Raw genomic sequence first — 72,089 nt, 5'->3', positions numbered from 1 at the left:
GATTTCACCTTGGTTCCCCTCAAGTGCCACCGAATAGCCGCGGTACTCCAGTTCACAGCGCTTAAACAAACTGGTAATCTGCCACGACAGCCATGCTCATCTTCCGAGGCGCGATCACGCAGCACCCTCGGGGCAGCACCTCGGCGCCGGCCATGTCGCCGCACTACTGGATACCGCCCACCTCGGTGTCTTGCACCGGCGTCACCGAGGTCCAGTCGCTGCTGGCGCCTCTCTCGGCTGCCGCACGTCTGCACCATGGCGCACCGCAGCTAGTCGGTCAGCGCGGCGACGACGGCTTTCCTGCGGAGAGGCAAGGTGACGATGACGCTGCCGTAGTTGCCGCTTCATCGGAACCCTTGGACGCCAGCTTCCCGGCCGAGCTGCCAGTCAGGAGGTCGTGCAGTCACGGCGTGGTGTTCTTCGTCGCGGCGCTGCTGGCGTTCAGTGGATCGCTGGCGGTCATGTTCGTCGTCAGCCAACTATTGCAACCGAGGGACCTGGCCGGCGACGAGCAGATGGTGACGGCCGTTGCCCGTCAGCCGCTGGTGCAGGAGCCATCGTCGGGGAACGCGTACGGTGGAGATGAGGCGGTGACTGTCCACGAGGATGTCGTGGCTCTGCCTGCAGCCACCAACCGGAGTGGGACGGTAGGCGACGTCGACCACTCGCCTAAGGCAACTACTCGCTCGGTGTTGCTTGGGCGACACCGACCCTCCGGGAAACCACTGGTCACTGATGCGGTTCCGAGCAGTGCGGTGGATAGCACTGTCGGGACCGAGACAACCGATTGGTTGGATTAATAGGAACGTTCGGGAAAATGTGCTTGGTTAGGTGATTAAGAAGCCACAGCACGCCCTACAGGCTGAAGCAAATACTACCTTAGGTGTGTAGGAAATAAATACTACAGACCTCTACTGCGTGCTGTATTGATCATCATCATCATCATTTCATCATCAGCCTATTTTTATGTCAGCTCCACGACGGAGGCCTCTCCCAGCTTGCGCCAGCTGGTTTAAACTTGCACCTGCAAGTTCCCTAGTTTCAACACACGCTCGACTGTGCTTCCCTTCGCAGACATTATGTAGTTCTAGTGGACCAACGGTTATCTACCCTACGCATTACATGGTCTGCTCAGCTCAATTCTTTTCTCTTAATGTCAACTACAATATCGGCTATGCCCGTTTGCTCTCTGGCCCACACCTCTCTCTTCCTAAATTACGCCAAACTTTTTTCGTTCCGTCGCTTTTTGTGTTGTCCTTAATTTGTTCTGTGTGTGCTGCCCGCTCCTGTAACACCCCAGCAGGTGCTTTACTGCGTTAGTAATTAATGATGATGACACTGAAGCGAGTGGAGCCAGTTAACACACCTAAACTCAGCAGAAAACATGTCATGTGTATGCATTTTCACGCGATTAGTTCTCACATTGCTCACAGGTGAGCTAAAACAGAAGGTGCTCTATTTGGCCGCAGCACAAAAGCAGAACTCCTACATCTGCGTGAAGGGACACTTTTCAGCAGTGCTATAACCACAGCGCAATCGCTTGCACTGAAGCCTAAGCTTATCATGTGAAAGTCGAAAAGCGGCTAGTATATTCCAATATTCAGCATCAGAATGCAAGATGTAGCGGCGCCTCGAACATGAAGGACGAAGCAGGCACGAACAAGAAAGTGCGCTCTCGATTTGCACCGAGCTGGACTCCACGGCCGCCGCTGCGCTTTCCCGAACAAAAGTAGGGACGACGGCACACGTCGTCAGCCGCCGCCGTATCGTCTTCCTACACGCTGCATGTTTTAGTTTGGACAAGTTTAGTCAGTCTGGCATTTTCATCCACGCAGTGGGCGTGAGAAGCTATTGCACTGGACGTTTATCTGTAGAATACAAGACTGGCAAAAACTAAATATATTTACAGCATAAACAAAGGGAGAACGGGAGAGAGAAGATATGGCGGGCGTGCTTATTTTTCTTCTTTTCGTTTCCCCGCATTTTTGATTTCATCACAACGTCCCATCAACTAGCCTCACTTACAGTATGGGTCATTCCACGCCAAATCAACCAGCGTCTTTTCGACCATCACAGATATAGCTGAAAAAATTTCCACATGTTTGTTAGAGTTCAAAACTCATCCTCCATGTTTATTTTTCCTTGCAAAAATTTTGTAGAATTTTGACGACAATTTGTTTTTTCTGCCAAGCTGAGCTAGACGGCATCAATCAACATTTTTTCTCAAAGACACACTGTATGATCCACTCCTTCATATTGCGTTTGTGGCAACCCAAAGATGCGATGTGACTGTTAAAATTGCAAATTTTATGAATATTTGAATACTTCGATTGGTTCTGGCCCTAGCAAAAGCGTGTAAAATTGCAAAGTTTGAGTTTTTTTCTCGGAACGTAGAAAAGCCTGGAAGTCACATATAAAATATATGCCGGTAGCCCAGTTAACATAGTACAGCTGAAAAATATTTAAAGTATCGAAGGTTTAGCCGTTCGCATGGAAAAAAATTGTAAATTTCAATTTTTTTGCAAAAAGCTCCATATTCAAGGTAAAAAAAGGTGCCTTGGTGGTCGGCCTAAAAATATATGCATTACATCATTAGATAGCCCTACGTGTCTACTATGCATGTGGTAAGTTATAAAAAGGTATTATTTTTTAAATGCTAAAAATGATTTTTTTTAATTTTCAGTATGTGGATCACGTAAACAGCGTACATATACGAAGCGTAGCCGTCCTGCAAAGACACATTGGCAACAAAGTGAGACCAAGAAACTATTCAGGAAGAGGCTTGTGGTTTTTTTATTGTATGCAAACAAAGACAGGCGATTTCCAACGCCGTATCCCTGACTTTCTTTTCCATGGCTACGAAAATTTAATGTCAACCACGTTTGTATACATTAGCCTGAACATAGCCCGTATCACTTTTATAGCCGAGCAGGTGCCGGCTGTCGAACAGCTTTAACACTTCTTGTCTTCGACGAAGACGTGAATGCAACTTTTAGTTGAGAAAGTGACGTCGGCTGAAAATAATGTGAAGACCTGGTTCCTTTAATGCACATAGCATTCGCAAACCTCGACGACAGTTCTACCTCCCGCTTAGATATTGCACTCTCCGGCACCCAAAATGGTTTTATATGTAAAAGGCTTTCACGTGCACACTCGTACAGCTCCAACGGTGTAAAAATCTGCCTTGAGAAAGGCCTTTGTAGGCTTGCCTTGGCAGCCAACCGTTTCAGGGTGCCACTCACCCCATCACAGGCACTTTTTCCGTGTTATGTAGCAAAAAAAATGCCATGTAGCATCCAAACTAAAATCTTGCTTGTCGTAGCACAAGTTTGCAAAATTCTTTCTGTTCTTGTACTGGGAAGCAGCTCGATCCGAAAAGTAGTGCAGATGTTCTACCGGCGGCATGTCTACATTAAGTTGATCCATCAGCACCTGCTGAAATGTCGAAACAGCGGCAGTCGTATGGTCGAGGCAGTCGGATATCACTACGTACGATTGCACATGTGGTTCATCAACAGAGTTCGTCGAGCGAGAGTAGACTACAATCGGGTTTACTGTTGCTTGAGAGCTGCCCCAGTATATTGACTGTGGGGCGCTCTGAATGAGAAAGCTGTAGTTTTCAGAGAAATCCATTATAACTATGGCTTCTGCAGGCGTGAGAGCGGTCTTCAAATTGCGTAGGTGCCTAGCTTGGAGCTTGCTGACAAAGTGATGCGATTTTAAGGCGCTTATCATCTCAAGGAGACGGTCTACGAAGTCATTATGGGTAAACAACATTGTTTCCAATCGGCAGCGCACTCCACTAGCCCACTGACGGACAGAAATACTTGCTGCCAAATCCCGGTTCAGTGCAGGAGAGCTCAATATCAGCGATTTGAGCGACGAATCTCCTGGGAAATTGCTGCATATACCGGTCATACAGCACTCATTTGTTATCTCACACACAGTCATCTGAAGGAGCGAATCGATTGTTTGTAAAATGCCAAGGACTGCAACATCAATTTTCCGTTTTGGTGGTAAATGCAAACACAAACGGAGTGCGTTCCCGGAGCACCGGCAAGTAAACAGTGGCGTGGCCTCAGGTAGGCGAACTTAGAAAAGCCGCACTTCAGCTCTGTGTTACTTTTCTTCCATTCTTCGTGCGCTTCCTTAAGGTTCATTAACAGCAATCTTTTTTGCTTGCCTTGGATGACGTCTTTCTTGCCTGGAAGACAGACGGTTGTATGTTCATCCTCATAGAACTTTATTATGCTTCTTATTGTTCTGTCGTCTAGCGGTCTACTTAACTTTGATGTAGGAGAGCCCAAAATTCTTCCCTATTGCCAAATTTTCATAGCAATGCGAACTTGACTTTCCGATGCACCAAAGTACTCAGCAACTTTTTTTCGGGACCATGAACGAGGCGCCAATGCCAGAAGAGAAATCTTTTTCGAGCGTTTTCTTTCTCGTACGAATCGATCTCTCACGTCTTCAAGAAGCTTTTTATAGTCTTCCGCAAGTGCGGTGGTTGGTGCCATTTCATAGGCTACGCCTTGCACTTGAGCATCCTTACTATCATCATTGGGCAAGGTGCCACCTGCGACAGCCGCTTCTTCCTCATGGCGCTTCCGTTTTCTGCTCGAGGTCCTTCCAGCCCCATATCGTGGTGCAGCACAGTTTGTTGAGGTGGATGCATTCCCTTCAAATGTAGACTCGCATATTGTTTCACAATCTGCCAAGCTCTTATTGGCTGCGTCTAACTGCGCCCGCATTTGGAAACCCCTGACTTTACATTGTGGACAGAGTCTTTCACCAGGAACCAGCCCCAAGAGAGACACTGCTGTAGCGAGGCCCAGAGATATGACCCACGTACCCCGACGGTTTGACCCATGGTCAGAGAAAGAGTCCGAGCACATCTTTGACGCACATAATGTCCTGAACTTCTTAATATAAACGTAATAATGGTGTGCGCATACTGTTTCTAAACTGTCCTTGTTGCTTATCGCACGCAGTACCAGAAGACTAAGTTCACATTCATCTAGGCTGTCAGTTCTAATCAGGAAGGTCTTTGTCACTTGTGTCGTCTTATGACAGTCTTTGGGTCCCAGTGAGCAGGGCAGAAGGTGTTCATCTGAAAATAGAAAATAAGTTCACCGATTTGAGAGCGAGGTTTTACTTATAATGCTTTGCGTGAATGATGCGAGTGCTCTCTCTGTGTTTAATTTATACTTATTTGTAAATATTTCAATTTATGAATGTATGAAACATACCTTTCACATGTGCAAGATTCTCTGTGGAAATTAAGCGGTCGTGAAGTTCCATGTGCAATTGGAGGATGCTTTACCTGGCGCACACCAAGCACAAGCCGCATTGCACTGAAGCGTGCGTCTCTTCGCAATGAAATGCAGATGATCACACCGTCTCCCTTTCGTCTGCGTTGCAGACGATGCTAGCTTTGTCGTCTGGATTCCAGGCCAGCAAGCCTGGGCCGCGGAGCACCGGATTCAGTGCTCTACCTAGCTTGACTCGCGTCGGAAAAAGGCCGGTGCTGACACGAAAATTCAAAAAATCATTTCTCGCGGACGGATACGGATACAGGAAATGTGCAGGGGGTGTTCAGATGATTGCGCACGCTTGCTCGCACTGAAATTCCGCAACCGTCCTGTTTAGAGACCACGGCGCAAAATCTACTTTCACATTGAGAAGACAAACATATATGGGCGGACGATGCTCTCGCGACTAATTCATTATAAGAAAGCACGCTGAACATAACACCTGCGGTGCACAGGCGCGCACAGGGAAGAAAGGAAAAGCCAAGCACAGAGGGATGTGCTACAACCAATACCAGAGAAGGTCTACAAAGTAAAGCATGTTATTATCTGGCTGCAAAAATGTCTGGTGTATATAACTCTACTCAAAGCTCCTATTATATCAGTATGCCCCATTCATACGGCTTTAAGAGGAAACCAACCTCCTTGTAAAGGTTACCTGCAGCACTCTAGATGCTGTTATCACCATTTTTCAAAATTTTCTACACCACTGGGGCGCGCAAGTGGTCCAAAATCATGCGCCTCCATCGAATACTGCAGCCCCTGTGCAGAAGCAAAGGAGAAAGTGCGTGCCGTGCGCAGCGAGGGCAGCTGGTGCGTGAGGTTAATCGAGGAGGAAAGCGCCGCGGGGAGGAGAATGTCGCTACTTTCAAATTATCAAAAGGTTTTAGACCGTAGAAGGGAGACCATACGACATCTCAGTGTACGCGTTGCTTCTCTTTTCGCGTGTTGCCGAAGAGACTCAAAAGACATTGAAGGCGAGCTCCACCACTGGAAAACCTGGCGCCACCGTCGGCGTGACGTGGCATGAGGGATCACGTGGACACTGCGGCCGCGTCGGCTGCTTTGGAGGCGCCGAAGCGAACTGAAAACGAAAGCTTAAAGTCCCACCAGCGCGGCGCTTCTGATTAGGCGGTGAGATTTTCCCGCATTGGGTATCAACTTGACAGCATATGAAAGCACTATAATAGGCAGTGGCTGCTTTTGGAGGCGTGCAGCATGGTAGGCTACTGCTCGGTGCCGCAGTGCCGGACGTACGCAACGGAGCCTGGTGTCAGCCTTATTCACACGTAGCCGCGGGACAAGAAGATACTTGAAGCTTGGCTCGCGAAACCTAGAACCGGCAAATAGCCATCGACTACAACTCGGGTATGCAGCAATTACAGACGCAAGGAAGATTTCTGCTACGGCGTCGCGACTCCGATGTTCGGTGAGTATCAGAAAACGCGCACTGAGACGCTCGCCCGCGCCCGCTTCCCGGCTAATGGTATGACGCTTTATTAGGTCTATGAACTTGTTGATTCTACCCCGCAGGGGCGTCTGCTTCAGCAGGCGTTTGGTGTGTTGCGACACCACGCACCCGAGCACACGAGGGTCGGACCCTCCCGCGTGTATCCGTGCGCGGCTTAGCCGTGTCTGGGGAAAAGGGGATCCTGGCGGTTGAGCCGATGCTGGGTGTTTGGACCTTTAAGGCCCCCCGGCGGAGGCAACACACCCCTTTGGCCTCTGCTTCACATAGACGGCACCCCCGGACTGACCCACCCGGGGGAAATCGGTAGTTGCCTTTTCCTGTCTCTATCTCCCTCCAGCTTTTGTCTTTCTCTCACTTTCCACCTTTCCTGTCTTCTCTTGGCTTCTTCTCACTTCCAATTTTCCAGGCAGCAAGGGTTAACCTTGTGTGAATAGCCAACCTAGGTTATTTCATATTTGGTTATAGTGGTAACGTACAGCTGGCGTTTGCAGGCCCTGTTTTTCAGGCCCTGCAGCGTCCCCTTGTAGGACTCCACGGTGGGTGGCTGGCGTTACTGCCGAAATCTCACATATATTTATGGATAGCTCCTTTCCTCCACTCCCTGATCGCCCTCAGAAAAGAGGGCGCACCGATGAAGTTTTTCAGCTTTTCGGACGCCAAGTCCACAACTTCCCACGTTTCCATGTAGTTCACTCGGAAAAACCCGGTAAACCAGTGCGCACTATTTCACCGTTCCTTGTATCAAAGACTCTGACTGATGTTTTTGAAGCCGGTTATAAGGCGACCAGAATGGCAAGCGGTGATCTCCTCCTGGAGCTCCGCGATAAGAAACGTTACGAGAAACTGCCTATGCTTGTGTCATTTGGGGATAACCAACTAACAGTAACCCCGCACCGTACTATGAACACCACCCGCGGCGTTGTGTCAGACGATGACTTGCTGGAGCTCACTGAGGCTGAACTCTTGGATGGCTTCAGTGAACAGAATGTAATGAATGTGAAAAGAATTAAGATGAGGCGAGATGGCAAAGAAATCCCAGCCAAGCACTTAATAATCACCTTCGGATCAAGTGTCCTGCCCGAGTCAATCGAGGCAGGGTACATCAAGCTCCGTGTTAGGCCGTATGTGCCCAATCCGCTCAGATGTTTCAAATGCCAACGTTTCGGCCACAGTTCGCAGAGCTGCCGAGGCCATCAAACCTGTGCGAAGTGCAGTGCCCACGAACATACCTCTGAAGCTTGCGAGAACACTCTCCATTGTGTAAACTGTGAAGGTGAGCACGCCGCATACTCGCGGTCGTGCCCATCCTGGAAAAAAGAAAAAGAAATTGTGACGATAAAAGTCGAGGAAAATATTAGTTTCAAGGAGGCACGCAGGCGAGTATTCTACCTGCCCAAAAACACATTTGCCGAAGTGGCGCGTGAGGGGGCAGCGCCACAACGGTCTCCGGCTGCTGTCCGACTCACACCCAGTGAGGCGGACAGCAGCTAGCGCTGCTGCGCCAACTGAGCAGACGGGGCCATCTACCTCCGGGAAGGTGCCCCCAAAGGCCTCGTCCAACGTGCCGAGGCCTTCACGCCAAACAAAGCGCTCGGAAGAGCGCGTGTTCAGATCCTCGCAAGAGGCGATGGACACAACCACCAGCAAGACGGCGCCACCAGCGCCTAAGGAGCGGCGAGGCGCTCTCGACCGCTCCAAAAGAGACAAAACTGCCGTCACGGCGCCTGAAAAAGGCCCGTGAATTAATCCTTATCTCTTAAACACACAGCACCCAACACATTATCATAATGGAAACACAAATGTTACAGTGGAACGTACGAGGACTTTTACGTAACCTCGACGACATTAAAGAACTGTTACACAAACATAATCCAAGGTTGCTGTGTGTTCAAGAGACACATCTGAAACCCACACAGACAAACTTTTTACGTCAGTACATAATCTATCGCAAAGACCGCAACGAGGCTCACGCCTCCGGCGGTGTTGCAATATTTGCGGATAAATCTGTAGCTTGTCAACAGATTGCCCTCCAGACGCCCCTTGAGGCGGTATCGATTTGGGCAATCCTTTTTAACAAACTGGTAACTGTGTGCTCTCTATACATACCGCCTAACTCTCACTTGAAAAAAACCGATTTCCATAACTTAATTAATCAGCTTCCTGACCCCTACATACTCGTGGGTGATTTTAATGCCCACAACACGATGTGGGGAGATTCGCGATGCGACGCTAGAGGTCGATTAATTGAAAATTTTCTTTTGACCTCTGATGCCTGCCTTTTTAACAAGAAGGAGCCGACGTATTACAGTGTCCAACACAACACATATTCAGCAATAGATTTAGCAATCGGTTCTTCTTCTCTTCTGCCTCACCTAGAATGGTCCGTGATCAATAAATTGTATGGAAGTGACCACTTCGCCGTAATTTTAAACCTGACAACTTTGCATGAGAACCCTCCGCATATTCCTCGATGGAAACTAGCATCGGCGGATTGGGAGCATTTTAAAGAATCATCTTATTTATCACCAGATTTTATAAATAATTTTACTATAGATGATGCCATTGCATATTTTACTGCTTTTATTATTGATTTAGCCGAGAAGTTTATTCCACAGACGAATGGTGGTTCACTAAGAAGACGTGTTCCCTGGTGGAACGAAAACTGTAGAGAGGCGCGAAGGAGACAGAACAAGGCATGGGTTGTATTGCGCAGATCGCCTAATGCCGAAAATCTAATACACTTTAAACAAATTAAATCACAGGGAAGGCGGACACGACGTCAGGCAAAGAGAGACAGCTGGGTGAGGTTCCTCTGCGGCATTAATTCTTACACGCAGGAGGCAAAAGTGTGGAATGGCTTGAGAAAGCTGCAAGGGCAACAAATCCATCCGTTGCCTCTGGTGAATGACCAAGGGGATACCTTGCAAGACCAGGCAGACACTCTTGGGGAACACTTTGAGCGTGTATCGAGCTCAATACACTATTCTGAATCATTCCTTAAATACAAAGAAATAGAAGAACTCAAGCCATTTGTACGTAAATGCAGACATGACGAGGCGTATAACCGGCCATTCAGTATTGCCGAATTAAGAGCTGCCTTGATTTCATGCAAGAGCACTGCACCGGGACCTGACCGAGTCATGTATGACATGATCAAAAACTTTCACTCTGACACACACGTTACACTACTCGCACTCTTCAACACTATTTGGGCTGCTGGACACCTTCCACACACATGGAAAGAAGCAATTGTGGTCCCTGTTTTGAAGCCGGGGAAAGACCCATCCCTGGCGGCAAGCTATCGCCCGATAGCTCTTACACGCTGCATGTGCAAGCTTTTTGAAAAAAATGATTAATCGGAGACTCATGCATTTTCTTGAACTCAACAATATACTTGATCCTTATCAGTGTGGCTTCAGAGAAGGCAGGTCGACAACAGATCATCTTGTACGCATTGAAGGATATATTCGTAATGCATATGTACATAAACAGTTCTTCTTATCAATATTCCTGGACATGGAGAAGGCATATGACACAGCATGGCGTTACGGCATCTTGCGAGACTTGTCGGGAATGGGCATCTGCGGAAATATGCTGAAAATAATTGAAAGCTATTTGGTGAATCGCATCTTCCGCGTGAAAATTGGCAACGTATTGTCACGACCTTTCACACAAGAAACAGGTGTACCCCAAGGAGGCGTGCTTAGTTGTACGCTATTTATTGTGAAGATGAACACGCTTCGTGCTTCATTACCACCTGCTATTTTTTATTCCATCTACGTAGACGACATTCAAATCGGCTTCAAATCCTGTAACCTCGCAGTATGCGAGAGACAGGTGCAGCAGGGCTTGAACAAGGTTTGCAAGTGGGCAGACACGAACGGATTTAAAATCAACCCCCACAAAAGCTCTTGTGTTCTTTTTACTAGAAAGAGAGGCCTTGTTCCAGATCCTTGTGTCCAACTGGGTGGACATCAAATACCTATTAACAAAGAACACAAATTTCTAGGTATTATATTTGACTCCAAGCTTACTTTTATTCAGCACATTAAATACCTTAAAGAAAAATGTCTAAGGACAATGAACTTGCTTAAAATTCTATCCCACACAACATGGGGTAGCGACAGGAAGTGTCTGATAAATGTTTATAAGAGCGTAATTCGATCACGATTGGACTATGGTGCCGTCGTATATAACTCTGCGGCTCCGAGCGCACTAAAGATTCTAGATCCTGTTCACCATCTAGGTATCCGCATAGCCACTGGCGCTTTCAGAACAAGCCCGATTGAAAGCTTATACGCGGAATCAAATGAATGGTCCCTCCATCTACAGAGAACTTATATCAGCATTACATATTTCGTGAAAATACATTCCAATCATCAACATCCATGCTTTGACACTGTTAACGATATGACATGTACTACACTTTTCCATAACCGTCCCTCTGTAAGACAGCCTTTCTCGCTGCGTGTGAGGGAGCTTAGTAAAGAAATGCACGTTCCACTCCTCGAGCTTCGCCTAATGCATCCAGCCAAGCTGCTACCTCCTTGGGAGTGGCAGCTCATACAATGCGATATATCTTTCGTGGAAGTCACAAAGCATGCTCCAGAGATTGAAATCCAGATGCATTTCCGGGAACTCCAGCGCAAGTACTCCTGCACGGAGTTCTATACAGACGCATCAAAGTCACACGACGGGGTGTCCTATGCAGCCGTCGGTCCATCCTTCTCGGAATCCGACGTACTGCATCCGGAAACTAGTATCCTTACGGCTAAGGCCTACGCACTGCTTTCGGCCGTAAAGCATATAAATAAATCGCAACTCCAGAAATCAGTTATATATACCGACTCCCTCAGTGTTGTGAAGGCCTTGGATGTCATTCTGTAACCACAAAAATCCGGTAATTAATGAACTCTATTCCGTCCTGTGTAAAGCATATATATCTAACCAACATGTCATCATATGCTGGGTGCCTGGACATAGGGGCATCGAGGGAAACGTGCTAGCCGACCAGATGGCCACATCAATTTCATTGCATGCAGTTAATCCTACTGCTTCGGTCCCTGTCACAGACCTGAAGCCTTTCTTAAGAAGGAAACTACGAAACCACTGGCAACGCATGTGGGACGAAGAAATAAATAATAAACTGCATGTAATAAAGCCACAATTAGGTTTCTGGCCTCCTGTAACAAAATCCCGCAGGACAGATATCCTATTCTGCCGTCTAAGAATAGGACACACTTTTGGCACACATAACTTCTTACTCACGGGAAACGAGCCTCCAACCTGTGGTAGATGCGGGGAGAGGCTGACCGTCCTCCACGTCCTACTGGAGTGTCGGGAAGCCGAATCCGAAAGAAAGAAACATTTTCTCTTAGCATACCGGCACCACATCCCCCTTCATCCCGTTATGTTACTTGGTCCAGAACCACTCTTTGACACCAACGCCGTCCTAGGTTTTTTGAAAGATGTTGTATTGCATGTTATTAGCCCCACACGTTCGTAGCGCCTCCTCTCTATAGAGGATAGCGCTGTGATAGTTGTTTCGCATAGCGCATGCCTCTCCTACCTTGGGTTCAAGGGCTCTGGTGAGGCAGTAGTGCTCTTAGAAAATTTTAGCATCTCACATATTTTGTACATTGCATCATTTTCCCCAATGGATTCCAGTGTTCATAGTATTCGTCAGTAGTCATCGCCATAATTTTATAGCACGTAGATTTTACGCACTTTACTGCGACTATTTTTAGGCCACTTTACAGCCAAGTCACATCTTCCATAATACATTAACATTACCACTTGTCATGGCGCTCTTTGGCCAAACCTGGCCCTTGCGCCACAAAACACCACACATCATCATCGACTTGTTGATTCTAGATTCTCGCATGTTCACTGGAATGGAAAGGGAGCGGTAAGAAGCGCAGTAAAAAAAGGCACGGTACATGGTCATGTCATATGAATTAATGTACTCGATTACGAAAAAGAAGCGGCGGGAAATTGCACGCTGAAAAGACCGATGAAGATATAGTGCGACGCAACTTGAGAAATAATATTCAAAGGTCCAAGAATTTAGAAAAAGAAAGATCGAATCGTCCCAACGGCACATCACAGTCGCCTTAGGCGTCGAAGTCTCTATATAGAAATGATTTTTGAACAGTTCATATAGCGTCCACGCAACAATGGTTGCTTGTGTACTGTGAAATGCTCATATTCTCCGGCCTAGAGCTCACGGCAGGGTGCGGAAACGCGCTCGCAGCGAAAGCAAATCATTGTGCGTGGCAAGCCTACGCGCAGTCTGTCGCTGCGAACCCGTGCGATTGCTGATTTGAGGCTTTATTCTGTTATCCTCCATTCATTTAGACAGACAGCCCACTATAAGGACATATTTCACATAGTTTGCTCACAGCGTTTGCCTACCCTTCACGCAAGGAGCCGGTTCGGAAGACACCATCGCGGCGACCGCGCGCTGTGACGTTCACTGTACGTATGCGGTAAAGAGATTTTTTTTTAATTTTTATTTCGTCGTACTGTTGGCCCGGAGGCCGTTACAGGGGTGGGGTACAGCACAGAAAATGAAAATAACGTAATGTACATTATACACAATGCACTGAAATTATATATCAAATACAGTCTTTTTGAGCATAAATTCATAAAACACCGGGAAATTAGTAACAGTACAAAAACAACAGCAATATGCAGAGACTATAACACAGTCTGTGTTATATCTAATAAAATGTACAAAATTTTGTTTAGGACATGATTTGCTTGAACTTGTTTTCAAATCGTGTTACGGTATCACTGAGTACTGGTTGTTGATAGTCTGTTCCATTCATTTATTGTTCTGGGGAAAAAAGAATCGGCGTATGCATTTATGTGCAGTTGAGATATCCGGAAATTATGTTCATGTGTACCTCTTGAGGTTCTGCCTTATGGCGCTAAGAAGTTAGTAGTATTTATGTTAAAATGCTGTTTCCAAAGCAAGAAAAGAAACCTAAGTCTGGCTACATGGCATCGTTTGGCTAAGGAGGGTAATTTAAGTAATTAAAACATCTCTGTAACAGAATCAGTTTGCGAGTAACATCATCATCATCATCAGCCTGATTACGCCCACTGCAGGGCAAAGGCCTCTCCCATACTTCTCCAACTACCCCGGTCATGTACTAATTGTGGCCATGTTGACCCTCCAAACTTCCTAATCTCATCTGCCCACCTAACTTTCTGTCGCCCCCTGCTACGCTTCCCTTGCCTCGGAATCCAGTCCGTAACCCTTAATGACCATCGGTTATCTTCCCTCCTCATTACATGTCCTGCCCATGCCCATTTCTTTTTCTTGATTTCAACCAAGATGTCATTAACGCGCGTTTGTTCCCTCACCCAATCTGCTCTTTTCTTATCCCTTAACGTTACACCTATCATTCTTCTTTCCATAGCTCGTTGCGTCGTCCTCAATTTAAGTAGAACCCTTTTCGTAAGCCTCCAGGTTTCTGCCCCGTACGTGAGTACTGGTAAGACACAGTTGTTATGCACTTTTCTCTTGAGGGATAATGGCAACCTGCTGTTCATGATCTGCGAATGCCTGCCAAACGCACCCCAGCCCATTCTTATTCTTCTGATTATTTCACTCTCATGATCCGGATCAGCAGTCACTACCTGTCCTAAGTAGATGTATTCTCTTACCACTTCCAGTGCCTCGCTACCTATCGTAAACTGCTGTTCCCTTCCGAGACTGTTATACATTACTTTAGTTTTCTGCAGATTAATTTTTTAGTCCCACCCTTCTGCTCTGCCTCTCCAGATCAGTGAGCATGCATTGCAGTTCGTCCCCTGAGTTACTAAGCAAGGCAATATCGTCAGCGAAGCGCAAGTTACTAAGGTATTCTCCATTTACTCTTATCCCCAATTCTTCCCAATCCAGGTCTCTGAATACCTCCTGTAAACACGCTGTGAATAGCATTGGAGAGATCGTATCTCCCTGCCTGACGCCTTTCTTCATTGGTATTTTGTTGCTTTCTTTATCTTTATGGAGGACTACAGTGGCTGTGGAGCCGCTATAGATATCTTTCAGTATTTTTACATACGGCTCGTCTACACCCTGATTCCGCAAGGCCTCCATGACTGCTGAGGTTTCGACTGAATCAAACGCTTTCTCGTAATCAATGAAAGCTATATATAATGGTTGGTTATATTCCGCACATTTCTCTATCACCTGATTGATAGTGTGAATATGATCTATTGTTGAGTAGCCTTTACGGAATCCTGCCTGGTCCTTTGGTTGACGGAAGTCTAAGGTGTTCCGGATTCTATTTGCAATTACCTTAGTAAATACTTTGTAGGCAACGGACAGTAAGCTGATCGGTCTATAATTTTTCAAGTCTTTGGCGTCGCCTTTCTTATGGATTAGGATTATGTTAGCGTTCTTCCAAGATTGCGGTACGCTTGAGGTCTTGAGGCATTGTGTATACAGGGTGGCCAGTTTTTCTAGAACAATCTGCCCACCATCCTTCAACAAATCTGCTGTTACCTGATCCTCCCCAGCTGCCTTCCCCCTTTGCATAGCTCCCAAGGCTTTCTTTACTTCTTTCGGCGTTACTTGTGGGATATCGAATTCCTCTAGACTATTCTCTCTTCCATTATCATCGTGGGTGCCACTCGTACTGTATAAATCTCTATAGAACTCTTCAGCCACTTGAACTATCTCATCCATATTAGTAATGATATTGCCGGCTTTGTCTCTTAACGCATACATCTGATTCTTGCCAATTCCTAGTTTCTTCTTCACTGCTTTTAGGCTTCCTCCGTTCCTGAGAGCTTGTTCAATTCTATCCATATTATACTTCCTTATGTCAGCTGTCTTACGCTTGTTGATTAACTTCGAAAGTTCTGCCAGTTCTATTCTAGCTGTAGGGTTAGAGGCTTTCATACATTGGCGTTTCTTGATCAGATATTTCGTCTCCTGCAATAGCTTACTGGTATCCTGTCTAACGGAGTTACCACCGACTTCTATTGCACACTCCTTAATGATGCCCGGAGTAACGAGACAGAATAAATCGAGCAGCTCTTCGTTCGACTCTTTCTCAATCATGTTGATAAATCCTGTTTCATAAGGGTCCCCTACAATACTGGCGTATTCCAGTGTCGGTCTTACCAGATATAGGTAGGCAGCTAACTTAGCGTCTTTCGAAGCAAGCTTGAGCTTCCTACGCAAAAACCAGTTTAATTTCTACTGTCGAACAAATGTTTTTGACGTGCTCCTTCCAACTCAGATTCTTGGAAATAGTTACGCCTAAATATTTAAGGCTATCTACTGCGGCAAATGTAAAAGAACCCAGGGTGTAGATAAAGTCAACGACATGTTTTTCTTGCTTGTGACACGAAATACAACAGTTTATCTCTGTTAGTTTTCATTTCCAAATTTTCGCTCGCATCACTATGCATAGCGTCATTTAGAATTTTCGAATCGTCCTGGTTTTATATTTCTTTATAAAGGAGGCTATCATCTGCGAAAAGTCGCACACTCATGTCTTTGTTAATACATTGCGCAATATCATTAACATAAACAAGAAATAAGACTGGACCCAACACAGACCCTTGCGGAACACCCGATGTGACGTCTAATAATTCTGATTTGGGGCCATTAATTTCTACGTACTCAGCTCTGCCTGTTAGGTATGCACGAATCCATTGTTCTATGTTGTATTTTATGCCAAGATGAACCAACTTAAAAATTTGCTCTGAATCAGGGATTCTGTCGAAGGCTTTGGACATCTCCAGACAAATACAGTCAATTTGCCCTTTGTTATCCAAAGCCCTCGCAAAATCGTCGATTGTTTCTACGAGTTGCGTCGCTGTCGAAATATTTCGCGTAAAACCGTGTTGATTGTAATATATAAGTTTTTTGTCTTCCAGGTAGGTGTATATTGATTTCGATATTACATGCTCAAGAAGCTTACAGCATACACAAGATAAGGAAATGGGGCGGATATTTTCAATTTCTTGCTGGTCTCCAGATTTGAAAATCGGAACAACCTTGGCCACTAACCAGTCACTTGGGACGCGTTTTTGTTCAAGTGATGCTTTAAAAATTTTAAAATTTTCAGTTTACTTGGCACCGAACACTCTCGTGATTCGGAATTCCTTGCATCAGAAGGCACTGAATATTTTCTTTCACTATGATGGCTACACCTCCTTCTCGTGATTCTCGATCATTGCGAAATATCTTTTAGGCGGGGGGTATAATTTCATGATTTTTTATTTCCGGATGAAGCCATGTTTCACCAATAGTGGCAATATGTGGATCGTAGCTAGCTAGTAAGTATTCTAGATCAGTAATTTTATTCGTAAGGCTCCTAGCATTTAAGTTAATTATTCGACAGTCAGAACACTTTATGCTCACATGGCTTCATTCCGAATCTTCGGACGGTGGTGGCATATTACGACGAATTCGTACTCGGCAGTTTTTAGAGTATTCCCAGGGAAACACGTCGCTGTTTTCTATTAACTTGTCATAATTAAGGTGAACTCGTTCACCATCATCGCGTTCTTGTTTTGCCGAATTCCAGAGCAGCGTGCGTTTTGCCAGTGTTTCCTTGGAAAAGTCATCGCTAATCGCAATGCCGCTTCCTTTAGGTTTCTTGCAGTTTTGGTGCAGTTCCGATTTTTCTCTGCAACTCATAAAGTCGCAAGATCACTGGTCGAGGTTGCTTAGTATTTTTTCTGCCAACTCTGTGGATTCTTTCTACCGCAGTCAACGTCACACCAAGTTTTTCTTCCAAAACTTCGCTTAGAACTTTTGTTTTAAGGTCTTCAGTGGATTCTTTTTCGCTTTCTTTCATTACAAAGACCATGAGGTTGTTTCGCCGGCTTCTGTCCTCTAAGTGTATCAACCTCTCCTGTTGCTTCGCAACGGTGTCGTTTAGTTCTTTCCCCGCACGGGTGTCTGCGTCAGCAGGCGTTTGGTGTGTTGCGACACCACGTACCCGAGCACACGAGGGTCGGAACCTCCCGCGTGTAGCCGTGCGCGGCTTAGCCGTGTCTGGGGAAAGGGGGATCCTGGAGGTTGAGCCGATGCTGGGTGTCTGGACCTTTAAGGCCCCCCGGCGGAGGCAACACACCTCTTTGGCCTCTGCTTCACATAGACGGCACCTCCAGACTGACCCACCTGGAGGAAATCGGCAGTCGCCTTTTCCTGTCCCTCTATTCAATCTTTTGCTTTCCCTCTCGCTATCTCTTCTTTCCTGTCTTCTTATCACTTCTTCTCACTTCCGAATTTCTAGGCGGCAAGGGTTAACCTGGTGTATGTATCCAACCTTGGGTATCTTATATTATATTATAGTGGCTACGTATAGCTGGCGTGTGCGTTTCCTCCCGGACACGTGGCGTCCCCTTGTTGGGCTCGGTGGTGGGCGGCGCACCGAAGAAACTTTTCAACTATTCAGCCAGCGCAAAGAAACGTTCCCCCGCTACCATGTAATACACAGTCAAGATACTGAAAAGACAGTCAGAACTATCTCACCTTTCATCGTAGCTGAATGCCTTACCGACACACTAGGTGCTGGCTACAAAGTGACGAAACTAAGCAGTGGCGACCTTCTTCTTGAGGTCCGCGACACTCTACAGCATGGTAAACTCTCCAATCTCTCATCATTCCGTAATGTGACAATCACTGTTACCCCCCACCGATCACTGAACACGTCTAAAGGAGTCATCTCTGATGAAGATCTGTTAAGCCTAAGCGAGGAAGAGCTCCTGGAAGGCTGGAAGGAACACAATGTGATTCAGGTCCAAAGAATAAAGATCAAGCGAGACAACCAAGATATCCCAACTAAACATCTCATCCTCACCTTTGCGTCCAGAGTTCTACCAGAAACCTTAGAAACAGGATATACCAAACTTCGAGTCCGGCCTTACATCCCAAACCCCCGAAGATGCTTTAAGTGTCAGAGATATGGCCATGGTTCGCAAAGCTGCCGTGGCCGACTTACCTGTGCAAAGTGTGGCGAACACGAACACGAATCCAACAACTTTAATGGCACACTCCACTGTGGACATGCAGCATACTCTCGAACCTGCCCCATATGGAAAAAAGAAAAAGAGATAATCACAATGAAAATCAAAGAAAACATTTCATTTCAAGAAGCGCGGTAACGTGTTTCCTTTTTCCATACCTCATGGTATGCTGGTGCGGCGCGCAAGGGGGCAACGTCGCGGCAGACTCCGGCTCCGGCCCAGCCCACAACGAGTGTGGTTGCGGCCTTGCCACCAGCACCCCTGGCGTCAGCAACCAGCGCTGCTGCGCCGTCCCCGAAGGAGGGCCCATCGACCTTTGGGTTGGTGGCCTCCAAGGCCCTGCTTTTCGAGGCAAGGCCTAAGGTGAAAACACCCCGCTCGTGTGAGCGGAAGTCCAGCGGCTCCCAAGAGTCGATGGACACAACCCCGAGCCAGAAGGCGCATCTAGCGCCTCGGGAGCGGCGCGAGTCTCGCGACCGCTCCAAAAAAGATAAAACTCGTACCATAATCACGGGGCCTGAAAAGGCTCCGTAAGTCATTTCTCTCACTTGACCCCTCTTGGCACACAGCATAAAAACACGAACAATATGGCTACACAAATAATACACTGGAACGTTAGAGGTCTTATCCACAACCTCGATGACATTAAAGAGCTCTTACACAAACATAACCCAAAGGTGCTGTGTGTTCAGGAGAGACATCTTAAATGCACACAAACAAACTTTCTTTGTCAGTACGCCATTTGCCGTAAAGACCGCAACAAGGCGAATAACTCGTCTGGCGGTGTAGCAATAGTTGTAGACAAGTCCGTAGCTTGTCACCAGGTCGCCCTTCAGACGCCCCGTGAGGCAGTGTCAATTCGGGCAATTCTTTTTAATAAATTGATCACTGTATGTTGCTTATACATACCCCCTAATTTTCATCTAGAAAAAAGTGATTTTTATAACCTCATTGACTAGCTTCCGGACCCTTACATACTCGCAGGCGATTTTAATGCCCACCACACCATATGGGGAGACTCGCGATGTGACGCGATAGGCCGTTTCATTGAAAATTTTCTTGTGAACTCCGGTGCATGCCTCTTCAACACGAAGGAGCCAACTTATTATAATATCCATAATAATTCATATTCATCAATAGACTTGTCTATTGGCTCGGCTTCAATTTTCCCGGACTTGCAATGGCATGTAATAAATCCATATGGAAGTGACCACTTTCCTGTAATGTTGAATTGAATGCCTCAACATGAATGCCCCCTACATACACGCTGGTGGAAACTAGCCTCCGCCGAATGGAATGATTTTAAGGAAGCAACTTACTTATCACGGGATCTTATCACTGATTTTAACATAGACAATGCTGTAGCATATTTTACTTGTTTTATAATCGACGCAGCTGAAAAGTTCATTCCCCAAACGCAAGGTCTCTCTTGTAAAATACGGGTACCCTGGTGGAATGAACAGTGCAGACTGGAACGAAAGAAACAAAACAAAGCGTGGGGTTTGCTGCGTCGCTCACCGACTGCAGAAAACCTTATTGAATTTAAACTGGCAAAGTCACAAGGGAGGCGCACGCGGAGAAAGGCAAGGAGAGCTAGCTGGGAGAGGTTTCTCTCGGGCATCACACCCTACACTCAAGAATCTAAAGTTTGGAATGGTGTAAGAAAGATAAAGGGGCAACAAATCCACCCTCTGCCCTTAGTGGACGACCAAGGGACTACCTTGGAGGACCAGGCGAACGCTCTGGGCGAACACTTCGAACATGTATCAAGCTCCACACATTACACAAAATCATTCCTCAAATATAAACACTTAGTTGAACTTAAGACACTTGATCGTAAATGCCGTCCGGATGAACCATATAACCGTCCTTTTAACATTGCCGAGCTTAAAGCCGCATTGAGCACATGTAGAAGCTCTGCTCTGGGAGCTGATAGAATCATCTATGACATGATTAAGAACTTACACGAAGACACACAAATGACACTTCTGGCACTTTTCAACTCTATCTGGGCTGCCGGATACCTCCCATCCTCATGGAAGGAGGCTATTGTTATTCCCGTCTTGAAGCCGGACAAAGACCCTTCCTTGGCGGCAAGTTATCGCCCGATAGCTCTTACAAGTTGTCTTTGTAAGCTATTCGAAAAAATGATTAATCGTAGTCTAATACATTTCCTTGAACTGAACAATATGCTTGATCCCTATCAGTGTGGCTTCAGAGAAGGGCGGCCCACGACTGATCATCTTGTACGCATTGAAGCAAATATCCGCGATGCATTTGTACATAAACAGTTCTTATCGATATTCCTCGATATTGAGAAGGCGTACGACACGACGTGGCGATACGGGATCTTACGAGACTTGTCGGGGATGGGCACCGTGGAAATCTGCTAAACATAATAGAAAGCTATCTGTCGAAACGTACCTTCCGCGTGAAAATCGGCAATGTATTGTCGCGACCTTTTATACAAGAAAATGGTGTACCCCAAGGAGGGGTGCTTAGCTGCACGCTCTTTATTGTGAAAATGAACACCCTTCGTTGCTACATTACCGCCAGCGGTCTTCTATTCCGTTTACGGCGACGACGTACAAATAGGTTTCAAATCCTGCAACCTTGCAGTGTGTGAGAGGCGAGTACAATAGGGCTTGAACAAAGTATCTAAATGGGCAGACGAAAACGGATTTAAAGTGAACCCGAACAAAAGTTCTTGTGTGCTTTTCACAAGAAAGAGAGGCCTCGTTGCAGATCCCGATATCCAAATGTATGGCCAGCAAATCCCTGTGAACAAAGAGCACAAGTTCTTAGGTATCATACTTGACTCTAAACTAACATTTATTCCACACATAAAATATCTCAAGGTGAAATGCTTAAAAACAATGAACTTACTGAAAATTTTATCCCATACAGCATGGCGCAGCGACAGAATATGTTTGATGAATCTTCACACAAGCCTCATTCGATCACGATTGGACTACGGTGCCGTGATTTATCATTCTGCAGCCCCGAGCGCGCTAAAGATGCTAGATCCGGTTCACCATTTAGGAATTAGACTGGCCACTGGCGCTTTCAGAACAAGTCCCATTGAAAGTTTGTATGTCGAATCAAATGACTGGTCACTCCATCTCCAGAGAACATACATTAGCCAAACATATTTCCTGAAAGTCCACTCTAATCCTGAACATCCGTATTTTAATACCCTTAACGATATGACATATGATACACTCTTTCGTAATCGTTCCTCTGTAAGACAGCCCTTCTCACTTCGTGTGAGGGAGCTTAGTGTTGAAATGGATGTCCTGATCCTCTAACATCGCCTAATGCCTCCAGCTAAGCTGCTAACTCCTTGGGATTGGCAGATGATACAATGCGATATATCTTTCATGCAAGTTACAACACACGCTCTAGAGATTGAAATCCAAATGCATTTCCGGGAACTCCAATACAAACACTCCTGCACGGAGTTCTACACAGACGTATCGAAGTCACGCGAGGGGGTGTCCTATGCAGCCGTCGGTCCATCCTTCTCGGAATCCGATGTACTGCATCCGGAAACAAGCATCTTTACGGCTGAGGCCTACGCACTACTGTCGGCTGTAAAGCATATAAGGAAAACAATACTCAAAAAATCTGTTATATATACGGACTCCCTAAGCGCTGTGAAGGATTTGATCTTATTTTGTAAGCACAAAAATCCAGTAATCAATGAACTATATTCCGTCTTATGTAAAGCGTATAAGCGTATATATGTAACCAGCATGTCATCATATGCTGGGTGCCGGGTCATAGGGGCATCGAAGGTAACGTTCTGGCGGACCAGATGGCCACATCAATTGCATCGTATTCTGTTCATTCTACCGCTGCAGTCCCTGTCACACATCTAAGGCCCTTCTTGCGCAGGAAACTGCGAAACTACTGGCAACGCTTGTGGGACAGGGAAACAAATAATAAGCTCCACGTAATAAAGCCACAATTACGGTTCTGGTCTTCTGCAATAAAATCACGCCGGACAGATGTCCTATTCTGTCGTCTTAGAATAGGACACACATTTGGCACCCATAACTTTTTACTCACCGGAAATGACCCTCCAACCTGTGGCAGATGCGGGGAGAGGCTGACCGTGCTCCACGTCCTCCTGGAGTGTCGGAAAGCCGAATCTGAGAGAAGGAGACATATTTCCTTAGCCTACCGTCAACACATTCCTCTTCATCCTGTAATGTTTCTCGGTCCAGAACCGCTTTTTAACACAGACACAGTCCTAGGTTTCCTCAGAGATGTCCTACACGTTATTAGTCCCATACATTTGTAGCGCTTCCTCTCTAGAGAGGATGCCGCTGTGATAGTCATACTGTATAGCACATGCCTCCAGGCCCTTGTGTTTCAAGGGCTCTGGCGAGGCAGTAGTGCTCCACGTAATTTTACCATCTCACATCTTTTATAATGCATCATTCTCTCACGATGCAATTTATTGCTCATAGAACATGTCATTATCATCGACATAATCTTATAACAGATAGATTTTACGCACTCTAGAGCGACTATTTTTAAGGCCCCTTTACAGCCACGTCACATGAACCTCATTGAACTCATCACTACATTGCGAATTCATCAACACTGGCTTGGCGCTCTTTGGCCATACCTGGCCCTTGCGCCAATAAAAACCAAACATTCAATTCAATTCGTTTAGTTCTTTAACAGTTTTTGTTAACTACGCTATTTGCTTGATCCCTAGCAACTTGAAGGCTTTTTTTTACATGGTCGAGCCGCTTTCCCTGGCTATCTAAATACTTTTGAATTGCTCCTTGCCCATCGCAAAGCTCCTTCAACAAAACCTTAGTGTCAGGCCCGGGATTTAGCTCTACATCACCCGACAACAAGAGGTACATAGATGCAAATTCGGAAAAAAAACCACACTCGGGCACGGCAGCACTACAATCAAACGGTTGTCGTTTCTGTAACCTCGTTTGGTGTACTAACTGACGTGCTCGAGGAACAAAAATCGATGATTAGACGGCATGGCGGTTGCGGTGCTGCCGTGCCCACTAAAGCCGACTCCCGAAGGTGCCAACTTTATAGGCTTGTCCCGGACAGCAATCGTCGTTCCATGGCATCCGGGTTTGAGGCTGTCGCAGGAAAACGTTCCAACGCTGATACCAGCCGCGTCAGCAGCCCATCCGACGATGCACATGTCCAGGGCTTGCGCTTGACACGATGCACAAAGCAGCAGCACCTGCTCGAGGAACAAAAATCGCTGATTAGACGGCATGGCGGTCGTGGTGCTGCCGTGCCCACTCAATTATTATTAGTCTGACAGTGAAAAAAATGTCCTTCGTCTCGACAGTATATAGAGAAATGAACAGGAGGGCTCCCGCGCGGTGTTTTTGTTGAGCGCTGTAAGCCAAACCCATCAGGAGCGCGCCGCGTTATCCCTCATAGTACGCAAGGGAGACGCTTCCGACAGATGGCGACTCCGTAAGTCCTCGCCGCCAATATTCCCCTGCATCGGCGTCTGCCTAAGCGGTCGTTTGGTGTTGCGACGCCACGAACTCGAGCACACGGAGAGTCCTCCCGCATGTAGCCGTGTCCGGGCAAAATGGGATCCTGAGGGTTGAACCAATGTCGGGTGTTTGGAAGTTTATGGGCCTTTGGCGGAGGCAACACTATATTTGGCCTCCTCTTCGTGTGGACAGGACCCCCGGATTTACGCGCCCTGGGGAAATCGGTATTTGCCTTTTGCTGTACTCCTCTCCCGTCTTCGTCTTTCTCCCTGACTTTCAGTCTTTCCTGTGCTCTCTTTTACTTCCAATTATCCGGGCAGCGAGGATTAACCTTGTGTGGCTAACCATCCTTCGGTATACCATATTTAGTTATAGCAGCGTCGTACAGCTGGCGTATGCAGGACCTGTCTTTTCAAGGCTTTGCAACGTCTCCTCGTTCAGCTCCATGGTGGGTGGCTGGCGCTGCTGCCGAAAATTCTGTTTACCTATTGCAAGATGTTTTCCTGCCCTTCCTGATCGCGCCGAGAAACGAGGGCGCACCGAAGAAGTATTTAAGTGTTTTGGCAGTCGAACTCAGAACGTTCCACGATTTCATGTTATGCATTTCAAGAAAACAGAAAAATAAATGTCGCAGTATCGCCCGAACGGCGAAGTATGCATAGATTGCGATAGCAAATTAGCGGACAGCCATACGAAGATTGCACTTCTATCGGCCATATTAACTTGTAAAGATTCGCTTGCTAACTAAATTACCAAGCATGGTGTCAGCGAGCACAGCCAACATGAACACATCACAGTCAATGACTGCGGACACTCGCTGTCGAAACGCTGCGTTAGCAAGCGCGGCAGAAGCAGTGGGCACTAGGCATCACCTTGGTGCTGTCTGTAGCTTCGATGTAAACTCAGCGCCAAGGACACACAGCACGCACAAAGCTACAAGCCGTCGACATGCCCACACTCTGCCCCCAACGTAGATAGCTCTCAGGATACTATAGCGCGCAGCCGCCACATACGCAATCGCAGCTGGAGTAAAATGCCGACCTCCATTCCCATCCGCCTCCCCGGTGCCTCGCTACGTTGGGTGTATCGCGCGCGACGGAAGACAGCGCGCTTCCTTCCCACTGTCCTCCATTTCGTCTGAGAGAGATTAAGCCGCGATCGTAGGCTACCCTCGCAAGCTCTCGCTCGCACATACAGCGTAGGGTGCGCGCCGACGTTGTTATCGGCCTTCGACTTTATACAGAACATCACGGCGGCGCCGATGGCAGAAATTCGCCTGGAGTGCCCATATACGTAATTGCTTTCACAATAAAAACTCCCTACGTGCCTCATAAAGACTCCTGCAACGACATCGTTTAAAAAAGCTATAAAAAGCTCCCAAGGTGCCGCAAAAGTCCTGCAGGGGTTCGTAATCCCAAACTGAAGCTCATGGCCCAGGTTTTAATGTTTCCATGTTGGTAAGTGGAGATCTCCTTCTGGAACTCCGTGATAAGAACCAACACCAAAGGCTGCTAATTCTGTGTCTTCACTCACTGGGACATTCCAGTGGGTGTCACCCGTATCGTAACATCAACACCACTCGTGGTGTCGTATCTGATAGTGATTTGATTCACCTGACAGAAACTGTACTAGAGGGCTGGTTCTAATTATGAGATCGTCCGTATAGATGAAACGGTCCAATATAATGATGCTGCTGACACGAGTTCATTCTTTTCATACAAATCATGCGCCCATTTATGTAGTCAAGTGAATAGCGCACTGTCACACGTTAATGCATGGGCTCAAATGAACTCCGTAAAACTAGACGTTAAAAAACGAATGCTGTTTTATTTCCCCCTGGCCACACATATGTCCACCTCCCCACCATTTGGTTGTATAACTCTGCAATTCAAGTGGTGAACTCTAAATAACTGGGCGTATATTTTTCACAAAATATGACATGGGATGATCACGTAAACTACATTAATAAACCATCTAGGACAAGCACCATTATGCGCCGCGACTGCCACTGTTTTCCTACCTCTGTTCACATATTAATGTATATCTTTTTTTATATTCTTTTACATTAAATTACGCTTTACTTCCATGGTCAACATCAACAGCTACAAACATTAGCAAACTTACCGTCTTGCAAAGAGCTTTACGCCTAGCCAGTAAAGTTCCATATCCATACAACACCGTAGACATACATTGATGGAAGCTGAATGAGATGGTGCTCTTAGTTAAGATTACAAACTATGCCGTTTAATGCAATGCCGTGATTCGTTATGCCGTTTACTGCAATGAACGAGAAAAAGGGGGTTAACCAAGGGGTCCGATTTTTATTATTGGTATCATAAGAAGCGTTATAAGAAGACTTCTTGTAAGAAGGCTTCAGCCTAATCATAAGAAGCCTTATAAGACGGCTTCTTATAAGAATCTTCTCGTAAATTGCATAATGAGGGTCTCGAATGCAGCAACATTGATGCCTTCAGGTACCACGCGTGGATTTATTGACCAGTTGCCTTCACCCTAGAAAGATAACGTACTCGTGACGCCTGCCGCAGAAAGGATATCGCCAAGGTTTGTGAGTGGTGGCGCTCGCTAACGCTCCCAGAGTTAGTTGTAGTAGTAAACACATAAATACCCCAGAAAGTGGATGGGGAGGCGGCGCCGCGGCAGCTCAATTGGTTGAGCATCGGACGCGTAATGCGAAAGACGTGGGATCGTTCCCTACCTGCGGCAAGTTGTTTTTCCATCCATTCTCAGTTCCTGTAATTTATAATTTCTTCATTTCAATTAGTAAGTAGAAGTAATTTCCCCTGTGTTGTCCATGGTGTCTTTGTTGGCTTCTTGTGATATGATCAATAAAGCTTGGGCCCCTCGGTTAACGACCTTTCTTCTCGTTCATTGCATAACGAGGGTCTCGAATCCAGCAACATTGATGCCTTCAGGTAGCACGTGTGGTTTTATTGACCAGTTGCCTTTACCCTATAAAGATCACGTACTCGTGACGCATGCGGCAGAAAAGATGTTCCACAGCCGCCGCCAAGGTTTGTGAGTGGTGGCGCTGGGGCTAAGGCTCCCACAGTTTGGTGTAGTAGTAAACACATAAATATCCCATAAAGTGGATGGGGAGATCGCCGCGGTAGCTCAATTGGTTGAGCATCCGACGCGTAATGCGAAATACGTGGGATCGTTCCCCACCAGCGAAAAGTTTTTTCATCCACTCTCAGTTCCATTAATTAACAATTTTTGTATTTCAATTAGTGTGTTCAAGTAATTTCCCGTGTGTTCTCCTGGGTGTCTTTATTTGTTGGCTTCTTATGATATGATTAATAAAAATCGGGCCCCTCACTTAACCCCTTTCTTTTCGTTCATTGGTTGGCGTCGGTATGACAGGTTGGGGCACGGTCTCAGCGTCAGCAGCGAATGCATAAACTTCACACTGTTGGAGCTGTGACAGTTGGGCGAATGAAATTCCTTGAGGGAGAATACGGGTCCAAGTAGGAAAGTTGAGGTGTGGAACCATTGTTCTGTTGTTGGCATCAACCACTATGGTGTAAGGAAGTGCGATGTTGCGCGAGAGGATCAGATTTGAGAGGGGAGCGACACATAGTCACTATCAGGGACTCGGGAAACGGTCACAGAATGACGTAGGCAGTAGCCTGAGCAGGTAGTCGTAGAAACTCCACAGAACGTAGGCGAGTGTAGCTTGATGCGGCGTCATCAGGACACAATAGTGACACGTGTACTTATCTTTATTACTTTCGTTTGTTTGTAGCATTGGGTCGATGCTTTCTAAGAGGGGGGTAATGACACGTGTACTTACCTTTATCGGGCGATCACGTTTCGCCGCCTAACAAATATTATCGCACAGCGCGGGACGCGCCTGCATGTATCCGAAGTTTCTGGAAAGTTATCGATGCTTCTATCCGCTGTCTGTTGTCGCCGAACCTTATCGTATCTGATTTCATCGCCTGATGCGAATGGTGTAGAACTTTGTGGAAGGCACGCGGGTCCCAAAGATTAGTCTGGGACATTCGACGATTTATGTATAAAAGCTGACGCGCCTGACCGTTGTTCAGATTTTCGACGATCGCCGGCCGTGTTCGCCGCTATCGTTGTGCTATAAGTGTAGCCTGTCTTGTGGGCACAGGTTTGCCCAATAAAAGATAAGTACACGTGTCAATGGCATATCTTTGAGCCCCTCAATTTGAAGAACAACCTAAATAAAAGTGACGGAAGCCCGCGCTACCAAGGTATCACAGGGTTAAGCCAATCTAAAGAAAATAAATAAGGGTGTGAAACCCAAAGTGCAATTTGATAAAAAAGCCAATTACAAAAAAGAAAACCCCGAGGTGTAGCCGATATGGACATAATATATATCGAGAGCAATGGTCAGGTATCAGTTCATGGTGAAAGCTCTGCACTGGCATGGCATGTTTCGTCTCAATATTCCGTCCAGTGGTGTATTATTGCATAGAGATCAAACGACAGATAAGAAAGGGGAGAGAGAAAAAATAAAGGAGAGAAGAGAAAAAGGGAGAAAGAAGAGGAAAGAAGAAAAAGGACTGCAGGTGATGTCGGAAACACAGATGTCCCAGGCAGGTCTGTCAGTGTGCCGGTGAGCGGGAGCGAATCCATGGATGGGCGTGACTGCAGCCTCCGATAACCGGCTTGAAAGCTAACTAAGCAGTTTAGATAAATCGGCAGCAACCATGATACAGCAAATACTGGCAAAAGGGCGCATTTTATGGGTTAAGATGAACTGGCGCCTAAGGCTACTCACAAGATAAAAAAAGAAAAAAAAAAAGAAAAAGGAAGTGACAGGGCTGAGCAGGGAGGTCAGGCATTTCTTTCATATTGTTCCCGGAGACAAGCTCCACCTTAGTCGGCATGACTAAGGACACTATAAAACAAAAGGGGAAGGGTACGCAGGGAGTATTAAGAAAAGAAAATTGCAGAAGAGAAAGGAAAGGAGAAGAAAAGTAGACATGATGACATGATATTGACATGAGACATGATAGACATGAGACATATTGGTGCATGACAGATTGATCGAATTAGGAGTTTTCCGGGAAAGCGAACGCAGAGATGAGGCGATAGAGCCGTATTAGTAGTGCTCTTTTCCGTTTGTCAGTAAGTATAGAGTTATAAAGAGCAGGGGTTAATGTAGGCTGGTGATTGTCCTTGAGGGAACGAGCAAGATGATCAGTGAGAGGACATTCATTAATATAGTGCTGCAAGTTCGAGCATGGTGTGCCGCACGCACAATTACTGTGCGACAAAAACTGAAAATGGAAATAATAGAAAGGGCAGCGGCCATGGAAGTGCGATGAGTTGAACGATGGGCTTTGTTTGTCCTCTCATGTCCCAAGCCTGCAGGTCTGGTATATTCAGTTAAGAACACCAAAGGGAAATGAAAGAAATACAGATAACGGACGCTTATTGTATCTTACTTGTCACCTCGTCATCTGCAAAGACTCCACAAACTATTTTAGAAGCTTCATTTTTGTAAATATAGCAAAACTAGTAGTAATCTTTATTTCCAGGTAGCGCGACAAACGTTAAGGTAGCGTTCGGGTGTGTATGTGTGCGCGCAAGTGGGTGCAACCGAGCTTCGTTTTGCGCACACTTTTGTAACAGTACACACGGTTACCGCTAGTTTCGTAGTCGCATTTTTTGGTCGTAGTATTTATTCTTTACTCCACAGATTAGGTAGTTCTTAAAAATTTATGAAGGTTAGTTGATGAAAAATTATTGCTAATTAATTAGCGGTTCTTAGGTGCCGTTATATTGATTTTGAAAGGTTTTTATAACTGAATACGATAGTGAAGCTGTGAACGGCTTTCGGACTCAGTTATTCGGTTGCAGTTGTGCGGTGGGTCACGCCTGGTGCTTTTTGATAACAGTATTTTCTTTTCGCACATCATGACGCACATTTTAGTGAAATGCTTTAACGACGATAAGTGGGACGTTTATCCGTTGAAGTGGTTGGCTCACCCAGCTACTAGTCTTCTACTGATGTGCGAGCCTGACGGTTTTGATGAGTTGCGCGGCCGAGGCCCTGATGCCTGTTGGAGAGAAGGCACCCCGAAACAGTCGCAGCCGCACTTCTGAAGATACGTAAGTAATCTCGTTTTCTTGGGCACGTAGCCTTCTTTTCTATTTTGACATTGACGAGCGTGACATGTTAAGTACACCGTTCATTTTCTTCAAGCAAACCGCATGCCCCGGAGCAAATGCGCGCGATACTAACTCTCGCTGCCGCCGTCACTTCGTTTGAAACAATGGTAGGCGAAGAGGCAGCGGCGCCCCATGTGCGTAAAATTGCATTGCTTCATTTGTTTCTGTCTAATAACATTTCCTTCATTTGTATGAGAGAACACAATTGGAACATAAGGATCGGCTTCTCTGCGCAGTGATAATTTTGTACAGTGGCCACGTCATCTTTCATGGGGGCTCACGCATGCCGTCTAAGCGCTTGTTATCGCGTTCCGATACGTGAGAGGCGCGCTGCCTTTCAAGGTATTTAGGCAGGCACTACGAGCTTAGGAGAACCGCGACAAATAATCGTGCAGCATGTGTGCAGCTGTGCTACGCTTGTACCACACTCGTACCGGAAGGCAGTGTTGCACTTCACGCTTACGCATTTCGTAACTATGGCGGCCTCCGTGGCAATTTGGGGCTCGAGGTCGTGGGTACGATCCCTGCAGCGGCCGCATTCCAAAGGAGCGGAATGCAAAAACGCTCGTGCATTGTGCATTGTATGCACGTAAAAATTTCCAGGAAGTCAAAATTAATACGGAGTCCCCAACTACGACGTGCCTCATAATCAGATCGTTGGTTTGGCACGTGGAACATCAGAATTATTTTTTTTCCCGTAGTGGCTCATCGTATACCATACGGTGAGTGTTATCACCTTTTGTGCCGTAGCGGTTAAGCGCGCCTCGATTTAGGTTGCGGCTAATGATGCGGCGCACCGCGAAATATATTTCGCCTCTCTGGAATTTGCGGAGAACGGCCAACTGATTAGTCACAGCTTACGCGCGGTGACTGTACACGGATACACAGCGCAAATGAACAGAGGTGTGGTGACGACGTCGCCAAAGAACACAGACGCCGACGGGCTCGCCTTATCGCCTATCACCGCCAAAACTACCGCAGTAAGCATCTTTATCTAGCGCGGCGCGTTTCCGTTGAAGGCGTACTGTGCAATTTTAATTGGCGATAACCGAAACATGCCACCGTTCTCTGCTGTCTCTTTGAGCTGGTCCGATCCGAATGTGCGTTGCTTGCAGAAGCGAAAGGAGCGCCACTCGGCGCGTTGTCGCCTCGAGCACCGTTTGCGCGGTGAAGAATGACGCGTGCATGAAGCTAGCTCACTGCGCGGACGCTACCGCGCAAAACGCGCAAGGGCGTGTACGCGACGTGCTACACACAAATCGCGCGGGATGATCGGAGCCACGCCGGAGCGGCTAGCTTCAAAGAAGCGGTACATGTTCTCACTCGTACAGGCACGCTCGCATCGCTCTCGGCGTTTGTTTAGGTCATTCCTTCTACTGGACTTCTACCCAAAGATTCGATATCTGTTTGGTATCGGCTATGCACTGTCGCGTGGTCTTCGGTTCTGCGAGAGAGCCGGGAATATTTTCCCCACTGTGAAACATCGCTGTGCGTGTTTTAGCTAACATTTACCGTAGCAACCCATTTCTTTCTTTTCTCGACGGCACTCGTAAAGAGTCGCAAATTTTTACTTGCCAGTATAGTGTGTACTTCTATTTCGTGCGTAGTTATGTGCAGTGTGTGGCAGATTCTTAATCCGCGTAATTTCATTTTCTGTCCACATTCCCTTCTCACAGGTTACGTATGCAGCAAATTCCCACGTGCTAAAGTGTTCTACGCCAAAAGCACCTTGGCGTTGTGCAAGAGACACCCGTTGATATGTGGCTGATTCACTAGCAAGCTCGCTTCTCTGTTGCCACTCTCCATCAAGTGGGATTTTCAACTATTTTTTGTGCTGCTCTGTGGTGTCCTAGCTGCCGCATGGACGCTGTGAAGGCTTACTTTCGATTTGCTCTGGCGTTTAGTAGTAAAGGATGGGCTACCTTTTGAGGGGAGGCATTTACTTTTGTTTGTGAGAATGTTTGCCAGCCTAACCAAGTGATACGTGCGTACTGTAAACAGCAGCACGAACAGAGGCGGACGACGGACGACGAAATAGGTAGGAGCACACACGAGCGCAAGCTCTACTAAAAGTTTGCTTTTGATGACAAAGGTATTAAACACACTGGTCAACTTGGCAAAGGTAAAAATCCGTGCATGCGTGGCAGAAACAGCCACGTGCGACAAGAAAAAAATATGAAAAAGCCATGTCATGTAGAATAAACGTGCGTGAAAAACGAGAACTATCGGACAAATCTTTCGAAAAAGCGAAAGATTTGTCCGATAAGTGATACTACCCAACAAGAAATACTCTTTTGAGAACTGCAACTTTTTCCCACTAAGGGCAACAGATAACTTGGTTATGCATTTGTTTCGTTTGTGATCTATAAATATTGCTTCTGGAACTCCTCTGGTGTTGCGGTATAGAGCAGGAAGAACGATTGTTTCATCACAAAGACCAAAACACAAGAGGACTTATGGAAACATTATTTATTGATCACGAAGAAATATTCATAAGCAAGATTTCTGTGACCCATAGTGGGAAAGAGTTGCTGCAGTACTTCTCGTTAATATCACTTACAGGACAAACCTTTCAGTTTTCATGTTATTGTTAGTTTTTGACGCACATGTTTATTCTACAGGACGTATTTCTGTCCTTTTTTGTTGTGCCGGGCTGTTTCTGCTGCGCATCCATGGCTTTTTCTTTGTGAAGTTGGCCAGTGTGTTTAAAATCTTCGTCTTCACGAATAAACTTCTAGTTGAGTCAGGGTTCATGTGTGTTCCTACCTTAATTCATCCTTTTCGTCTCTGTTTGGGTGGTTGTCAAATATAAATGTACACCGAATTGGCGAAGTGTCCATAGAATTGATACATGAAGTTATTTGCGCTGTTTATTTCAGGAAGAACGCTATAGGGTCTTATCTTCTCTTTGTTTTTGACACTGAGTACATTTTTCTAGTTCAACTTCAAGGAGTCCCCTGAGGAAGCCAATAAGAGTGATGGTAACTTCCTTTGTGTGTAAGATTTATGAATTTCATCCATTCAAGGCATGACATGGCACATGCCTGATTGTAGGTTGCAAGCATTCGTAGTAAGATCTACTTTTCGGTTCTCATGACGCTTCTTTGTACTGCGCTGCATTCTCCAGGCACATGAACCTTTTTATGCTCTAAGTGCATGCGTTCTTTTTGTATATGTTGGAGCGAAAATTGTGAGCTTAAATATGCATATATATCATTTTCCCTGTAATTTTTTTCAACATGGGTGCTGTAGCTCCCTCCGTCTTTCAGTTATTGCTTTGTCCCAATTTTTATGCAACCTTTATGTATTTTATGCAGCAAAATTCTGGTGCTATTTTGATAACATTTTATCTGCGAAATTGAGGTAATTGGTGTTTCGTATATGCATTTATTTGAGTTTTTCACTGTCTCACCAATCTGGCTGTCGAGTCATTGGAACCTTTTCTCATCCTTTATGACTATTTCTGGGGTGCTTGATACTGAAAGTGCAGGTGACCATTTATTTGGCTGTTTAGAATTGTGTTAGCCGTGTGTTACTACCAATTTTCTGTGCTAAATAATTATTTTTTCTCTTATCGTTCAAGGTATTAGCCTTTCCTTTTCTCTTTATTGACTGAGGCACCACTTAGTTGCTGGGTATAGGGAAAAAGGCCCCAAAAAGTGCTTTAATTGGCTTTGTACAAGTCCAGAAACATTACCTGAAAATGAGCTCACTAAATTGAGGAAATGCCACCAACAAACTCTTCTGTACCCCAAATTAACATAATCAAATGGTGTACTGTTTGTTCTTGACTTGTGCCAGGGTAGATAAGCTGCTTTTATTACACAAAAGCTTTACAAGTTTATTTCTGAAGAAAGCAATCCTGGCTTCTCAGAAACATGATTCATGTGTTCACCATGCCCGACAACTTTCTAAATGATGTCTCGTCAAATAATAGCTAAGTTGAGTGATGTTATTTTATAAAATAATTGGGCAACATGAAAATATATATATCTCGAAGACAAAGCTCAGGCATGTCTACTTTGGTGCTTCATTAAATTTTAATCGCGGTGAAAAACGTGTGCTAAATCTTGTATATATTTAAGTGAAGTCATTTGTTTCAAGTTTGTTATTTTGCCTTCTCACTGTCAGCCGTAGCTCTTCCTGTGATGTGTTAGTGTGCGCGACATTTAAATGTAACATATTCAGATGTCTTTTGTGTATTCACATGCAAGCAGCTTCAAGTGTTCATGTGTTCAAAGTTGGTTGTTACAAGGGTATGCTTAAGCGCTGCTTTTGAGTCGCTTTGCCTTCTAGTCATAAACTTAAGTCGAAAGTGAAGAGCACAATGATTGTTTTGATTGGATTCATATGTATAGGTTTTTTCAGATGTATTTGCACTGCTAGAGTGCTGTAGGTACTAGCCTATGTATCCAGGTTCGATGTAGTGGTGCCTTATGTACTGTAATAATGTTTCACGTGCACGCATATTTAGTGTAAATAAAGGTACTTCAAGTTGATCAGTCTCTCCTTTGATTTTGTTTGTGTTTGGGAAAGTTATGAGCCGGCACCGCGGCATGCAAGTGTGAACAGCAAAGCAATTTCAATATATGACTAAAAATACACTAGCCCAACGAAACGTCAATCATATTTCAATGCGACTTCTGAAATCTCAATGGCATCTCAACTATGCCACAATGTGCTTTTCAATGCTGCGGCAATAATAACTCAACAACAGGTCAACAGAACTACCACAACGTCAGTTAAACGCAGAACGCAGCTTAGACGGGCCGTCTAAGCACAATGGACTTTCAATGGTAACTTAACAATTATTCAACATTGAGGTACCCAATGGTGTTTCAATTAAATTTCAGTGGCCAATATTCAAGAGTCCTCAACACTCAACCCAACAATTCTCCAACAAACTCTCAATAATTCCTCAATAAAAAATTCAACATTGACCAACAATATTTAAATGCCTTCTCAATAATTTTTTTGTACGGGTTTGGCCATATTTGGCCCTTTAGCCACAAAACGCCACATCATTTTCATTTCGGTACTAAAGTGATTTGCTTCAAGTACGGCCCAGTCCCCTAACGCAATGATCAATAACTACTCTCAAAGGGCCAGCCTAAATTTTTCGTGTTTGCTGTCAAATTGCCTTCCACAAGCATATTCCATCGTTTATTTATTGCGACATGTTTACAATTTTTTTATGTCCTCGTCCTTTGTCATCACTCAGCACGGTGTATACGCTACCGATACGAGTTTTGCGTTCTGTTACATACAGTTATCACGCCTTGGGAAAGCAATAGTAAAAGCTTTTTCTTGCTAAGCGTTTTCTGAAATGCGACACTCAGCAGGATATCTGTAGTATGGCCGCCAAACCATCCACGGTGTTCCTGATTTGGCAGCACATGAACGAGGACGAAGAAGTTGCATTTAATTAGATTGCTTTGGGTACCTGGACATAAAGGATTACTCATGAACGAAATGGCTGACAGTCTCGCGAGAACGGCCCTCAGTGGCCCTGTATTACCAATACTTCCTACAATAGCTTACCTAACGACTACTAGATTCAGGAGATATACAATTATTCAAGACTTTTTCAACCCAGCTGTAGCTAATTTTTCAAAATATCGACACCTCCTATTCCCTTGGCCCAAAAATTCCTTTCACACCAGAAAAACTGAAGTCATCTTTACGCGATTACGTTGTCGAATACCAAAATTAAACTTCTATCGTCACAGGGCTGGTCTGGTGCCCTCCCCTCTGTGCCCAGACTGTGGAGAAGATGAAACAATAGATCATTTTTTCATATTCTGCTGCCGTTTTACTTCTTTAAGAAAAAATATTCTAGAATCAAGATTTACACAGCTTGGTTTAAGCTTTTCAATTATAGATATCCTTTCTCTAGGAGCCTCCTCTCTTGAAAAGTGCCGCAGGAATATTTGCTCAAGCATGGAGGAATCTATAATTGCTACAAAGAGATTGTCTTGAATTCTTAACCTTTTTATTTTTGTTCGTTTCCTCCAGTTAGATTGACCAATTTTTAGTATTTAATAAAGATTGCCTAATTTCACCCAAACCTTGGCCAATCCCCCACAGTGGGTGTGCGCCATCGCATAAGGTATACCATATCATACCATACCATTTCCCTGTTTCCAGTTCGCTGAGTGCAAGGCTTGAGATTGCGGCTCGACCCCAGTAGCGTTTTCCAGAAGCGTAACCGTGTAGCTGCCGCACTCAACCTGTCGGCCAGACAACGCCACTGTTAACGTGCCGCGAGAGACATGCTCATCTTCCGCGGCGCAGTGACGCAGCATCCCCGGGGCAGCACCTCGGCCCCGGCTATGTCCCCGCACTACTGGATACCGCCCACCTCGGTGTCTTGCACCGGCGTCACCGAGGTCCAGTCGCTGCTGGCGCCTCTCTCGACCGCTGCACTTCTTCACCAAGGCGCGCCACCACCTCCGCCATCCAACGGCCAGCGCGACGACGTCCATTCCCTGGGAACACAGGGTGATGACAATGCTGCTGGAACTGCGGCGTCTTCACAACCCCTAAACGCCAAATCCTTTACTCAGCCGTCAGCCAACATGTACCGCAGTCGTGGCCTGACCTTCGTCTCAGCATTACTGGCGCTCGGCGGGCTGGTGGCGGCTATGCTCGTCATGGGCCAGGCACTGCAGCCGAGGGATCGGGCAGATGACGAATCGACCACGACGGACGTGGCCTGGCAGCCACTGGTCCAGGAGCCATCTCTAGGGCACGCGCACGGTGATGACGTCGCTGCAGCCGTCAACGACGATGCAATGGCTATGCCTGCAGCCACCAACCGCAGCAAGACGGCGGACATCGACAGCAAGACGGCAGACAGCGATCGTTTGCCTACCGTAACCACTGTCACTACTAAGGGCCACTCGATGCTGCTTGGGCGACTAGTGCCTTCTATGAAACCGCGGGTCACTTCCGTTTCTCGCACTGGGGTGAACAAATCCGTCATGAATGGGACAACCGAATGGTTAGATTAAATTACTGAGAACCTTCCAGCATTGTGCTTCGTATAGTCACTGAAAAACTAGGAAGTCAAGCGCGCAGTGAAGAGGAGGCATGTTTTTATATGACAGTGTTCTGAGAAGCTGATGATGAATTCGGGAAATGTACGGTGGGTTGCGTCGTGCCTTTTGTCTTTGCCGTTTACAGTCTGGTTCTCAGGCCGCAGAAATAAATTTTTGTTGGGAGGCTGATCCCTTATGATTGGATGAATTTCCTACTACTGTCCTGGCTTTTCATGGTTTCGTAGTACTGTCGGGAGGCCTAGTTCAGAAAAATCAAAAGCAATATCGGACGTAACCCAACCACTGCCAATCCTTTAGACGCAGAAATAAAATTACCAGATACACTGAACTTTCGCACTGTTGAAGAAAGTTCTGCCGTGTCATAGCCAATCTTCGCCCACAAACGAGGTTTTCTTGGATAAATCTTTACATTGTTATCGCATTCAGGTGGCATAGGTGTACCAGCGATGAGGTGATCTCATGTAGTTTTTGTTGGCATTGAGTCTTTTCTGTGTTGGCCAGACTATATACTTGACATAGAATTGCTGGTCCCCATGGAACAAGTCTCTCATACCTGGTATGAATGATTGGCCAAGAAATGGGTGTATTGTTATAAGTTATAATCAAAAATAAATTTTCAGGACAGTTATAGAGTAAGTGCTGTTAAAAGGGAAATTAGGTTAAAATCAAAACCGTAATAGCATGAAGAATCACTAATTATAACTGAAAATTGCTCACACAAAAGAATGGAACGGATGCATATTTTTCAGGGCCGTTCTGTTTAACTCCGTAGGAAATTCATAAACAGCGGAGCAAGGATAGCTTTGGTTGAATTCCGGAGTAGAGGCTCCAAATGAAAGAGTAACAGATTGTATTATATATATATATATATATATATATATATATATATATATATATATATATATATTGCCGTAGTAACGTGGCGCAATAAAGAGGACATCGTTGGGATTCTCTCCTCGTGAGAAATACAGCAGAGTGGACAGCGAAACCTGCCTTGTGTAAACAAGAAGTTCAGGGCGGACAAGCGGCAAGGTAATTTTGTGAGGCACTCCACAGGGACGTCTGCATGAGGAGGCGTTTGGTATGTTCCGAAAGCACGGACCCAAGCACGGGCTGTTTGGACATTCCCGCGTGCCGCTGTGCACAACTTAGCCATGTTCAGGGCAAGAAGGATACTGCGGGTTGAGCCGATGCCGGCTATTTGTACCTTTAATGCCTCTCGGCGGAGCCAATGCAACACTTTGGTTTCGGTTTCATCTACACAGCGTCTCCGGATTGACCCACCCGGCGAAAATGTGTATCTGCTTACTTGCTTGCTTGTTTCCTTGCGTGTGGCGCTTGCCGACTACGGTCGATTGGCCAAGAAGCCGGCGGTAAAGGTTAAAGGGAAGGCGGAGAGAGAAAAACCTAAACGAAAAAGTAAATCATGGTGACGTATAACGTTTATAATAATTAAAACATATATTGACCTGGCATGTATAGAAATAAAACTAATTGTAATTATACATAAACAACAAATCTTAGTTTTTTGGTAGCATTAGAATAATTTCGAAGGCAGGATCAGCGATTTAATGAGCTTTCCAATTATGGAATACGGGAATCAAGATGGCAGCCTTTTTATGTAGTTGCCTGTCCTGCACTCCAATCCAATCTTCGTCTTTCTTCCTCTCTTTCTATCTTTCCTCACTTTATTTCCTTTTACTTTCGATTTTTCGGGCAGCAAGGGTTAAACTAGAGTGACATGCATAAATATAGCGTATTTATGCACATACCTCACAGGTTCCAACGTGAGTATTGCGTGAGGGCGGTAAGAATTACAACATATTGCGGAAACAGGAGAACATAAGTAACAACAAATCAAACAACTGTCAAAAGACGCCGTTTAACATCGGGCAAATGATGAACATCAGCAATACACTCTGCTATCAGAAACGCCTATCGTTCTATGAAACTCTCGGCAAAGAACTGCAAGCGTATCCATCATATAAATAGTACGCAAGAGACAAGAATGACAACAACTAAGCCACGTGGGACAAACGAAACAACGCATTCGCGTGACTAGGCTACGGAATCCCGGCCGCGGCGACCGCATTTCGATGAGTGCAAAATGCAGAAAAAGCCTGTGTCACGTGCGTTGCGGCAAGTTAAAGATCCCCTGGTGGTGAACATCAATCCGCATTCCCCCCCTACGGCGTGCCTCATAATCAAATCCTGGTTTTGGCATGTAAAATCGCAGAATTCAATTCGGAATAAATGTTTTATTGCTTCTCTAAAAGATTCCAGGTTATTAAATTCAACAATGCGGCTTGGAGATTCGTTCCAAGCCGCTGTTGCCCGAGGTAATGCACACTTGTTAATTCAGTTCGTGCGGCATCACACACGTGTGAAACTGCGTGTGTTATACAAGCGGCGATATGTGCGAGAGTGTTAATGTAGTGACATGTTGACTGTGAGTGAGTTTTTGCGCTAAGCGAAGCAGGGCTATCGTCGGTATTGTTTTGAAGAGAGACAGTTGCAAGAGTAATAGCGATTTCTTTATAGCAGTAACGCTAGAATTCCTGTTATAGTCTTTGGCCATGAAACGTGCCCAACGCTTTTGAACCGACTCGAGAGCATTGATTAAATATTCCTGATGTGGCGACCAGATGGCGGGCGCGAATTTGAACTGTCGACGAACAAAGGATCTTAATAAGGGAAAACGATGCGTACACCCAATTAATTGCTTCTGTCGACCTCGCGAGTTTCCGCAGAATTATTACGTCGAACAAAGGTTCTGTACGCTATTTCACGAGTGACTGAAGGAGTTTCACGTAAGTTTTGGTTTAGGTAACCAAGTATGCTAGACGCTTTTGCTGTGTAACATGTTTTATATGCGCTCTCCTTTATAAATTTGTTGTAATATGGATACGATATATTTGTAAAAAGCGGTTAGTGTAAGGTCACTGTAGTTAAGCGAGTAAGTGTAAACAACCTTTGTTTGCTTTTCGCTGATGGTCATTGGTTTCCATTTTTTTCCATTTAGTGGCATTTGTTATAGCGTGCACAAATTTGTAATTTCATCTGGACCTTTATGAAAAGCGAAGTGGTCGTCGGGTGTCTTAATTTTGCGATAAATTACGTAATCGTAGACAAATAATCTGATAGTTGACGTAATCTTGGACGGGAAATCATGGATGTAGGTAAAAAACAAAAGCGGACACAGCACGCTAACTTGAGGTACACTAGATGTCCCATCGGCCAAGGAAGATGAATGATCGTGAGTAAAGGTAAAAACATTTGCAGAATGTGGGAGAGTTCTTCATTCGCGATAAAATAAGGCTGCCTAAATATAATGATGATTGTTTGGCTATCAATCTAGAGGGGGGAACGCGATCAAAGGCTTTGGCAAAGCCAATACAGATGCTATCAATCTTGACTCCATTGTGGATATATGTGTGTGAATAATAGTTCATTAGTGAATTCGATAAGTTGAGTCTCACAGGAAAGTTCTTTCCTAAAACCGTGTTGCTTTGGACAGGAAAAACTGTTATGTTCTAGACATGGCTTCCAGGTAAATAGTTCAAAACCATGGTATCACGGTACGGTACGCGTATTAAAAAAATAAATATAAGCGCCTGTTCACCAGTGGCATGGTTGGAACATAAAACGAGCCCGAAAAAGAATATTGCAGCAACATTCATGGCGCTAAGCACAGATTCTTTTCACATGACCTCCAATTCGTGATAAAGATAACCCAAAGAAATTCTGGACAGTGATTTTCCCTCAAAATCACCCAGACCGAATCTCACTCGAAGACGATACCGAAGCGCCAATTCCAGAAGAATCTTCAGTTGCTTTTAACATTTTTCTTACTTGGACGTTAACGCGCGAGGATTACTCTACCATTCCCACAACTGCAGACGAAAACTACAGGTATATGGCGCCAATAAAGATTGATGCCTCCGGCATATCATCTCTAATTAAGAGCCTAAAGGTTTCTACCTCAGCCGGTGTTGACGGTATTAATAATAAAATTTTAAAGCATACAGTCACATATTCAGCCCCCGTCATTTCACGCGTTTTTCAGCAGTCCTTGTGAATAGGGGAACTACCTGCAAAATCGCAAACATCATACTGATCTGCAAGTCTGGCGATAAGAACAAGAGAAGTAATTACCGACCCATATCATTAACAATTATTCCATGTAAAGCATTTCAAGCATTCCATAAATAACCTTGGTTATTCATACTTTGTTACACACTCTAGAAACTAAGGGAGGGTATCGCAGTAGTGAAGGGCCTGATTTACACTTCAAAGCGTTGTTTTACTCTCGACAAGTGCCGCGTGTATTGAAATGCATTGTTCATTCCGTCAGCAAGGAGAGAGTGAAATGTGCTTTACACTCTGCCCTTCTGAGAGAGAGTGGAAGGCCGTTGTACTGTTGCGGCTATAGAGAACAAAACGTAGTGTAAGCTTCAGCTGCAGCTGTAGGAGGCTGGCCCCGAACATGGCGATGTAGCACTCACGCACGCCGGTTAACGAACACACCGTTTTGCTTCTAAGAGAACAGGCAGCCACAGTTCAAAGGAATGCGGAGCCAGCGCTCTACTTTCTCACTCGGAGTTGCCCCCTCCCCCCCCGCGCTCGCACATCGCGGAACACCACAGCAGCGGAGAAAGGTGATGAAGGTTGCCAGATTGGTGTATTAATAGCTAAATTGGGCTACTTTTTATGCGGATTGGCGTCGAAAATTGCGACTTGCTACTTGGGTTTATTTGGGCTTTTTTGTCTTGAGGACTTCCGAGTGCCGATGACCACGTCAACAGAGACATAATTCGGGAACATTGGTTCACGAAAACCCAAAGCTCACTGCTGCTACAAAGATCTGCACGCAATCGCGAAGGCTGTGTTTTTAGGAAATCTCGGCGCTGGGAGGATGGCGTTAAATCATGGCTGCCATGTTTATATGTAATTCCAGCGCTAAACTCTCTTCTTTTTGTTTTGGATTCGGCGCCATCTGCTGCCGCTTCACGCGCGATTCAGTAAGAAAAACAGTGGGGCTGTGAGCTGTCGAGTACGTGTTCCGTGCCGGCTGCTATACAGCAAACTACTTTGTGGACTTACCCAACACCTCAAATATACTTGCGCCTATCGTGGCACGTCATTTTCACGCGTGGTCCTTCAGTGTTTGTTAAGGATTCCTCGAAGCCTATTGCTTAGTTTTCCCACAAACCACCGCGTTAGTTATTTACCCAGTTACATTACGAAAGAATCCGCAAGTCGCCTTACACGATAAACACGACGGTTTGATTCTTTATGTGCAGTGCGCGTCACACTTGTGTGGAACGCGGGCGCGGCGGCCATGGGGGCGCCCAGGAGGAAGCCAGCGACGTCTACCGGTAGTTGCTGGGCTCGAGATAGAAGTGTCTGGGCACACAGCAGCCGACGCATCTAATCTGACACCCAGCCACTGCCGTTAGACGCCGCTGGCTGGCTGCGGCGTGCCCCGACGGTCGCCGTTCGCGCGACAAGTGTGACGCGCACTGCACATGCTCAGCGAAGCGCAGTACTCTCGAGTGTCGATGAAAACGAAATATCACCACGCATCACCAATTTATGGGCTAGCATCAGGAATGCAAAAAACGGTGCCAGAAATCTAATTTTCCGTCTGCTCTCTGAGGCTGCTCTCTACTTGCGCTGCCTGTTTCGAACGCAGCCGTCGAAAGCGTATTGCTCAGCCAGGTTTCGTTGACAGAGAATGATCTCAGAAACCGCATGTCGAATGAGACACCGCGTCAAGTTTGGTGTGGCAGAGAGCGGAGACTGCTGCAAAGGTTTTAAGCCAGATGAACAGTTTCTGTCACGTTGGAACTCTGCAGTTCTATAGTTACAAGTGGCAGCAGGAGTTACCTCAAATGTTGCAAGCTTGTGTACTTAATCTATTTGCGTAAATCCCCAAGGTGAAAAGTATCAAGTGGGACTCTACGCAGTGTTTTCTTCTTCATTCTTTGTTTTAGGCAAGCACCTTTGTGTTATGTGAAAGTTGCGATTGTTTCATGGTACTATTTGAACGTTGCATGTGATTGCAATGCAATGGTGTGTAAATATATGAAAAGGATGTTCGTCCACAGTGAAGATGGAAAGGCAATTGTTCACCACAGGTCAGCAAGTAATTGATTGCCTTACCTACGTCAGGATGATAACCCGTCGATTTTCATACTGTACTCCCCCACAATTTCTTTCTCTAAACTATGTTCGTACGAGTAATTCCGATTATGGCTTACTTTTTGTATGCACGTACTCTATGACCATTGTAATTCCTCTTTGTTCGTCTTACTATTTATTACATTGTATTTTCGAGCTGTGATGAAAAAACAATAAATGCGTTCGGTACGCATACTATGTCTGTGTGGTACTGTTACGTCCATATTTTATTATTTTTGTCAACATCTCAGTGGTGGAGTGCTTGCCACTTTGCAAAGGTATATATATAGTGTTTTGCTAACTTCCTATTCTGATGTATAGTGCTTGAAGTTGTTAGAGAAAAGGGTTGACGCTGTATTTCATGACAGCCGTGCGCGACCCATAAAACAGATCTTGTGTATGCCCTAGTGGAATTAAATTTCTTGTCTTTTCTTTTGTCTTAACATCGCACTCAAAGTAAGGTACACAGCCACTCCTCGGAGACTTGGCAACACACGCATTCATCCCTGCATTCACAGAAACTTACGTACACGTTTCCGTCTTGTACGAATTTTGCCAGGGAATTTTTGTTTTCATATTGCGCCATTCAACTCTTTTCGATAGTAATATCGCTTGCATTATTGCCAGCGCCGTAATCAACGTGGCACTTAAAACTACAAACTTTAATTCACCTCTTCTGTTATGGGTCAGCAGGTCGCTCCGTTTGCTCCCATTCAAAGACAAATTGCAGTCACAACTTACGGTTCTTCGCACGAACAAGAAAAATGTGATATTTCAAGTTTTCTCCAGTGTCCAGTGTGCCTCCAAGTAGCACCATCTGCTAACCCAGCGTCGAGCTGCTTTTGAGTGAATATAGAGAGCCAGAGAGAGAGAGCGGGAGAGAAAATAACATGCTTATTTTATAAATCAAGCCTATTTTAAAGGCATCCTCATTGTGATAGCTTGAGTTCAGGCTTGAGTTCGATCGTGACCAGCCGAAGCTGATCCTCGAGGTTGGAGCTGACAGTATTTTGCCCGACTCTTATAGAAAAGTGCCTTGGGTACAGCGAGACGTGAAGTAAAGTTAGCTCAGAACGTCGCTCAGTAAATACCGATAACGTCATGACTAAATCAGAAAAAGAAATATCCTTCAGTTCGTTGTAACAGTAAGTGGTGTCGAAATCCACGTCGTCGTGGCAGCTCTCACTAGAATTCTTTACACAGGTCTTGGGGCCAGTCTTGGGCTAGCTGCATGCGGCGGAATAAATTTTAGAGTAGTGAAAATACGCGGTCAGATTTGGACACCATAATAAACCATCTTTAAGACAATTGTAGAACATTATCAAACGTATTGGCTGTTTTTGGCTACTCTTCGCTCACAAACAATTTGTGTCTGGCTATTTTTGGGCTACATATTGAGATCATTTGGCTATTATTTCTTGGGACTATCTGGCAACCCTGAGGGTGATCCGTCCAGCAAGCAGCAATGAAGGCCATGCAAGGGAGATCGTGTGTCAGCCATCTCGCGTCGCCGCGAAAACACGACAATCGTTCGTCATTCGTTGGAGATACCAACAAATCCTCAACGGTAAGTGAATTCTAACTTAGGTGCGCATTCTGCGTATATGACATGCTATCGCCAGGAAGTCGTCGTGGCGCTTAGCCGACGCGATTGACAACCGACCGGGCAAGCGAGTTGTGGCTCAAGATGTCAATCGAAAAAAGCTAGTCGTCGCGATAAGTGCGTGTGATTTTATCAATTGCAGCTATCCGTAAAAGCTTTGAACATCGCAAACGCTGCCAGAAGCCATGGTATGTTCAATAAGACGTGAGGCGCGAGGACGCTTAAACTTGCTTAGCGTCCTTAGCGCTTAAGCTTGTTTAGCGTGCGTTTTGTGTATTTGAATTTATTCAGTTTGGCAGTCTACTGCGTACGGAACGCTGTTGAAATAAGGAGCCACATAAGAGAACGCGTCATTTTGCTGGCGGCAGGCTTTCCTTATAAATAAGCCGCGCGCTTGACGGTGTCTTTCGCCCATGGGTAGTCTGCGACCACCGGAGTTAGGTGCAGCGCCAGTGCTAGTTAGAAACTTTGCCGCAGGCATTAAGCTACATGCTGCAAGAGGTCAGTTGGACGCGTTATCTTGAACTTACTGAAAACGCGTGAGGAATTCATGCTTTATGCTGAATATAGTATAAACCCCATATAAACGATCTTGCCCGCGACAGCGAGAAGCGATGCGATGGAGATGGCTGTCCCGTTCGCTTCGTCGCCTACAAGTCGTACTCCGTGCGAGCGACGATCTATTTCTTTAGCGACGTCTCGCCGGTGTTGCCGGTATGAGAACTGCAAATTCGCGTCGAAACTAGCGTGAGACATGATTTAGTGATTTAAGTTGATTTATTTCACTGTGAAAAGCACCATAAAATATTTCTGGAGGTCTTGCAGTAGGTTCTTATTCTTGCACTTATAAAAATTCAATCGTTTGTTCGTTCCGTGCGACAATGGGTAGTATTCGAATGATGTACTCTCGCGCTCAATAATAGTTGCAACGTCCGAGCACCGACCGGAGGAACTCACTGCTAGGCTTGCATTGTGAAACCACTCACTAGGAAGTGTGGGAGAAAGTGGTATTCCGGGAAGCGACCGTACCCCCATCAGGAAAAAAGCTTGCAATCTGTAACTCCAGGGTATTATATACGACAGTGACACTCTACCGCACCGATATTACGAAGTGGATTTCATCCCGGCTTTTAATGGCGGCCTCTTTCAGCCGCTTAAAAAATTTCTGCTCAGAGCCCAGATTTGTCTGCGTCACTTTACTGCAAAATTGAATTCAATTTGATGCAAACAGATTAAATATGCATTGAAACGCATTCAAGCACTATGATGAGGTCACATGACGAAGTCACTTGTGAATAGTGCCGCACGACCATCATAAAGAGCGCTGGAAAATTTCTCTATATAGGCATGACGCATATCAAACGATGCGGATGTAGAAGCTCTCTTCGAATGTAAGAGTGACGAGTTGACACGGCCAAGTCACTAGTGACTCAGGCCACGTGACTACTTTCTGACACGCTGCCCTTTTTTTGTACCCTCACCTCATGCATATCAAACGAAATGGTTTTCGTACCTCAGTCTGTCTATCACCACAATGTGGCTACATCATGCCACTAGTGACTCTTATCATGTGACCGTCTTCGAAATTACTGCACTTTTTTGGATCATGAACTGATGCATATCGAACGAAATTGTTTTGGGAGCCCGGTTTGGCTATCAAAGTTTTGAGTTCACATGAGGCAATAACTAGTGACCGTGATAAAATTGCCTCATTGCAACAGAGCACCGTTTCTTTAACCGAGGGCATGATGCATGTCAAACGAAACTGCTTTTAAAGCTCTTTTCAGCTATCATTTTAATGAGCTCATGTGAGGCAATCGCTGGTGATTAGCGTTATGTGACCACGATTGGGCATGATGCACTCCTTGTCTAGTCTGTCTTGATGCACAGTAATCTGAATGGTTTTAAAGCCTTGTCCAACTAGCACTGTAATGAGCTCATATAAGCCTAGTTTAGCGACCAGGATTATGTGAGAGCATGTCTTAGCATAGTTGCACTCTTCTATCCATATATTATAGAGAGCAAAGAAACTATTCCTTAAACTTTCTTGGACTATCATTACATAATACTCACTTGCAAATTCGCCAACCTTTGCATGCTCATTTTACGTGGCTTAACGTCTCAAACTCGACTCAGGAAATCAGGGACACTGTAGAGCAGGACTCTGGAATAGATAGACCACGTGGGGTTCCTTGACGTGCACTGACATTGCACAGTAAACGGGCCTCTAGCATTTCACCTCGACTGAAATGGAACCGCTGCCGCCGGGATCGAACTCGCGTCTTTTCATGCCACCAGCCGAGTACAGTAACCACTGAGCCACCGCGGCAGCGCAGGTTCGCTAGTGATTGCAGTACCGTGACCAAGTTCGATCGTAGTGCATCATTTTAGTGCCCTAGTACCACTAGCCGCAGTCAGTGATTTCGCCGCGGTTTGTCCGAAGCCGCAGCGGATAGCTAGAATGTAAAAGTTCAAATGTAGCTATTGTAGCGGATGAGACAACATAACCTAGAAAAGGCCATCGAGAAAGACCATGAAGGTCATCACTGCTTTTATTCTAGGCGTGTGATGCGCGTGCACGCCGCACATGTCCTCATTCTCTTCTGATTTGTAATATATTCGCGCTTGCGACTTAATTGGCAAGTTGATGAGCCACAGTTCGGCGCGTCAGCTTCCATGTAGGCGCAGAAGCTACAGTACCTGGCTTATCGAGAAGACAAGCTTTGAGGCAAGGCGCAGAAACGCATTAAGTGCACTGTGTGAGGCACTACACGAGGAAAAGCCGGGGCTAAAACGTGGCTCTTACACTACATGAAGAGGCACCACAGGAACGAGTCCTGTAGCAGTTTTGTATCGATGCTGTGCTATAATCTGTTGTCGGAGGGCTCCAGGTTTCGATCGCGAAGATGACATTCGTAGATGGCGTCATCCAGGGGTGAGTGCACCACTCACCGCGTCTTAATAGAATGCGAGGCAGTCACGCGGCGAGACCCGTAGGTAACGCACGCGTTCCAGCTGTGCGTAACCTTTCAGAAGCACTTGAATTTAATGTGGACAGAAGCATCAGCCGGTAAGTGGTAGAGGTAAGCAAGAGAAGTTTAGAGAATTGGTGGTGGAAAAGCAGGCAAGATATTGATTGGACCGGATCCGCTACAGGCGCAGCTTGGTACAAGGTAAACAGATAAGTTTTGAGGAAGGAAAAGAAAAAGATAATGGAGAGGTGTGGGAAAAACTAAAAAAAACAGACATATACAACACACCTGATAAAAACAAACAGGCTAGGTGACTATCACTGCTCCGTTTCGAAGAGGATACGAATAGATCATGATTACACAGGTGTACCTTCCTCGGATCTGCAATCGCGCCCGCTGCACTTGTCCGTTGGCGGCATGGCTCAGACTATGACTTGCTGCGGGGGGCATCCGGGTTATTGGTCTGTCGAAGTTGTGCTATCAGTGACCTAGATATCCGCCATGTCACGTTGTTGGTTTAGCTGAAGTATCACGTTAGGGGCGTCTAGGTGAGGCCGCATTGTAAACGTCAATTTGACGTTTCCTAACATTGTATTGGGACACCGTTTCAGAGATATTCCGACATTACTTGTGATGCGACGAAGTGCCAGAATCGTGGTAATGAGCTGCCATAGGCCATGGCGGCCGAAAGGCGCATGTATCGCCATAATTTTCCCGTCGTTTGAGGCAACGAAAATATTTTTCTTTCCTATTTCGTGCTTATTGAGTTTGCTTCGCTCTTGCGCGGGGTTGATATTTTGTGCGGTGTCTATGCTTTCTACGGCGTTTAATTCTCCCTAGTCTGATGACTATGATGATGAGTCTGTATATCTATGAACCTTTATCACCATATTTTTGTATTGGCTCTTCACACAGTAATGACTTGTGGCGTTCTGGGTATGTAATAAATAAACAAACAGGCTTATAGCAAAGTGCAAGTGACCTTTCGTTATAAAGGTAACCTTCGTTATAAAGGTAACCCTTGGATCCCATCCACCACCTGGGTATCCGTCTGGCCACAGGCGCATTCATAACTAGTCCCATTCAAAGCTTGTATGTAGAATCGAATGAGTGGCCACTCAATCTGCAGAGATCTTACATCAGCTTCACATATTTTCTTAAAGTGCACTCCAATAATCAACATCCATGTTTTAACACTGTTAACGATATGACCTGCACTACACTTTTCCATAATCGCCCCTCTGTAAGAAAGCCTTTCTCGCTTCGAGTGAGGGAGCTTAGTGATGAGATACATGTCCCACTCCTCGAGCCTCGCCTAACGCATCCAACCCAATTGTTACCGCCTTGGGAGTGGCAGGTCATAGAATGTGACATATCTTTTTTAGAGGTAACAAAACACGCACCAGAGATCGAAATACGAACTCATTTCCTAGAACTCCAGCACAAGCACTCCTGCCCAGAGTTCTACACAGACGCTTCGAAGTCTAATGCCGGGGTGTCATATGCTGCCGTCGGCCCATCCTTCTCAGAATCCGATGTACTTCATCCGGAAACAACTATATTTACGGTCGAGGCCTACGCATTACTGACTGCTGTGAAGCATATAAGAAAATCAAAACTCCAAAACTCAGCGATATATACAGACTCCCTAAGTGTCGTGAAGGCCCTGATGTCACTCTATACACACAAAAATCCAGTACTTCATTAACTATACTGCGTCTTGTGTAAAGCGTACATATCTAACCAGCATATCATTATATCCTGGGTGCCTGGCCATAGGGGAATCGAGGGCAACGTTCTGGCGGACGAGATGGCCATGTCTATAGCATCGCAAGCCGTTAACCCTACCGTTGAGGTGCCTGTCACAGATCTGAGGCCTTTCTTGCGAAGGAGGCTGAGGGCCCACTGGCAACGCATGTGGGACGCGGAAAAGGATAATAGGCTCCACCTAATAATGCCACAGTTAGGACTCTGGCCTTCTACAACAAAATCGCGCCGAACAGATGTCCTATTCCGTCGTTTAAGAATAGGACACACATTTGGCACCCATAACATTCTACTCACCGGAAGTGAGCCTCCAACCTGTGGTAGATGCGGGGAGAGGCTGACCGTACTGCACGTTCTCCTGGAGTGTCGGGAAGCTGAATCTGAGAGAAAGAGACATTTTTCCTTAGCATACCGACAGCACATTCCTCTTCATCCTGCAGTGCTTCTTGGTCCAGAACCGCTTTTTAATACAGACACAGTCCTAGGTTTCCTGAGAGATGTGGTCTTACATGTTATTAGTCCCATGCATTCGTAGCGCCTCCTCTCTCCAGAGGATGCCACTGCGATAACTGTTTTGAATAGCACATGCCTCCAGGCCCTTGTGTGTTTCAAGGGCTCTAAGGAGGCAGTAGTGCTCTGGCATTTCCTTTAATATGAAATATTTTACCTATCGTATCATTCTTTTTAAATGCATCTAAATGTTCATAGTACAAGTCATACGTCATCGCCATAATTTTATTATACAGATTTTACGCACTTTAGAGCGTATATTTTAAGGCCCCTTTACAGCCAAGTCACACCAACTTCATAGTAATCATAATTACACCGCAAACTCATTACCTCAGACATGGCGCTCTTTGGCCATACCTGGCCCTTGCGCCATAAAACCCCATACATCATCATCGTTAAAAGGTAACTTCGTTGAAAAGCATGGAAAGCTTACTGTGCACAATAGATCAGGCTGAGTACCTTCAAGAGAAGAATACCTTTATTTAAAGAGAATTCTGTTAAGAATTGTGGAAATAAGTCTTTTTTACGCACACTTTGTCAGACAGAATGTGAAACCGCATCCAGACCTATTTATTGCACCGAAGTTAACAGCAAGCTGCGCGGCGAAGTGTTGCAGCTGCGCAAGGTAAAGCTGAGATTGTCGAACGTCACTATGCCCACCTTGTTGATAACATTCTCGGTTTGCTTGCGGCATCTTCATCGCTGTTGCGTTCATTGCCACTCGCGTTCGTTGACACTCGCATCCTTTGCACACTAGAGTACTAGAGTACTTTGTCGTCATCCACTTCAACGTATTCGTCTGGTGTCGCACCCGCTGAATGCGTGCTGTGTTGGGTTGGGTTTAGTGGCGTTAAGCAACTGAGGCTATCATGCGCCAAACACAAGGTCAAATTTCTATTAAAAAAGTTGGGTCACCTCAGCGACGATCCTTCTCTGGGCAAGGACTCCGAGGATCCCAACAAACTAGAGACCTCAGTCTTCTTCTCAAATATGACAAGGTGGGTGAGGTGTATCCCAATATGAAGTTGTGGGTAGGCTCATTTATAGTTTTTCAATGATACCTGCTTCTTTTAAGAAGCTAATAACATGTGTGGTATCCACAAGTGCATCTTCACCTAAAATCGATGCTGGGTGAAAGGGAATGTGTTGATTATAAGACGAACTAAAGTATTTTTTCCTTAGTGTTTCGAGTTGCACGCATGTTAATAAGTTGTGGTTTACAGTAAGTTGATTTCCGCATTTTTCACAGCCAGGCTTGCCTTGTTTTGTCAGGAGGAAGTTGTGTGTAAGGTGCGCGTGTCCGATGCAAAGGCGACATAAAATTACTTCGATGAAGCGTTCTCGTTGTGAGCATGATTTCCATCCTTTTATGACAGGTTTTACTAGGTGTAGTTTGTGTGTTACTTCATTATTCCATGTATTCTGCCATTTATTTCTCAATTTATGGTTCACTAATTTCATACAGTCTGTGTAAGGAATTCTTGCTTTCATGATTTTTTTATGTAGACCGCTCGCTGCACATTCATCTTCTTTTTCGTTGCCACCGATGCCGACGTGACTGGGTACCCAGAAAAATTTTATGTTGAGTCCTTTTCTCGTGATTTTTCTTATGTTATGTAAGATGTCGCAGATTAATGGTGTAATTGCATTTCTGGGGTGAAGTGCTGCAAGTGCGCTTAGTGAATCTGTGTAAATTATGCTGTTTTCAATGTTCTCATTTAATATTTCTTTTCTACAGCTAGAGAGGATGCGTAACAGTCTGCAGCAAGAATGGATGCACACTGAGGTAGGCGTACCGTTTTTCCCAAATGTTTTGTATCGCGGCACTGCCAACGTATCCTGCTGATTTGGAGCCATCGATATAAAACGCTGCGTATTTCACGTATTCTTCATTTACTGCTAAAAATTCTTGTAGTATGTGTTCATGTGGTGTTTTTTTTTTTTTTTGAAGATGTGTTAATGTGAAGTCACACACTGAAGGCTGGCAATACCAAGGTGGGAATGTATCGGTTTTCGGGCTATGTGAGGCAATGTGTCCCTTATATATAGTTCTTGGCATCTCTCCTCGAAGCGGAGAAGCAGTGGTCTTGTTGCTTGGTGTATGTTGGTAAATAATCTTCGTGATTGGCACCTTATAACTATTGGGTAGCAGATGTGTTTCGGCAGTGAAGGAATTTTTAGGATGTGCGAGCATCCGCTGAATCCGCATCCCGCTGAATGCGTTATAACAAGCAGCGTAGGAGTTGAGCGATTGTTCAGGTGTGCTGCAGGTGTTTCTCATATTCTAATAATCATGCGAGATAACGCCAGCATGCTTATCAAGTGCGTCGCTAACACTGGCGTTAGCGGTAGCGCAGAGCGCACTTCGGAGAAGCTAGCGGACGGTATTGGCAGCACTGTTCATTGTGAAGTAACATTCAGCCTTCGAGGACGCCTAAGTTCCTTCGTTATGCCGGTAAATTCGTTATAGTGGTCTTCATTGTACAGGCTTTCACAATACGTATGAGAGATAAGAATCTTTATTTATACTGGTCATTTCGCTGTAGAAGCGTTTGACTGTTTTGTTATACGCAAATAAACCGATGCTCTCCAGCAGGTGCGAGTAGCCAGTGCCCGAGCGATCGGCGGCAGCCATTTTTTATTCTTTCTGAACGATGTATCCTCCGGTTATTCGGCAAATAATCCAGTTTTGTTCTGCATATTACTGCATCTTTCACGCGTATACGCCTCTTTAACGCAACGAATTTTCGCGGTTTTGTGACGTCGACTGACAGACAGCTGAATTGGGTGCAGCCTGAACCGTTTTGACCAATAGCAGAGGGTGAATCGTGAAGATGCGTCGACTCAGAAATTAATACGTTTTTGTTTTGTTCGATTGAATCATGCATAATGAGTGTGTACACGTCATGCCAGATTGAGAATTATTGCGGTTTTCGTGACGTCGCGTGACAGACAGGCGAAATAGAGGTGTTCCAGAAAAGATTTTGACCAATCACGGAGGGATGATTGCAGAATTAGAGCAAAAAGTTTGGTATAGCTTTACGTTATAGCGCCCATGCCATAGTTCCCGGTTAAATGAAGTAATAACACGGAGGGGAAGGAGCCAAAACAGACGTTTGGCAATAAAAAGTAAGCATTGGTATTCTTCGACGTATTCTCTTAAACAAAATAAAACACCAGCTGCTGTGCCAAGGAAATCTAAAATGTTGAAAAGCGGTGGTATTGAATACGCATGGTTTGGCGAATTCCCCCTGGACAGAGATATTTTAATCTTGCAGCAGTGATGCAGGCTGAAGGTCATAGGATCCTGAGTACCGGGCCTGGAAGAGACGCCGCCGCTTGTTGTCTGTATTCCGTCATGTTCTAATGTTCTACCATGCGCTTCGCGTTCTTCTTCCCATTGTGACTCCGTACGATTGGTTCTTCAAAATTTCGTGTTTCACCTATTTTTTTTTTCTTTAGGCTTCGTGGACTTGATCGATCCCCTCGTGCTTTCTTTTTCATTTCTTCCGTGCGACGCGTGCCGTGATGCTCGTCTCTCTACGCCATCGTCGCCTTTTGCCGAGCACTACACACCCGTGCGCGAGCTGTATGGTCACCGCCTTCTGTTTCTTCAGTGCATTTCGCCTCGCGCGTTTCCCTATAGTCGCATACAACTTTAGAAAAAAGGGGACGCCCCGCCCAGATGACCGAAGCGCGACAGCTGATTGCCTCCGCGACTAAAATAGTCCCGCTCGAGAAATCGTGCTCCTGAAACGCGTAATTCTCGGTATAAATAAAGACTTTTTACTTTGATGACTGGTTTAGTACAGCTCTCATGTGCTACAGCACATGCCGGATAGCGACCGAAAAATAACCCCAATGCCTTTTACGACGCTGCCCGTCGTGTGCTCTTTAGCCTCCTTGCAAGTGAGAAAAGCGGAAAGAGCAGCTCTGCAAGGCTTTTGCGCTTGTTCACATGTACACGGCGTATCTACTACTCGTTTTCCAAGCTTAAAATGAATCAGTTGCTATTGAAAAAGTACTTATATAAAACAATGCATTTATCGCAACCATTACAAACCTGGGGCGAGAATACAGTCGAGGCAGGAAGGTACAAAAATGCTTCATTCATAGCTTTAAATAAATGCTCTTGGTTTTAAATAGCATAAAATTTATATTTTTTGGTTTTGTGTTTTCACAATTGCAGAGCACGCATTCTACAGCTTGCGCCTGCAGTGAGCGTTGGTGGACAGAAATCAGTCGACGGTGCTACACAACGCTCGAACACCGTCGCCAGACGCTCGGCTATCTCAATGCTCACAGTGATCGTTCACACTAAGTCGACGGCGACAAATCTCTGCGTTGAAGGCTTCTTCTGCAAACATTTTCTGTAGAGACACTCATAGGTTTGTTTCATGCGTGCACACTTTTATGATTTCTCCTAAGAATGGTTTTGCTCCATCACTTCACCCCGTCCGACGAAAAACGCAGCGACACAGCACACGAACACACCCGCCGCTAACAGTAGGCACCAGTCTTTGGCAAACTTTTCTCGTCGTAACTTCACTCGGGAACGAAATGAAATATCATGGAACAAACACGCAGGATGTTTGTTCATAGCGGTCGCCGCGGGATCCTGTTTTCAGGCAAAGCGTAGCGCAGCGCCAGCGATACTCGCTGCAATGTTCCTTCGCCGGATCACGGCTCAGAATAAACGCACGCGGCACAAATGCCGCATTGTAAGCTCGCAGTAATATTTCCGGCATGATAGACCATCACAAACAGTTCTGGAATTCACTCTGACGAGGGGCTGAAGCACCCAGCTGACGCGACCTCGCTCAGTTCGAAGCGCGGGCGGCCATCTCCGTCGGCGGAGTCACCGGCCGTCCGGCTCATGACGTTGGTCCAGAGTGCGCGCCCATTGGTGGATGCTCGTGTGCCTCCGCCTCGGAGGAGTAAACGCCCCCTTTTTTCTAAAGTTGTATCCGACTATAGTTGCAGTTGGGCAAAGCTCTTTTAAAAGCGAAGCTTCCGTTTCCGAACGTCGCCTGGTTTTCATGAGCGTAAGAAGGGCATGGCTGTTCAGTCGCCGAATAGGCCAACCAGTCACTGCGGAGCAGGCGCGCGTCACCGCCGCTGGATTGCTTGCATAATCCCTAGATACCTCTGGTGTCCGCGCATCCGCGGCAGCGGCGGAGCTGCCGTGTGGGAAAAAGAAAAAGAAAAACCAGAAGACTCCCCTTCGCGCGCCCGTGGCTGCACGGAAATAATGAAGTAAACGCCTCTTGCTGACCGAATGGATTCGAATTGCGCTACGTATGTATGCACGTACTGCTTGTGAAACCACGTGTTCAGGGTGGCAATCGTACTTGGTAGTAGTCTGCAACTCCGCTTAACAAAAGGCTCGGTATAGTTTTCGTGCGCGCGTGAGTGCTTCTACTCTTGCTTCGACACTTTATGCATTCACACAATGCTTTGGTGTATATCGATTCAAACTCGTTTAATCTGCTCCAATTTTTTTTTCTTTGATAGCTTAACAGAGAGCATAAAAATTAACAAAGCTGAACACTCAGTCTCTCAGTATATGGATCCCGCCGCATATCCTCGTTAGGAACGGATCAATGTCAACGTTTAAACGCAGGATCGCGTGAGTGCTCTGTAGCGCCATGGACATAATGAGCCTTAGTGAAAACGAAAAAAATCAGGGAGGTGTCGTATCTCGCGAAGACTGCATCTTAAAACGAATTGGATATGGAAGTGCTTCACCCACTGTATATGTTTTGAAAGCTGGTGAAAATTATTCACAGCCTTTTCCTCGTTAAGAAAACAAACAGTCCATGTCTTTCATTAGGGCAGCGCACGCAATGCAAAAAAGAACAAAATTAAGAAAAGCGGCGCACCCCGTAGTCTCTACCGTCTCCTGCGTGCAGCTTCTATAAAAAAAGAAGAAAACCATTACTAACTCTGTCGAAAGTCGATTCTGACAGTGATACAACGACTAGAGCGTTCTCATGGTAACATACCTATAGCCAGCTGCTTTAGAGGTAGCAGCAGCGCTGAGAAATGGGACCATTATACTTATAAACTAATATATAAGCAGCTTTTTCGAGGGAGCAGCCTCTCACTGCTAAGATTTTGTGGTAATGTCAATTGCTAAGAGAGCAAAACACATTTCCGGCGCCATTTTCATGACTTTCTTTTTCTGCACTACGCTGGTGTCGGCGCATTTGAACAAGTTGCTTATTGACACAATGCAAGTGATCGGAGAATATTCCGGATCACCAGTGGCTTTGATCATTGAGAAGAAAGACAGTGCCCAGGTAACGCATGCTCATGCTTCATTTCCTATTCCCCTAACGCTCTGGACAAGCTTCGCTGCAAATGGCACTGGCTACAGTTCTCTCCTTGGCTACCTCCTAACACTGGCACGTTTAAAATACCCGCATTCGTCATTCTCTCAGGGCACAGGAACTTGTATCAGGGCATTTTTGAGACCATCCGTCGGGTTGAAATATTTAACCCACAGGTATATTGGATCTTCGCCGCTGATAACGACTTAGATGTACTTCAACGGCTGTCTAATCACACATGTCAAGTCATAACGATTACCCAAACGGGCATCAACTCACCTGCCGAGAGCTACAAGCGTTGTGACACCAGAACGATTAGTTCAGAGCCCGGAAGGCACATGTTCAGCGGCAGAACAGCGCCAAAAGACAAATACCCGAAACATAAAAGGTTCTCCTTTGCGTTTGTTGACGAGCGGAGCCCCAGATGCAAAGCCGTCGGACTTTCCACTTTCATGTCCTCTACAATGATCCGTTTGCACAAAAGATTTCCCGAAGGATTAGCACTCTTCGAGGCCTACGCTTCAATTAATACGTCTTTTCAAACGCAGTGCTCCGATGACGAAGGAAAATTTCTTCTTCAAAAGAAGAGGGTCGACTTCTTGTTCTACGCTGCGCTGACAGAGCTCCCTGTAAGCCTGGAGAGATACAGATATGCACTGTACTCGCCCGCGTCTCTTTGCTTCTACGTTCACACTCGCACACCTCTTCCACCTTCGTTCACTGACTCGTGGTGGCTTGTCTTCTCATGCTGTTCGTGCTTGGTTCCTCTTTACTTGGCAGTCATTTCTGTCATTCGCGTTCAAAGAAAATGGCACTCTACCAAACGTTCCGCAATGTCCAGCGGTCCTGCATTCGCTGATAGTGCTTCTCCATGCCGGAGTCCTCACCGTTCCACTGTGATGGCTTCAGTGCCAAAATTAGCTTTGTCGTTGTGGATGGTGGGTATGTTTTTTGTGGAAACCTACGTTCAGTCCAGTTTGACAGCATCAAAGAGTGCCCCAGCTCATGTAGCCGCCATTAAGACCAGGGAACAATTCACGAAGCGCCTGAACGATGGAACGGTAGCTCCGTGCGCAGCAGCAGGACATGTAGTTGTTCTAGGCGACAGCAGAAACGAACCACTCTTCAAACCGCTTAAATATGCTTTTGGTAAATGTAAGGCTGGCTGTGTAGACCGGAATTACGGTTTCAATTGCATGAAGAAAGTTCGCCAGGGAACCCATGTTTTCGTGGGCAACTGCGACGTAACCGGCCTCCATTTCACACAACACTATGGACTCGTACCCGGAGAAGACACGTTGGGGCTCGGGATGATGTATTCTGCTGTGCATAGTCGTGCTCCATTCAGGTAAGAGAACGTGCATTATGCAAGTTGTGCTCAGGACATGAAAAATGGACTTATTGAAGCATGCGTTTTCTCAGGCATGGTGCCACCTCCTTGTTAAATAATAAAAAAAACAACGATCTTCAAGTGTTCCTCAGTGTTCGACCATGCTTCAGCTGTGTTGCGTTGAACACTTCCTAATTAGTTCTCGTTGTTTTCCTTTGTTGAGAACAAAAAGCAAAGCCGTATTCAAAATAATAAACATAGCGCTAAGTATGGACATAGCGCTCCACTAACCAAAAACAATATCTCAAGTTCCTGTAGTAGAGGGGTAACTTACGACAAGTCTACTTGAAAAGCTGCACTGCCATATTTGACAGAAGCGTTTCATGTGTTACTTCTTATCGCTGCTGTTACTGAATGTTGTTTCTTGCATCAGAAGGCCTTCAACGCATTGAGAACTGGCATCTCCGCTTGTAGTAAATGATTCGTTTGTTTTGTATTGGGCATAATCGAAAGGACGTCAACCAATTAAATGTTTTTCTGCCTGCATGCTAATGCTGCTACAGTAATTTAGCCTTTTCTTCCAATATGCCAGCTCGCGGACTTCCGCAGGGCGCCCTGCCAGAAGAACCACCTGGACTAAGGAGAAGGCCTCCGCACTCGCCCCCACCTATCTTCTGACGTCACCTTACTCTGCCCTAGCCGTTCCACTGCGCGTGGTGTCGCCCTTCGGCGCCAGATGGCGCTAGGTGCGACGCACGTGACGTGCATATGCTGCGCCCTCGAGACACCGCAGGAGAACGTCGCTGCACGTGGCTCCCTTTTTTTTTGCATTTATTCCTCTGTTCCACACGAGCGGTCTGTTCGATGTCATGGGCCGATGTTGTGTGCTAAACTGTAGAGGAAAGCACGACAATGGGCAAAAGGTCAGGCTGTTTGGGTTCCCAAGTGATCCCGAACGAAGGAAAAAAATGGCAGCGGGCAGTGCGACGGGACGATGTCGACGTTGGACAACTGGAAGATCCGCTGGTAAGTGTTGTCTCGCTTTTCAATTCGTGCAGTGATGATTTATATCAAAATAATGTACAATGAAAGTGTGTTACTGCAAGCTACGATATTCCATTTTTATATGAATACGTTTTGAAGTGACCATCTATTTACACGTGTAAACCATGTGGGCTCGCGTGCGTTTGCGATGGAGTGTGTATATTCATCCGTTGAATGGCTCATGGGTCAGTAAAATGCGCTTTTCGCAGATCTCGCGCTTAGATTTGTAAGCGTATGTCACAGTTTTGCAGGCGTCAAGGAGTGTTCCTAATATGACGGCGCTGGTTGTTTCGCAGGTTTGTGAACGGCATTTCAAGCCCGAGCACCTACGTACAGCATCAAAATACACGGACTGCGACGGACGGACCATCGAGGTTCAAATGAAGCTCACTCGGCTTACGCCTGATGCTATTCCAACGATCTTTCCCGACTGCCCACAATATATTTCGGATTCTCGCCAGTCGAGAGAAGACCCTGATGCAAAGCGAACACGTGTGCACAGCGAACGGCTTCAAAGGACCTTAAAGCAGTTAGCTTTAGCGCACGAGAACGAGGAAGGAGAAAACAAAGTGAACAGCCTCCAAGACATCAGTTCACGCCTGCACAAGCTAGGAGAAAAAAGGTTTTGGACAGCGGAAGCTTGCGACAGCTGCATGATCATTGCTCACATTGAAGTGACAGCAGATGCTCCCGAAATTTTGGTGTCAGTGACTGTGTCGTTGGATATGTCTGCGTGTGTTTTGTAGAGGTGCTCGTCTTACATCTGACAAGTGTATTGAGATCCCGGATCATATCCACAATTTCCGCGTGCTTGTTCAGCTCTTGGCTAATGTCGAGGACCACTGCACTAAAGAAGAACCACAAGTGGACGAAGGAAAGGATGCACTGAAATTGGTGATGTCACTTCTTGATTATATTACAAGTGGAGACTGGGAGGACGAAAAGGTGAGCGCTGTGATGTTCCTCAAAAAGCAGTGTCATCTCCTCTTGAAGAGGAATAATGCTGTTCAGTACTATGCGGAACTTTTGGTGTTGTGTAGCATTTTGTACACTATTTCACCGCATGGCTACAAGTTTTTGAGGAGCAGTGGAAAGTTAGTGTTGGCTCATACTGAAGCAATCAAGCGTGTCTGTGTTGCACACAGTCCATTAAAGGAGCAAAATGAAGAGGGCTTCCTAAGATATGTGAAAAGGAGGGCAAGTCTGCTGAAAGCTAATGAAAGAAATGCAACATTAATTGTAGATGAAATACACTTGCAGCAGTTCTTTGAATACAAGGGTGGAAGCTAACGGCCTGCTGCGAACTGTTCTGAACCTGCTAAGACAGCGCATGTATTTATGGTGCGGTCTCTGCTGTCACCGTTCAAAGATGTTGCAGACATCCTTCCAGTGTCAAAATTTACTGCGGAGGAACTGCAGGAAACTGTAAAAAATCTAGTCTTGAGACTTGAAGAAGCGAACCTTCATATCGTTGGAGTCATCACAAACAATAATTCCATTAACCGGAAAGTAATGGCTATGTTCAGTGAGGCCCAGAAGCTCCAAATCGTTTCCCCATCCAGTTAATCCGCAGCAGCCACTCTTTCATATTGTTGACTCTGTGCATTTGCTGAAATGTATCAGAAACAATTGGCTAAACCAAAAAAATCCTGACAAATCTCTTTATTACCCCCATTTTCCCTGTGGAACAACAGAAAGTAAGAAAATGGAGGGTGCTTCATTCACATCACTCAGAAGGCTTCATGAGGCTGAACAAACTAATACTGTGAAAGTGGCTTTTGGGCGCATGTATAAAGCATTAAATCCCACAAATATTGAGTGGCAGAACGGGAAGCTTGCTTTGCAAATTTTTCACTATTTTGTTTCATCTGCTTTGAGGATAAGAGGCGAAACCCTGCATCTGACGCTTGCAGATAGTACTGCAGGTTTCATTGACCTATTTGCGCGATGGTGAGGCATCGTCAACGTCAAGGCTCCCAATGACACAGAGTGAGAGATGTGTGGCAAGAGCCAGCACATGAAATCAAGGGTGAGCAGCTGCAGTTCCTCGACACATTTGTTACCTTCATATTATATGTATTATTGGGTTTTACGTGCCAAAACCACTTTCTGATTATGAGGCACGCCGTAGTGGAGGACTCCGGAAATTTCAACCGCCTGGGGTTCTTTAACCTGCACCTAAATCTAAATACACGGATGTTTTCGCATTTCGCCTCCATCGAAATGCGGCGGCCATGGCCGGGATTCGATCCCGCGACCTCATGCGCAGCAGCCCAACACCATAACCACTGAGCAACCACGGCGGGTCATTTGTTACCTAGCTCGACGGCTGGAAAAGTAGGTGTGCGTACAGGTGCGTTGACAAAGAGACCCATTGAGCTCTCCGGCTTTCCGCATATGCCTTGATCGAGGTGTCAAGATATTCTTTGGAGGAGCTCGATTTTACGTACGTTCTCCTTGGAAAATGTCCAACCGATCCCCTCGAAGCTCGGTTTGGAATGTACCGGAAGCTGTGTGGGTCCCATTACAATGTGTCGATAACACATGTATTTGAAGCTGAGGCAAACATCCGCCTCCAGAACACACTGATCTTGCCAGATATGCCAGCATCCACTGACACTTGCAAAGAGATGTGTGCTGAAATGCTGATAGACAAATATAACATAAAACTTAGAAGCTGTGACCTAAGGAAGCCCCCGGAAAACATGCCGGCATTGGTGTATATCGCTGGCTACTGTGCCTATGCTGCTTTGAAGCACCAGCCTTGCAATGACAGCTATGATTTATTCACAATTACTGAGAGAGAGAGAGAGAGCTTGAACGCAGTGAGCATGTGCTGATTGATAATATGAGCAGAGGCGGCTTGAAATTTCAACAGCCATGTGTCGTTCATGTGGTGCTGTGCACCAAGATTGTGCTAGAACATATTACAGGCAAGGAATATGAGAATATGTTTAATGCAGAGAGTAATCAGAGAGCTGCACTTCGAATTGTGACGAAGTATTTGCTCTGTGACAGTGAAAACTGACTCTTGTGCAACTGGTCACAGTCAAGGGTCAGCGTTAAAGAACATCATTAATCCAACAGTAAACACTCTGCTGAATAATTACGCAGCCATCAAAAACGACAAGATAAACAAAGGAAAGAATAATTGGAAAAAGAGAAAATTGATTACCCTCAAGTGAAAATGATGTGGGCTGTTTTCGCGAATGTGTATGCTACAATACATACAATATATGAATTGTGTGTTATGTTGTCTTGACTTCTCTGGAATTTTTTTTAATTATTCAGGATTCTGTAGTGCAGCATATTTTTTCTTATTAAGCTAGTAAAGTTGATGTATGTCATATTTTATTGATGTGAGTGTTATGTGTTCGAATGTCATTCTGTGATAGTGGAAACCAATGCCAAATAAAATGTGTGATAAGAATTGTACAGCTGTCTGTGACACACTGAAAAAAGAAAGATTTTTGTCCGGCGCATCGTCTTTCTAGACCCAAATTCTGTAGTGCATTTTGTTTTATGGGTGCCATTGTCAGCTTTGCTCCAAATGTCGGAAGTTGACGTGGAAAGAACTTGTTTTAGTTCTTTAAATTACGCCAGTGCTAAATTTATACTGGATGCAAATAAATTCTTGAGGTATACCCTCGAACATGCTTATGCATTCTGCTTTTTTATTTTTTTCGATGGCACCTCAGGCGGAGGCAAACGGGCTGAGTGTGGTGACATCACGGGAGGAGTGCCGAGGCCTTCTCCTATTCTAGGTGGTGTTGGCTGTGCCCCGCGGGAGCGTATGACATCTGCCGCAGTTCGCCAGTGTAACCGTCGGCTCGGTCGCGTATTCCCGCTAGCAGTGAGTACCTCTGCGTACAGCAGTAACAACGTAACTGCGCAAAAATTGTAATAGGGTGAGAGTGTCCGCTCGCTAACGCTCATTATGGCAATTATGAAGGAAGGAAACTAAGTAAAGGCCTTAACAATCGCAAAACATTGCCATAAGGTTGGCGGAAGTGACGAAGATTTCAGGCTTAGGTGGTTGTGCGCCAGATAAAAACGGTTGCTTGGGGTGGGGGGAGAGGGGTTGTTCCATCTAATAGGCGATGTCCAAAACTACGCGCCAGCGACGTCCCTCCCAGTAGCGGGAAGCAATCTCGAAGACTATGCTTCTGCATAAAAACGAGTATAAGCGCAAGATACAGGACAAAGCGAGACGGAAGAAGCGCTAATCTTTTACTTGTTGCATGCGTAGAAAGTAATTTCACAGCCATAAACACGTTATTTACGCCACGTTTCTAACATTATCTTGTTGCGCCCACCTTTACCGAAGCGCGCGGACGCTGAAGGTGGGCGCTCTGAGTCGGCAATGCATAAATTACAGGATCTCTTCAGATCTCTCTTAAGAGGCGAACAGGGAAAGCCTACTGTTCCTCTCCTTATCATTCGCATCTTTCTTGCTTAGTACTGCTTAGTAAACGCTTAGTAGTGCTAACTACTAAGCATTTTTAGTAATTTCTAATCAATTGTGAGGAGACGCTGTCGTTAGACATGTTGGTCATATCGTAGTCGTTAGTAGTAATTTCAGTCATTATTACTCATTACAGGTTATTACAAAGCATTTTTAGCCATTTGCAATGAATTCTAGTCGTTCTAAGACGTCGTGAGACATATTGGTCATGTTGTATCATTACAAACCATTGCAGTGATTATGAGAAATTACTGCTCACTACTAAGCATTTCAGTCATTTGTAACTAATTGTGGCTATTACAAGCCGTCGTTAGACACGTTCGTCATATCGTAGTTATCAGTAGTCATTACAAGTAATTTCAGTGATTATTACTCATTGCTAAGCATTTTTAGTCATTTCTAATCAATTGTAGTCATTACAATTCGTCGGTCGACATATTAACGCGACAGCGTTAAGGAGCTCGTGTCGCAGAAAAGTCAGCGTCGGCCGTGAGCGAAAAATGGCGGCAGGCAGTTCATAAATAAAAACAACTTGCAAGATGCGCTGGGTGGGAATCGAACCAGGGTCTCCGGAGTGTGAGGCGGAGACGCTACCACTCAGCCATGAGTTCGATGGTTCAAATCGCGACAAAAGCGCCTCTAGTAAATGCGGTGTTGCCTTAGAAACTAGCCGTAGAAAGTTTTACTGCGGTGTACACCGGTAATTATGAGCATGTAAATTACAGAAGTCGCAGTTAAACGTGTAGCGAAGTACGTTTCCGCTGCCTTTCTTCTGCGCTTGGCGCGCACGCACAGCCGTCTTGTGGGAAACACAGAAGACCCCCTCCTACGGCGCTGCACGGCGCTGCCCCGACAGGTGGCGCGCTACTCGCCCGCCTCTTTCCGCTCGCAGCGCGATTACTTCCAGCCCCTTAAACTTCGTAAAGCACTGGCACGCTTTGAAGAATGCCGCCTCCTCCTCACGCGCTCTGGCCGAGGCCGACGCCGCGTCGCTATTGGCCTAATAGCATCACGTGGGCCCTCGGCCCGTGCATCAGCACCATTTTTGCTCGAGAAGCGTCTACGGAGTGGCGGGGAGCGCATGTTGGCGCCGTTGCTATGCTCGAGCAATGTAGGCGGCGTCACGGTCGAGGAGGGAGCGTGACAGAGAGGAGAAACGAGGAGGAGTGAAGACGGAGGAGGAGTGAAGACGGAGCAGGAGAGTGTCGCTACTTTACTAAGTTTAAGGGGTTTTACGATTACTAGGTGCAGCGTCCGATGCGGGACGCCTCTGACTTACCTCTGACGTGATCGCTGCTCCGTAGCGCGTCTGGTGGGAAAGCGTCCCCTGCACTGTGTGCCGTGCTGCTGGCGAGGAGTCATGCGTCTGCGTGGTGCTCCCAAGCGAGATAGAGGACGATCCATCGAGGCGTCAGCCCCATGATCGCGTCCGCCTTCACGGCGCGTCGCGGCCCGGCTGTCCGTGCCGATCAAGACGTTTGGCTCGCGTAGATCGTTTCTCCCTCCGACACACCGAGTTCTTTGGTTCGTTCCGCTTGCTCAGGCGCATGTTTCGTCTTTGTGTGACTCAAGAGCATGCCGAGCGAATGAGTGGGCGGTGCGAACAGGGTGCGATAACGCTATCGCGTTCCACTCTTGAAGGCGAAGCTTAAAGGCTAAACCCCATGAGCGCGTTCTTGTGCACGACAGCGACGAGCGACGGCTTCGCGCGACGGATCGGGCCCTCGCTTGAACAGATCGCTCGGTCTTGTCGCGCGATCGCTCGGTTTTGCAAATCTAGAATCCGTCGCTCATCGCCCGTAAGTGCTATGAGCGACTAGCCATTAGTAGGCAGCCGGAACAGGATGCACATTAGTGACGTACTACCGGTTTGCGCACGCGCGCGCTCCTCAAACAACGTGCTGAGCTGAGCAGACAGCCTCCCTAGGTCGAGCGTACTGCAGCTCCCACGTTGAGCATGGCGAACGCGGACAAGAACGAATGCAGTGAGCCTCTAATATACGCAGTTGAGCGAGAGCGCTGGCTGTGGGATCTGCAGCAGAAAGATTACAAGTCCCGTTGCGTATGCGTGGCGGCGTGTAAGCAGAAAACGGAGCGACCGGTAAGTTGTGCTTTGTCGTTGTTTACATTGTGTGCTTGGTTTCGAATTTGACTAAGCCTTCTGCTGCATTCTATGATGCTGATCCAGCCCTTTCATAAAACGCGGGCGAAGCGCTGCTTGATCACCACTTTTAACCAAGCGCGAAAAAGAATAGCGCCGGAAAAGGCACCACTGCAGTATTGCGGCCCTGTAATTGCTAAATAAACAGTGCGATCTATCGCGCATAGAAATTGCATGTGACAACCGCAGGCATGCATGTATAGAGCGAATGCTGCATTCATCATGGCATGTGCGTGAACTGCAGTGGGTGCTATGTACTCATATTTTTATACGCAGTTTCTGACGTGAAAGTCTGGTGGAAGAACTCGCGGGACAATTTCCGCCGTGTGCTGAAAGGTCGCAATGAGCCAAAGAGCGGCGCGCCCGCAGAAGACAGCCTCGACGAGGACGAACAATGGATGTTTTTCGTGCGGCTTCTTTTTCTCAAGGACACCATGATAGGAAGACCGTAAGTTCATAATAGAAAGTTTCAGTACATATAGTGGTATTTTTTCTGTGGCCTCATGCCAGCATTACAACAAATTTTATGCCTGGCAGCAAACATATGTGCATGTATAAACCAGCTAATTATCAACAAAAAGTTCATAGAAATAAAAAATACACAGACAAGCATATCTACAGTGACCTTATGTCTAGAATGTTTAATAAATCACATTTGACAACTGAGCTTTTTCAGATGAAAGCAGTGCTTAGTTGACTTAACCTAATTGTTTTTTCCAGGACATCGGGAAATCTCACGGCTCCACCTGCAGATGATTTGCAGAGTGCGAGCGCAAATGGCCACAGCGAGTCAGCGCAACAAATTTTTACAGCAATGTACCAGGACGAGGCTAATGACGAGGTCAGTGAATGTGACCGAACACAGGCATCGAGCCTTGTTGAGGTGTGTGTTGAAGTGCCGGAGCTGTAGCCACCAAAAAAAGAAACGGAAAAAAAGATAAAGACGCTGACCAAATCGAGAATATCAGCCAAATTCTGGAGTAATACGATGAAAACGATCATTTTGCCGCATTTCTGACAGCAAAAATGAAGCGCGTACCTCTGAGGCTGCGTGAGGATAAGCAGATGGAGTTGCTGCGAGATGTTAATAAGTACATTAATAGCGCTTGAAATTTAATTTAAAGTTTTCTTTTTCATCGTATACTTCACTGTTTAGGGACGGAAAGTATCCTTTTTAGTACACGATTTGTAGGAAGAAAGGCAACAGGGCAGAGCCATCCTGCTGCATTTTGCGAATTCTGCTCTGTCTTGTCGCCTTCCTTGCTATGAATTGCACACTAAAAAGTGTACTTTCCTTGTCTAAACAATGTTTCACCAACTAGGCCCAGCAGGAACCTTTCTGTAGTATGAGTGACTAGCTGTTTCAAAGTGTGGTGGCATTGCTACGTCGGTGTTATGCAAAAAAGTGTATCTGGTAAGTGACATTAGCCATTGCTTCCCACCTAGCTGCCCTTTTCCTCAACTTTTTTAACAATGCTGCATTACTCTGAAACAACCAGTCGAATGTGCCATTCCAGGACTTTATGGCAAGGTACTGCAGTACATGGGGCTTCAACACACACCTCAATAAAAATTGGTGCCTTTTCCATTGAAGGAAATGTACGGCAGAAACTTGACGCGAACAGAGAACACATTTGCCAGGACGGGTGCTAATTTTCAACTGATCAGAACAATTTCCTTTCCATTCATACGCAAGTCATGTGATTAAGGTGAACATGCATAAGGTAAAGAGGCTAAAAAGTTTAAATTAGCATCCACAGTAGCTCGTGGAGCAATGGTGCTTTGCCATTGTAGCATGATCACCTAGCTTGCCTGTGCATACCAAGTGACTATTTATTCTAAATATGATCGGTCGAAAGTTGGCGCCTGTCCTGTCATGTGTGTTCTTGTATAGTATGCGCTGTAGTTTTCTTAAAGATGATTTGCCAACTAGCTCAAACTAAACTTCTGGTTGATGCCTGTGTTCGGTCACACAACCTAAATCCAAGTGCACAAAGTTTTTGCATTCCACCCCCCTTATAACATGCGGCCAGTGCAAACGGTAATCGAAACCACAACATCATGCTTAGCAGAACAACTCCACGACCACTAAGTCACTACAGCAAGTTGCGATATATATATGTATATATATATATTTTTTTTATTGAACTGTTGTTACCTGGGAAGAGTTGATAAATTATATTGAAGCGTTACTATTTATTGAACTAGTCCCCCAATCAGTGGAGAAAATCTATACTGAAAAGGTTTGTTATGTTTTACTGCTCTGACCAAACTCGTTTCATAACACTGGATTCCTTTGGCGGTATTCAGTGTTGTGGAATCACCTGTCATTGAAATTCTGTACGTTTGCGTGCCTTCCCTGTATTTTAATACAGGCAAACTGCATCTCTCAATTTGGTAATGCTGTGATAATGTGAACTAGGGCTTATTAAGTAGACCGTAATGGTTTGGTGTATATGTGCACTGTTGTGCAGTATTGCGGCCATTGCATCTCTCACTTTGGTAATGCTGTGATAATGTGAACTAGGGCTTATTAAGTACACTATAATGCTTTGCTTTATATATATACTTTTGTGCAATATTAAGGCCATTACTCTGTTGTTTCCTTGCCTCGCCTGTTTCTTCGCACATGTGAACTGCATCTGTCAATTTGGTAATGCTGTGATAATGTGAACTAGGGTATCTTGAGTACACCGTAATGGTTTGCTGTATATATACTGTTGTGCAATACTAGGGCCATTGTATCTCTCAATTTGGTAATGCTGTGATAATGTGAACCGGGGTTTACTAAGTATCATTAATGGTTTGCTGTATATAAACTGCTGTGCAATATTAAGGCCACTGCAACTCTCAATTTGGTAATGCTATGATAAGGTGAACCAGGGCTTATGAAGTAGACCGTAATGGTTCACTGTATATATTCACTGTTGTGCAATATTAAGGCCATTCCTGTGGTATCATCTGGAAAATTTTTCTAGTCTACCCTTAACTAGTTTTCGGTCCAACTCACTGATAAAGGAGTGAGTGTTTAAACAAGGCACTAAAGATACCATGTTGACCACATGCGTGGCAGGTATTGGGGGCATATTGTTTGATTTAAATCTTAGTTCCTTGTGCCAGTGTTTGTCCTGCTGGCTCCTTGTACTTGTGCTGCCATATTTTTTGCGTTACTGGAACCATCACTCTTTCACAACGCACCAACTTGACCAGCAGACCGCCCCAGTTACTTTCTAGGTTACCGTTGTATTGATTACTTTTGTTTCCGTCATGCAGTTTCTTTGCACAGGACCTTGTGAACACCATTGTCTTTGTCATCTACGACTATAGTGCTTCCTGTTTACCATGTGAAATTTAGGCAAGTTTTGTAATGCGTTCGGGCCAATAAACGAAATGAAATTTCAAGCACTTCTTGTCACTGTTGCGATGATGCGAGACACCTAAATAACGAAGCAAGTAAAAAATTTAGTTCCACCTTCATAATGCCTGTCTTCCTTGAATGATTTTTTTAACGCAACGACACTGAATTGCACTCGTTCACCTAATCAATATCACCGCATTCCAGAAATAAGCAATACGAAATGAAATGCACAGAAGGGTCACAAAACAGAATATCGTAAATCCAGCGACTCGCTGCCAAAGCATTAAGTTGGTAGCCCTGAAGAGGGCTGTTCGGTTCTTGGCCTTGACGCGGCCAGGTCTACACCGTCCTACAGGCTCGACACCCCTGGCAGGTCCCACTGCCAAGACACCTGCCATTCATCCTTGAAATACTTGATGAACTGCTAGCGCACAGAATTAGCAGCATTTGTGCAGTTGCGGGCCTTTGCTCCCTGCAAACCAAACACAGCAGCAGCTGCCGCCCCTTGTCGCCAAGTGCCGTCACGGACACACCCGAACATGTCCTGTCAGTCTCCATATTCAGCTGGGCAGTAAGTCGCTGAAGCGCTGGACGTTACGGATAAAAAGTTGTGAAGTACGCAGGTTGCCTTCACAACACTCTCCACATTTTCCGGCTACAGGTTCATCTGCCTTTCATATAACCGCCAGCGGGAAACGAGAATCCCGAAGGCGTTCTCTATACATCGTCTGAAAACGACAAACATATTCCGACTTAAAAATGCAACAAAATGTGTAAAAAATGCACACGTGATTCTTTGAAAATTACGGTAGTAAACGTGCAGTAGAAGCCTGCACCAAATAAAAAAAAAATATGGAGCACTAAATGGTGATGACATGTTGTGCACTGTGGTGCACAAAGACACCAAACACCAACATTGTATAGGCAATGTTACAATTTATAAATGTGAAAAAATATTCACGTATATAAACCGAATACATAAACAGGTATCTTTGCAGGATTACGGTTTAACAATTACGATTTTAAACCTGATATGGTACAGACCTGGCACGGCTGAGGCTGTAGTTGAATATGATCTCCTCAGCTTCAGTCCGTGTGCCCGGTAGTGGCCACATGAAGTCGGGGTACAGCTGAAGGCTTCGTCGCCAACAAACACATGAGGGCAAACTCTCTCGGAGCCTGGTAGCTTAGCTGCCCGAGGCAGATTGAGCTTGCCCTCGTGCAGTCGTTCGCCAATGGGGGAATTTTTGAAAATTCCCCCATCACTAGACCTCCCAAGTGCGCCCACATCAATAAGGCGAAAGAGGTACTGGCTATCGGCCACAGCGATTAGGACAATGGAGTGGGTGCCCTAGAAGCATTGGAAATAAGATTAACAAAAAAGAATTCTTGTAATTGGAATCTTTCATTACACTTTGCTTCATTACAGTGTTGCAAGGCACACATGAAAACGGTTACCGTTTTACTATATTACAAGCTTTACCTAGAGTATCTACATGATTTTTCCACCTTTCTCGTCCTCCTCTGCTACTCGCATATACCATCCCCTCTATGCTACAACTAGACGCAAGCCGCCCACAAGCCACTCTCCTTTGTCATCGTTGCATTTCTGAAAAAAAAAATCCCCCTTACTTCTCAACAATCATAAATAACGCCGTAAATGTTACATTCTCATATCAGATAAATTACTTGCTGCAGTCCTCTGCTTGCAGGTTGCAAAAAGAGAAGCATTGAATTGTATTCCCCCTTTTTAACAAAGCGTACGAACAGGCTCTTCTCAAAATAATTTCAAAGCAGTAGGCTGTCTCTTACGCACAAGGTTGTTCGCATAGAATATTCCTGTCAAATTTAGGAGCGTTTGCATTTGCAAAGCTGACCCTTCAGCAGCAAATATGCTGCATGCAATACTGCAATGTTCTGTTCCATACCTTATAGTTGGAGTGCAGGCTCCCAGCCTTTCTTGGACATCTAATCCTCACGTGCTTGCCGTCCACAGCACCCAGGCAATTCGGGAACTGCCAACAGCTGCCAAATCCTGAGGCGATGTCCCTCCATTCTCCCTCTGTTGGAGGCTGCATAATACAGATTTGAACTTTGATGCACACCAATCACCGGCAGACTTTACTGCTGCATTATTCACCTATGTACCCTCATGCTCTGTCTATATGCATGTGCTATTTAAGTTATGCCGCTACTTCAGTTACTGCAAATCTCATTGTCACACACAGTACACTTTACTGCTGCTGGTTTCACCTAATTTAATCTGATGTATTTGTATATGCATGTAAACGAGAAAAAAGGGGGTTAACCGAGGGGCCCGATTATCATTAGTCATATCGTAAGAAGCCAACAAACACTGACACCGGCGGATGTGGGACATCCTTTCTGCCGCAGGCGTCGCGAGAATGTGATCTTTTTGGGTGTGATATTGACCGGTTGCCTTCACAGAAAAAGATCACGTTATCGTGATGCCTGCGGCAGAAAGGATGTTCCACATCCACCGCCAAGGTTTGTGAGTGGTGCCGCTTGCTACCACTCCCAACGTTCTACTAAAAAAAATAAATACCCAAGCAAGTGTATGGGGAAATGGCGCCGCGGTAGCTCAATTGGCAGAGCATCGCATGCGAAATGTTAAGGTTGTGGGATGGTTCCCCACCTGCGGCAAGTTGTTTTTTCATCCACTTTCATTTCCATTAATTTAGCGTTTCTTTATTTCGTTTATTAAAACACAAGTAAGCTCCCCTATGTTGTCCTTCGTGTCAGTGTTTGTTGACTTCCTATATGTATATGCATGTAGTATTTTAAGCCATGATCCATTTTCTAAGGACATGCATGTGTTGTACCATCTCAGACATTC

At 45.6% G+C, this 72,089-nt stretch overlaps 1 long non-coding RNA gene across 1 annotated transcript; it reads left to right on the top strand.

Moving 5' to 3' along the window:
- Window positions 1-30,144: 30,144 nt before the first annotated feature.
- LOC129387465 (uncharacterized) lies at window positions 30,145-34,945 on the top strand. The gene is made up of 2 exons (XR_008614672.2): window positions 30,145-30,386; window positions 32,123-34,945. It is a non-coding gene; the product is annotated as an uncharacterized lncRNA (long non-coding RNA).
- Window positions 34,946-72,089: the final 37,144 nt, after the last annotated feature.

The sequence above is a fragment of the Dermacentor andersoni genome, chromosome 2, assembly GCF_023375885.2.
Source record: "Dermacentor andersoni chromosome 2, qqDerAnde1_hic_scaffold, whole genome shotgun sequence".
Taxonomy (NCBI): Eukaryota; Metazoa; Arthropoda; class Arachnida; order Ixodida; family Ixodidae; genus Dermacentor; species Dermacentor andersoni.
Note: the sequence above shows the minus strand (reverse complement) of the source record. Positions and strands in the feature narration are given on the sequence as shown.